The 72,089-nt window shown below is 32.8% G+C and overlaps 3 protein-coding genes across 4 annotated transcripts; 1 reads left to right on the forward strand and 2 right to left on the reverse strand.

Moving 5' to 3' along the window:
- Positions 1–24,410: 24,410 nt before the first annotated feature.
- Positions 24,411–42,041, forward strand: LOC134683460 (E3 SUMO-protein ligase ZNF451-like). The gene is made up of 6 exons (XM_063542776.1): positions 24,411–24,941; positions 28,561–28,735; positions 35,017–35,225; positions 38,153–38,874; positions 39,810–39,909; positions 41,503–42,041. Exons 1-6 carry the CDS (start codon positions 24,771–24,773, stop codon positions 41,692–41,694), a joined length of 1,569 nt encoding a protein of 522 aa, XP_063398846.1. The 5' UTR covers positions 24,411–24,770; the 3' UTR covers positions 41,695–42,041.
- A 1,771-nt stretch (positions 42,042–43,812) lies between these two features.
- On the reverse strand, positions 43,813–46,709 carry LOC134683462 (uncharacterized). Its single transcript, XM_063542780.1, has one exon. The coding sequence runs from the start codon at positions 46,441–46,443 to the stop codon at positions 45,700–45,702; it is 744 nt and encodes a 247-aa protein (XP_063398850.1). The 5' UTR covers positions 46,444–46,709; the 3' UTR covers positions 43,813–45,699.
- Positions 46,709–50,043, reverse strand: LOC134683461 (uncharacterized). 2 transcript variants are annotated; one of them, XM_063542778.1, is made up of 2 exons: positions 49,821–50,043; positions 46,709–49,384 (listed from the first exon to the last, which is right to left on the reverse strand). In XM_063542778.1, exon 2 carries the CDS (start codon positions 49,381–49,383, stop codon positions 48,190–48,192), a length of 1,194 nt encoding a protein of 397 aa, XP_063398848.1. In that variant the 5' UTR covers position 49,384; positions 49,821–50,043; the 3' UTR covers positions 46,709–48,189. The 2 variants fall into 2 exon arrangements, with proteins under 2 accessions (XP_063398848.1, XP_063398849.1); XM_063542779.1 differs by having other exon boundaries at positions 46,709–49,390.
- Between the last annotated feature and the right edge of the window lie 22,046 nt (positions 50,044–72,089).

Raw genomic sequence — 72,089 nt, forward strand, 5'->3', positions numbered from 1 at the left:
CCAAAGGTTGTGATTCTCTCTGAATTTAAGGAGGTAGATCTAGGTTAAGGGAAATAACTCTTAAAATCATCAGTACGTTTCTTCTTCTTCTACTTCGGAAGTCCACCCTATTTGCAGGGTCACCGCATTAAAAATATCCTAGTTTTAGGTAAATTTTTTAAAATGCGTAGTTACTTATAAAATATTTAAATTGTTAGATTTAATATGTAACTTAGTTTTAGTAAAACAAAATAATAAGGATAAAAGGTAAAAACTTGTATTTACACTAAAATATAAACCATTTTCATAAATATATTCTAAGCTTCTATGTTACATAGATTATTTTCAATCAGTTTCAGGTAAATGCTTAAAATGTGTTGATGAAACTTGTCTTTTACAAACACATAACTGATTTAAAGAGTTATCTCTCTGAACCAAGGTTTTACACCTTAATTACATTCTCAAGTAATATAAACTGGCAGCCATGATTTGCCAAGTGTGATTGAAGTGGTATTAAACACAAGGAGTTGAGGAGTATATTTTGATGAGACAGCAACCCCAAAGATAAAAAAGGGCTTCAACTTTGAACAGAATGTCAAGTATTAAATCTTTCCTTGTAAAAGTTGCAAATAAATTTATCATATACTATGTGTATTAAACAATAAATTTGCACAGAAGAATACAAAAAAAATCAGAAAGCGTTAAATAATGCAACTGAATGAGTATTTCATGGTTCAGTGACTACTTGAAAAAAGGTCAAGATTTATTGTAATGAAAATTTCTCTCTTATTATGAGTAAGAGGATGGCTATATTTGGTATGTGCTTACCTTGCAAGGTCCTCATGCCTGTCAGACAGTTTTCACTTGACCTCAACCTCATTTCATGGATCAGTGAACAAGGTTAAGTTTTGGTGGTCAAGTCCACATCTCAGATACTATAAGTAATAAGTCTAGTTTATTCACTGTATGGAAATGTTTTACGATGATCATGTTCGTGTCAGTCTCTCAGGTTTTACTTGACGTTGACCTCATTTTCACAGTTCATTGCTCAGTGTTAAGTTTTTATACGACCACAAAAATATTTTTGGGATCATATAATGGTATGATGTTGTCATCTGCGTTGTTTGAAGACACATTTGGTGTCCTGACAATAACTTTAGTTTAAGTTTATAGATATCCATGAAATTTTATAAGAAGGTTCAATACCACCAAAGGAAGGTTGGGATAAATTTAAGGGATGATGGTCCCAATAGTTTTGGAATTAGGGGCAAGACAAAGCAAGCGAAGAAAAAAGTGGATCATACTCTATTGTTTTGTCTTGGTTCAGAGAGATAACTCTTTAAATCAAGCATTTTTCTTTTTTCAGGATATTAACTTGTGTTTAAGTATTTCAATTGCTCTGAAATTGTACCACGATGTTTAATACCACAAGTAGAAGGCTTGGATTTATTTTAGGGATTATGGTGCCAACAGTTTAGGTATAAGGACCAAAAACTAGCATTTTTGTAGTTTCTGGACAAGAACTCGTGTGTAAGTGTATGGATATCTCTTACATTGTACCACAATGTTCCAGATTACAAAAGGAAGGCTGGGATTGAGTGTGGAAGTCATTTCCCAATTCATGAGGGAATAAGGAGCCAAAAAAGGGCAAAAATAGCATTTTTCTAGTTTCCAGACAATGACTCATGTTTAAGAATATAGATCTCTTTTAAAAAAAGAACTACAAGGTTCCATACTACAATGGAAAGGCTGGGATTGAGTGAGGGGGTAATTGCTCCAATTGGAGATTCAAAAAGTTTGGGGGGTTCACATTTTTTTTTCTTCAAAATTTTTAATTTTCAAGAAAGATCTTTAATAGTATTGTGCAATAGATTTGTAAGATCTTGACATTTATTTTGTGTCAGAAATCTATACTATGTCAAAAATTTGATCACAATCCAAATTTAGACAGAATCAAGCTTGAATATTGTGTACAAATTTGCCAATATTCAGGGTACAACCTCTGCTGTTGTATCAGGCTGCACTCAGTGAAGCATTTTATTGTATGTTTAATTTATAATTATTAGTAATATATATTTGTTGTATGGAAGGATTGTTAGCTGTACATGTCTGCCTGGCATGTTTTTCTGAATTTTTAAGGTCTTGTCCCTTTTATCAAAAATGAACATATAAATTTCGTGATTGCATACATTTTACAATTATAACTTTTAAGATAACTTATTAATTGGCATCTTATAGTTTTCTCGTTTGAATTGTTTTACATTGTCTTATCAGGGCCTTCTATAGCTGACTATGTGGTATGGGCTTTGCTCATTGTTGAAGGCCGTACAGTGACCTATAGTTGTTAATGTTTGTGTCATTTTGGTCTTTTGTGGATAGTTGTCTCATTGGCAATCATACCATATCTTCTTTTTTATATGGTTCATCTGACCTTGACCTCATTTTCATGGTTCATTGGTCAATATTTAGTTTTCATGGTTCAGGCTGTTTCTATATTTAGTTTTCTTGGTTCAGGCTGTTTCTATATTTAGTTTTCTTGGTTCAGGCTGTTTCTATATTTAGTTTTCTTGGTTCAGGCTGTTTCTATATTTAGTGTATTGAATGATTGTAAGGTGTATTTCTCATTTTGTTTATATGACCTTGACTTCATTGTCTTGGATCATATTAAGTTAATGTGATAGTTGCAAGCCTTATATTTAGGACTATCAACATCATATTTTAGTAAAGAAGGCGAGACATTTTAGCGTATACACTCTTGTTAGAATATCATAGTTGTCCTGTCTGATATATTCATCTCTTATGATGAGAGGTGAATAAATCATTTTTAAGGTCTTGTCCCTTTTATCAAAAATGAACATATAAATTTCGTGATTGCATACATGTTACAATTATAACTTTTAAGATGATTTATTAATTGGCGTCTACTTCAATGTTAGCATCCATTAGCAAATATTTCTTAAATGAGGATGTTAAATTTGATGTATGCCTTTTTGTGCTTCTTCTTTACATTTGTTGTTTTTATATAGTGATTAAGATGATAACACAATGTTGACTGCTGTACCCCTATTTTTGACACTTTTACTTATTGAGTATGTTTGTTTTGTTCACGCATCGTTGACAATGTAATGGAATTTGATGCGACTGTCATACAAGTGAGATGTTTAGCTAGCTCAAAACCAGGTTCAATTCACCAGTTTCTACATAATAAAATGCCTGTACCAAGTCAGGAATATGACAGTTGTTATCATTTCGTTTGATGTATTTGGACTTTTGATTTTGGACTTTCCTTTTTGAATTTTCCTCGGAGTTCAGTATTTTTGTGTTTTTACTTTTTTCTATCAACTTCAGGACGCTGAAATCAAATTGATACAACACAGTTGGTTAATGATATTTGGACTGCTATTGGTTTTCCGAAGCTAGTCTCCAGCGATCTTAATTTTGTTATATGATTTTCATGAAACATGTGTTTCACCGTAACTCGTGATTTTTTCATGCATAGGACGATTGCCAAATTTGTATTACTAATGATGTGTGTGGATTACTCGCTTGAGGTTGTTTATTCTGACCGGAGAGCACTTTTAAATTCCATTGAACTTGATCAGCTGGTTCGTGATATTAAAAGTTAGTTTTCCCTCTTCACATTGAAGTTTATATACATTGTAATTTATTTGCAAATTAAGGCAAAAACAAAAATTAATAACACATTGTTATCTTGGGAGTAAAACATTGAATTTTCTTAATTTTGTATATTAGTACAAGTATTACCATAACAGTTAAGAATAACTTGTGACAATTATAACACATAAAACAAAAACAAAGTTTTATTATAAAATATAATATTTTCTTGTCTCTTTTTTCAAAATTTAAAAAGAAAATGATAAACTGATAAAAAAAAATAAAACAAAAGAGACCGGGACTGCATGGGTTTAACCCCACATTTTTCAAATATCTATAAAACCAGAGGCATATAATAATTTGTACAGAAAATGTACCACACGTATATAAACATTATCAAATACGTGATTTGTTTAATCCTTGGATGAGATATAGACAAGTCTCGTCATTCTCCTAATTTGTTTTTTAAATTTCCAAGACAAGACAAGGCAATTACTTTATATTAAAGTCTCACTACTTGTTACATATGAAATATAAAGCTTTTTAAAACACAATTTAACAACAAGAGCCACTCTATAAAGAGTTCAGTATGAGAGACTATAAAACAATTTTTCTTACAATATAATACAAATACAACTTAAGTCAACTATTATGAATATAAAATACATTTTCACTTTATTGAAATTTCATAGCAGATTTTGGCAGCATAAAATACCATATTTTCATTTGTAAAAAGAAATATAAATTTTTCATTATCAAAGAACCAAAAGTATTAACGGATTATTGGTTACCAAAGGAAGTAACCAATCAAAAGTACAAGCTATGGTTGTCTTTCGGCTTCAAATTAAAAAGAAATTTGCTATTCAAACAAACCAAAGCAGGGAATGGATGCCTTATATGCCATGCTTGTGCATATTGAAATGGAAACAGCAGATTAATAAATAAAACACCAATTTGATACTAGTATGACCACATCAATGATAGATAGGTCATGGTAACACATATTTCTAAACTAGATGAAGGGGGTCCGTTAACATGTTAACAACACCTCGATTTTGGCAAAAATAGTTACAAAATTCAAAAATCCTGATAAAAGTTAACATGGTTAACAAACAGGGTTGAAAACAGTTATAACAAACAGGGTTGAAAACAGTTAACAGCTTAAATTGATCTCGGATAACACTTAACAACACCTTGAAAAGGGCCATAACAGGTTAACACAAAAAGGTATCCCCCCCTAGATGATAATAATAAAAAAAAAAGGGAAGGATTCAGTGGTGAATTATACGTAAATTAAAGTTAACGTGAATTAAAATGGAAAAATAAACATATTATCGGGGCCTTTTATAGCTGACTATGCGGTATGGGCTGTGCTCATTGTTGAAGACCGTACGGTGGCCTATAGTTGTTAACGGTCTGTGTCATTTTGGTCTTTTGTGGATAGTTGTCTCATTGGCAACCATACCACATCTTCTTTTTTATATCATAAATAACATTATTTCAAAAATTTTGGGATGGAAAATCACGACGTCAAAGGAAAAAAAATGACGTTAAATGAGGCGGATTTAGGGGACAGGAGGGCTTGCCCCCCCCCCTTTTGAGAAAAAAAGATTTGGTTGCTTATATAGGGAATCACTGAAGTGTCACGAAATCGGGGCCCCTCTAAGGCAGCCAGTGGGCCCCCACTAATGAAATTTTCTGGATCCGCCACTGCTTTGAGGATGCTCCATGTTCGCTATTTGCAAGTTATGCTGCAATTTATATTTTATCATTTTTTACTCTGACGTTGGGCGCTTTAACAGAGAACCAGTAACATGCAAAAGCTTATTGTGTAATTCCAGCTGTCATGCTTACTTTTCTTGTGCAAATAAATAGTAAATATGATCTATTAGGCTTTACTTTTGTTTCCAATATATTATATAACATATGCAACTTGTTATCATGATTTATGTTTTGAAAGGAATGGTAGAAGGGTTTTATTTATCATTTGCTTTTAATGACTTTGTAACCAGTAGTCCGAAATTGAGTGGCAACAAGCTGTTTAGCTGAGTTTGCACAAGGTGACATGTTATCTTATGTCGTCCGTCGTTTGTCTATTATCTTCTAATATCATAAAAAAATAATAATACACACTTAAAAAGGGGAAGGGAATAAACACAATATACAATTCAAAAATACATGTACTTAATAATATCTACTATGCAATATAAACAAACAAATAAAAAGATAAGAGAAAATGGTAAAAGAAAAAAAAACCTGACACTCGAGGAAGAAGTCTTAAACGCACAAACCCAAAGAAAGGAAGTTTCTGATAAAACATATAAAGCAAAAGTAGAAACAAACATAACTCTCATTGTCTCATTGTCTCATTAGCACTCATACCACAGCTTCCTATATCTAATAACTCAAAGATAATGTGTTGTACAATTTATTATCTTTTTCTCAACATAAACTCATCATACAATTAATTACTCGTACAAAGTTTTTGTACAAGTTATAACCTATACAAAATAATAAAATGTACACAACATATATAAAAGGTTTATGCACGACTTCCGAAAACACAAAAAAATAATAAATATTTTTGTTTATGAAAAGACAATTAAATATCGCTGGCAAAAGTAGAATTTTTTATCATTGGTCAGGTGAGCTATTGTTGAGTCATTTTACCACTAAATATTTCTTACTACGCTTTGCTTTGGGGCCGGATCGGACGAACGACCCACCGGATACCGATATCTACATTGCACCCTCTGAGTCTATGGAAGAATTTCGATAATCATACCTCAAAACATTTTTAAACAAAATTTAAGTATGAGCCCCCATATCCTAAAATGGATACACAGCCCCTGATACTACTACAATATAGAGAGACTCTTATTATGATATAGCAGTGATCACCATGGAGAAGAAACTTTATAAAATTACTAGTTAATAGAAAATTAATTACACTTTAATATTTATACATACGCGAAAATAATGGAATGTAACAGAAAACAAAATAATAACGGACCTTGAAATAAAAAGAGAGGGATTACAAATATGGTCCAGTCTCCATGTACCTATATATGACTTATTTCTTAAATTCTCCGGAAATTTTTGTAGTTAAAGTCATAAGAAACGAGTGACCGGTGAAAAATAATGTTCTTCCAATTCTTGAACCAATGCTTACAAACATCATAAACTTAAGTCTTCTGTGCTCGAATTTATCATTTTTTTCGTGTAAATTTCGTATAATCGTCAATTTTTTTTTCAATCGGTCAGTGTTGTTGTGAAAATATGGCAGGTAATTAAAGTTCGTGTTTTGAAGCCGAAGTTTAACGATTGTCACCTGTTTGTCAACAATTGACGAAAAATAAACAGAAAAGCATGGAAATTGAGCACGTGTTTAACATGTAAATTCAGATAATAGTTTGTTTTAAGAACATCCATGCGTATTGTGGTCACCGGATTTTTACGAGATGAGTCACACCGAGGTCACCTTGCATACGGAAAATATGTCGGGGGAATTGCTTGCTGGAATTTTGGATCCTCAATGCTCTTCATCTTTGTATTTATTTGGCTTTTTAACTATTTTGATCTGAGCGTCACTGATTGAGTCTTATGTAGACGAAACGCGCGTCTGGCGTATAAAATTATAATCCTGGTACTTTTGATAACTATATTCAAGCTTCTAAAACAACTTTTTTTTTAAAAAGATGTAAATTGTAAGGACAGATCTTGTCAATTCAGCGATCAAATAATCAATTAGTTAATCAAAACAAAATCGAGATGATTTGACACGGCTGGTATTAACAGTTGTACTGAATTACTACGTATATATACAGTTGTATCATTCACCAATCATTTATACAATGTCATGTGTATAATCAATCCTCCAAACCAATCCTCCAAACTACTTGTTACATCCATGTACATGTGCATACTTTTTCTTATGCTTCATGCATACAACATACTGTTATCCAATTTTTGTTCTCACAATTTTTTCATATTTTTTACTTGCACTTTTTTCACAGAACAGATGAAATGCTATGGGTTATTTATCTTTGTATACGGCCGCTCTCAGTTTGACCAATTTCAGCCAGATGTAACATAACTCATGGGGGTAGGAATAGAGTTATATCGTATGAGAGTTGGCCAATAAAACATCAAACATAGACTAAATTATATTGATTTTATCTGTATTAACTTATTTCTCGCTTGTAAAAGTGTCTCGCAGGCACTGGTGTTATCAATTTTAATCTTCACGTTGACGCATCAACTAGGCGTGTGCCTTAAACCTTTAGAGATGAAACATGTAGACTCAAATGTACAAAAAATAACAAGTGTAAATGTTAATCTTAGATTATTTATTATTTTATTTTTACTATTTGTTATTCAAATTTTGCTAATCTTAGCAGGAATAGAGGTAAATCCAGGTCCAAGTGACGATATCGATTCTTCTCAAAGTTCAATTAACTCAATTGACATGTCGGATTTCGGTGAACTTTTTTTCAAAATCAGTCTCAATTCTTCACTTAAACGTACAAAGTCTAGCCCCGAAAATAGATTTGATTCAAGCTGAATATTCTGATTTCGACATTTTAGCGTTTAGTGAAACCTGGTTAAACAATAATCATACAGACGAATCAATTGAAATCCTAAATTACCAGCACCCCTTCCGTCGCGACAGAGGTCCACACAAGGTTGGAGGGGGGATAATTGTTTATGTAAAAAATGATATACATGCTCAACGTCGAATTGACCTCGAAAGCGAAAGCTTGGAAGCAATATGGTTAGAAATTAAATTTAAAGGTAAAAAGACTTTGCTCAGAACCTTTTATATACCTCCCAATAGTGGACCAGATATCTGGGAAAAAATTGAATATTCTCTTGATATGGCGTCTAATGATAATACTATTAATTACATAATGGCCACAGGCGATTTTAACGATAACCAACTAGCCCCTGTTAATTCAAAAATTAAACCTTTGTTAAGCCAATTTAGTCTTACTCAAATGATAGATGAGCCTACTCATTTTACTGAATCGTCGTCATCATTGTTAGACCTTTTTATAACAAACGATGCTCACATAATAACTTACTGTGGAGTCGGGCCACCTTTATTAGACCAAATACGCTTTCACTGCCCTATAATTAGTCTTTTGAACTTTCCAAAATGTCGTCAAAAAACTTTTAAGCGGAAAATTTGGCTATATGATCGAGGAGATTATGACAGATATCGTAACATTTTATCAGAAAAAAATTGGGATTCCGTAATAAACTTGAATAACGTTGAACAAATTACAACCGAAATAACAAAAACTATCATAGAAGCTGCTGAAAAATGTATTCCAAATAAAATAATAACTGTTCGTAAAAATGAAACTCCATGGCTAACAAATGATGTTAAAAAAAAGATAAGGAAAAAAAATAGAATCCACAGAAAGGCTAAAAAATATAATAACCCATCGGATTGGTCAAAATTTAAGAAAATACGAAATGAAGTTACCAGTTTAATAAGAAAATCAAAGGATGTTTATAACAACAATTTAATTTTAAAAATCATGAACAGTAGCCCGTCCACTACTAACTGGTGGAAAACGGTTAAACAAATATCCGGATTAAAAGCAAACGACGCAAGTGTACCTCCATTAATGGTTAATAACAACTTAATATTTGATGAAATCGAAAAGGCAATGAATTTAATCGATTTTTTTCTTCCCAGTCAAATATTGATGATTCAAGTGCTATGTTACCTGAAGAACTTAAAACTATTAGTGATGACATTGGTTATATAGAACTTAATGTTACTGAAGTTGAAGATATATTGAAAATTGTTAATCCCACAAAAGCTTCTGGCCCAGACCTAATAAGTCCCAAATTGTTAAAAGAAGCATCTTCTGTTTTGAAGTATCCACTATGTAAGCTATTTAACCTATCGTTAAGTACGTCTACTTTTCCAGATCAATGGAAAAGAGCAAATGTTACCCCAGTTTATAAAAATAGTAAACCGAATGACGTTAAAAACTATAGACCTATTTCCTTGTTGAGTGTAATTTCAAAGTGTATGGAACGATGTGTATATAAACATGTTTACAATCACCTTATGCGTAATAATATTTTAACGAAAAATCAATCAGGCTTTACACTGGGGGATTCAGCGGTTAATCAATTAATTAACATTTCAAATGATTTTGGGAAGGCTTTAGATAGCGGTAAAGAAATAAGGGTAGTATTCTGTGATATAAGTAAAGCGTTTGATCGAGTCTGGCATAAGGGACTGCTATTTAAACTTCAACAAGCGGGCATATCAGGTTCTTTACTAAGGTGGTTTGAAAATTATCTTACAAACAGAGTCCAGCGGGTGGTTATAAACGGTTCATGTTCCGAATGGTTACCTGTTAATGCAGGCGTCCCACAAGGGTCCATTCTAGGCCCTCTCCTTTTTTTGATATTTATAAATGATATTGTAGAAGACATTCAAGCTCAAATTAAGCTATTCGCAGATGACACTTCATTATATATTATGGTTGACAATCCAACAGAAACAGCTACAATTTTAAATGACGATCTAGATCAGATTTATAATTAATCAAAAAAATGGCTTGTGAATTTTAATGCCCAAAAAACTAAAAGTATGATAATTTCAAAAAAAGTAAATAGACCCTTTCATCCTCCATTAAATATGAATACCCAAGAGCTACAAAAAGTTAGCAAACACAAACATCTAGGTGTCTTTTTTTCTAACAACGGATCCTGGAACGACCATATTGAATATATAGTTTCTAAAGCTTACAAAAGAATAAATATAATGAGAAAAATAAAAAATGTTCTTGATAGATTTTCACTTGAAAAAGTTTACATATCATTTGTTCGCCCGATTCTCGAATATGCAGATGTCGTTTGGGACTCCCAAAATCAGAATTTGATTGCTAAACTTGAAAATATCCAGCTTGACGCAGCGCGTATCGTCACGGGGGGTACTAAACTTACCAGTATAAACAATTTATATATTGAAACTCGATGGGAAAAATTATCTGAAAGACGACGCAATCATAGACTAATTCATTATCACAAAATTTTGAATAATAAAACTCCAGAGTATTTAAGAGACTTATTGCCTGATTCAGTAGGAAGTAGGCATGATCATAATACAAGACAAAGAAATAATATTACCCAAGTCAACACACGGACCCGTTTATATTCTGAATATTTCATCCCTGCAACAACAAAACTATGGAACACTCTTAACTTGAACATAAGAAAATGTGAATCTCTATCATTATTCAAAAAACAAATTAGTACCCAAAATAGTAAGGTCCCAACGTATTATTATATAGGACATCGTTTTGGTCAAATTCTTCATGCTCGCTTAAGAATGGATTCAAGTTCTTTGAATTCTCACCTTTTCGTTCGTAATTTAGTAGACTCTCCAAATTGTCGTTGTGGTGATGTAGAAACAAATACTAACTTTCTGTTATCTTGTCCTATATACATTAATTTAAGACATGAACTATTAGATTATATTTCAGTTCTTCCTGTCCAAGTAAACACAAAAACTTTGCTTTTTGGATCAACGGTACTCTCAGATGAGCAAAATAGTATTTTATTCAGTTTGGTGCAAAAATATAATATTAAAAGTAAACGTTTTAACCCTTGATGTTAATGCCTCATCGCTCAATAGGAACCCAAGCATTTCACACTGTATAAATTACAATTATTCACGTTTATTTATTATTATTTTTATTTTATTTTTCTCATGAATTTTTTTTTCTTCCTTTTCACCTTTTTCATATTCATATATTTATTACAGAGCATGCCAGTATTTATATTTATGTATTGTTCAATAAGTGTATTATGTCTGTAAAGGGAGACAGATTTGTAAAAGCAAATTGCTTGTTTCTGAATCCCTAATATTATTTCATTGTATAATATGTTTAATGTTGATTTATCTGAATAAATATTGTTTAAACTAAGGAAGCAATTCAAATAAAGTAAACTTTTTCTAAATATGAATAAATTAAAGAATTTTCTTAAGAAAAAAGTATATGTACATAAGTTTTATAATGAAAACTATCCATTGAGTTATAAAAAACATATGCATTATTTTTTTTGAGTTGAGGTTTCTTATGACTTTAACATACTTAATTTCGACCTCATTTTACTAAAAAAGTAGCACATGAAGGTACATTTTTTTTTATTACATATTGGAATTAATCAGGTAAAAAATTATCTATATAATATTTTTTTTGATGTTTTCGCTATTTTTGTTTCGTGTTTGTAAATTGACTCTTGTTTCCGCTCCTTGTTTTCTTGTTCTCGTGCACAGTGGTGTCATCACCAATCAATGTACAATTTTTCACTGAAAATCTGGAATTTTATAAAAAAAAAAATCACACTTTTAAATGTAGTTCATTGCTTTTTAAACTCCTTAAGTTTCGGGGATACTCTAACTCGAATAATAACAGCGCCTCCTTTCGTTCATTGTCCTCCAGAGGTTAATGGAGTGATCGAAGTGATCGTAATACTGTAACGGATTACTCGGGTAAGGGATACTCAACCGTAAAGGATACATACCCGGGGCATATTTACGTTGCTTAGATTCGCTTATTTGATTGGTTAATGAAATGATTTTGTCACGCATGTCAACTATAACTCTTTCCCTTAATTCGAGAAATATTGAGTAAGTCAGACGGGTTTTTTGAGTTTGAAGAAAAAAAAAAAGAATTTAAATGATGGCAAATACAAATATTGACAATGAAATACTTTTTTATAGTTACACAGTTTATAAAAAGACCCATCATTTAAATTTAGTACAATTATGAGTGGGTAAAAATATCATAATCTAGAGTACAAATCCCTGAGATTATAGAGTATAATTATGTATTTCAAATTTTCCTGTAAATTTTATACTGCTGTCGATGTCAATCTTTGTTTATGCTTTAAGAAATCACCCTAGACACACGAGTACATACTTGAAAAGTGAATGATAAATGATCCAATAAACGTAAACAGCCTAATGTCAGAAAATATAAAATGGCCGACTCTATTACAAAGATCTTGTATCTAATTAATTATTATTGATACGAATTAAGCGTGCTTAAGTTGCCAAAGGTGTCATAGGTCTTGATTCACAGCTAATTTCAATGTATGTGAAGATCAGTCAAATAATTAACTACCATGAAAGATGATTTGGGTGTGCTTGAGGCTTTTTCTTTATGCAGGGTACCCAACAATTTTGACTACAATGGATTTGGCTCATTTAATTTCCATAAAATTTTGACTTGTTGACAAATATAAGAATTACTCAAGAATATTCATTGATCCACACAATTAGTTCTCTACTATAAGTATGCAATAAAAACTTTCAGCTGATATTTCAAGAGTCAACTCCCCTAGGCAGAAGTGGATTATGGGTAAAGCTTGGGGGTCCCAGCCCTGCCAACCCTCTTAAGTAGCCCCCCCCCCCCTTTAAAGAAAATTCATGGATCAGCCACTGGTAGGTCTAACCCCTTTGAAGTCCAGTGGCAAATATTTTGTGTATGTTCAGAACATTATTATGAATAAAGAGGCAATGGTATTACTTGTTAAGTTGAGTTAAATCTGATATGGACACGTCAGGTTTTTTTAATTTTATGTATTGTATTTTATTGTTTGATATTGACATGTGTGTCATGTGATTCTTTTATCATAAGGCTAAGTTTAAGTAAATGTCAATTTGGTAAATTTCCATTATATGCCACCAATAAAAACTGACTGCCACGACATAGCCTAAATGTGGAGTTTAAAATTGGTGTTAAAACACAAAAAAAATCAAAAAAATCAAATCAATGATGAATGCTGTTCAGTCCTATAGTTTGTCATTTGGTTTCTTGATAGAGAGCCGTGGTGTAGTAGTTAGCGCATCGGACTACTAACACAAAGGTTCCTGGTTCGATTCCTGTTTGGGATGAAAATTTCAGGAACTCAATTTTCGGCTCTCCCTTGATACCATTTGCGAGTATGGTCTTGAGAAAACGATGATAGTCCGTCGGACAGGGACGACAAATGGCTGACCCGTGTTAAGAGAGAGCCATATCTCTTGCACGTTAAAGACACCCTTGTAGATTTCGAAAAAGAGTAGGCTAATGCCGCTACAAGGCAGCACTCGCACCCGCAAAGTGGAAAGGGATTAATATAAGTTGTAAAACTTGTTTCCCAATCCACTGACTATAAATAAATATGTTTAAACTATTTGGTTTCTTGCAAAGATTTGTCTCATTGGCAATCTAACACATCTTTTTTTTAGCTCTCCTATCTTGAAAGGTCAAGTGAGCCTTTCTTTTCACTTGTCACCAGTTGTCCTTTTACAAAAATCTTTTTTTCTTTTTAAACAATTGTGCCAAATTTGACAACACTTGTTTTGAATGTAAAGTTTAAAAATGAGTCTTGACACCCTGCCTAGTTACTAACATGGTTGCCATGGCTACAAATAATAAAATGGCAAAATCAATTAAACTAGTTTACTTGATGAACTTTGACCAGTAACTTTTTACAAAAAAAAAATATAAAATGTATGTTCATGAAACTCCAGCACACTCTAGCTCCCCCTGTGAGATGATAATGAATAATTCATGAATGTGCATGAACATTTCATGAACTGTTCATGAACAGATTTCATGAACAGTTCATCATATCTTCATGAACATTTGATGAGCAATTCATGAACTGAAAATCGACAGTAATGTTCATGAACTTTAATGTTCATGAACAATTCATGAACAAGAAAGGGTTCATGATCATTGTTGTTCATGAACATTTAAATGTTCATGAACCTTTCTTGTTCATGAATTGTTCATGAACATTAAAGTTCATGAACATTAAAGTTCATGAACATTAAAGTTCATGAACATTACTGTCGATTTTCAGTTCATGAATTGCTCATCAAATGTTCATGTAGATATGATGAACTGTTCATGAAATCTGTTCATGAACAGTTCATGAAATGTTCATGCATATTCATGAATTATTCATTATCATCTCACAGGGGTTTTACTGTCAAGGAGAGGATTCTGGGGGGGATTGGAACCCACCCTTTTTTAGCAAGATCAATGCATATGAAAGGGTTTATAGTACATAGTTTGAACCCCACACCTTTTTTAAAATGGCTGGATCTGCACCTGTACCCACCCAATATTAAAACTAAAGTAACTATGCGTCAGATATAATAATATAAAAGGATACATGTAAAGTTTCTGCTTCTTTCTGTAATATTTTGTTGTCTCTGTTCTTCCAAGTAGAATCGCTGAATAAATGTAACTAAAATCTCCACGGAATCTGTTTTACTATCAAAACTGGCAGCTCCATTTTGATATTTAATCATTCAATCCCCTAAAAGTATAAAAAAAATCCACAAAGAATCAATTGTTCTAGATGTTTTAAAGCAATAAAATTCAATTGAAATGTTGTTGCCTGTTTATACACTACATCTGAAGCTGTTAATGAATCAAATTCATTTCAAAACCCTCCCCCTTTTTATCCCCTGAAGATTAAAAAAACTGGCTACTTATTATTTTCACAAAAGAACAATTCAAACAATTCAAAAACTATAAATTTTAGGTAACTACCAATAATCATATGTGAAAACAATTATTCATTTTGTTTATATAATTAAAAAATAAAGTCTTTAGTCTTTAGTAAGTGTCCCAAATGACACTGTAAACACTTGTGTACGTTTCCTCTTTTGTAGTTTCTTCACATATGTAATGTTCACTCATTGTTAATTTTCAAATTTGCTTTCAGACTTTCTGATGTTGCTTTGCTCAAAGAAACCATAAAAAAATTATATTTCCTCAACAAATTATATTTTATAATAATATACACATGTCTGTCATGTTAAATTAAATTTGTAATGCACTTATCTGAAATCTTTCTGACTGGAAATGTCTTTTCCGTGTTTCCATCAGCGTAATCTCCATTTTGGTGACGTATTACCCAAGAGTGCACTTACGCTGACGTTGAGACTGAGACAATCTCGCCCCAGATAATATCGGCCAGAAATTGATCTGTGCCGTAACGGAAGTATGAAAATAAATCAAGGGTGTCGCAAACAAATATTTATTAATATGCAGTTTTATTAAGTATAATAAAAAAAAAAATCTTTAGTTTAAACGGCACATGGTGCATGTGAATAAACAAGTGGACTCACTTGGAAGGTATTTTTAGGGCCGAACTGTTCAGTACGATTAAAACCACGAGGTCAAGGTTTGTTTACATTGTACATACGTTGAGAAACGTCTGTCGTTGGGCCTATCTATCATTGATCTGATATTTTTCTAAGTTATTTATATGCCGGACGACAATTAATAGAAAGGCACATATGTGAACTTGGAGAAAATCAGAATTTACATCTTTAGCAGTTTAGGGAAAGGAAGAGTAAAAAAAACCTTCTTGCAGCAAACCAGTAACAGCAGTGACAGTCCCACACGCAGTGTTACCAGTTACTAAATCATCTATTATTCATAACACATGCATATGACAGATGAACATTTCAAGAATTTCAATGATCAGCTCGTGATTCATCAAAACTTCATGAACATTCATAAAATACTTTTAATGAACATTTCATGAATTTTTATGAGCAGCTACTGATTCATCAAAACTTCATGAACATTCATAAAATACTTTTAATGAACATTTCATGAATTTTTATGAGCAGCTAGTGATTCATCAAAACTTCATGAACATTCATAAAATACTTTTAATGAACATTTCATGAATTTTTATGAACATCTAGTGATTCATCAAAACTTCATGAACATTCATAAATACTTTTAATGAACATTTCATGATTTTTTATGAGCAGCTAGTGATTCATCAAAACTTCATGAACATTCATAAAATACTTTTAATGAACAGTTCATGAATAAAATTCATGAACCTTCATTTATGAATTATTTATGAATTTTCATGTACCATTCATGAACATTCACGAACCATTCATGATAGTTCATGAAGTCATGAATTTCTTCTCGCCGGGGTCATACTTGTTTTAACCTTGAAAACTAAAAATGATAAATGGGTTGAAAGTTTTTAAAATGATGAATAACTGACAGACCTTGTTTTCTTGTTACAAAAAAATATGACAATTTCTCTATCATTTCTTTTTAAGAGCCAGTCTGCCATAAAACCATGCAAAATCTCAAATTTCGTCCAAATTGATAGTAATAACTTTGCAACATTATATATATTTCCAAAATCTTTGGGTATTTAAGAGTTAAGATAAAAAAAAAATTTTGGTTAATTCACACGTTTTTCCATTTAACAGCCTTATTTGCATATTTGTGAATTATAAAAAAATAATGCCAAAAAATCACCAAAATTTAGGTACTTTTTAAAGGTCTGAATATTTAATATATCTCTTAAATATAGCATTATCTTGTTATATTTTGCAAAGAACATTATAAAAAAAAAAAAAAATGCTTTTTGACATACTTTTTACCTTTTGGCAGGTTGCCAGAGAGATTCGTGCAACAGATGTATTAGATAACTTGCATGTAGTACATGTACTCAGTAGGTGTTTTCTCTCAAGATCATATTTATTTTTTTAAACTTTTAGGATTTTTTTAAAGGGGCATATCAGTTCTAAGACAAGTAAAAAAATTTAGCCTGGCAAATAACGGGAAGTTAGTAAAATATGCCCCAAATATCTATAAAATGCACTATTGTAATAGTTTTTGGACCTTAACATTTTAACTAAAACTGATCAAAGTAGACTTATATTTCGGACAATAACTTTAGTTTAAGTGTATAGATCTTTAAGATTTTTTTTCAGAAGGTTCAATACCACAAATGGAAGCTTTGGAACGATTTTGGGGATGATGGTTCTTACTGTTTAGGAATTAAGGGCCCAAAAGGGGGCAAAAACAAGCATTTTATAGTTGAAGGATAATTACTTATGTATAAGTATTTCAATTGCCCTGATATTGTATCATGAAGTGTAAAACCTCAAGTAGAAGGTTTGGATTCCTTTAAATGGGTCATGGAATCAAAGTTTATACAGTTGTAGGAATAAAGGGCCAAAAAGGGGCCCAAAACAAGCATTTTTCTTATTTCAAGACGATGACTTGTGTGTAATTGTATGGATCTCTTTCAAACTGTACCACAATGCTCCATAAAACAAAGGGGGGCTAGTATTCAGTTTTGGATTAATTGCCCAAAATATGTAGAAATAAGGGGCCAAAAAAGGGCTGAAAAGAAGCTAATTTCTAGTTTCCAAACAATAACTTGGGTTTAACTTGGGTTTAAGTACATGTATATAGATCTCTCTGTAATTGTACTACAAGGTTCTATACTAAAAAGGAAAGGATGGGATTGTTTTAAGGGTTATTGCTGAAAGGGGGTTTCAATAAGTTTGGGGTGATTTGTTGAAACAAATAAAGGGATTTTTTTTTATTTTTCAAATTTTAAATTTTCAAAATTTTCAAGAAGAAATCTTCAATTGCACAGTATTGTGCAATAGACTTGTTGATCTTTGGCCACATTTATTTTGTAACAAAAACCTTTTTTTTGGCCAAAAATTCAATCACAATCCAAATTAAGACAGCATGGAGCTTAAACATTGTGATTATATTTAATTTGCCCCAACTGTTCAGAGTCCAACCACTGCGGTTGTATAAAGCTGCGCCCTGCGGAGCACCTGGTTTTCACATACTTTCAATTGATGAAAGTCTTTTAAAAAGCTTGTTATATGAAACAGAGTTGTGAACATACTTGTACTTCAAAAAATCTTCCTCTTTGAAACTTTTGATTGGAATGCAACCAATTATAGGGTCAATCACTCATTGAGTGTCTTGATTAGAAAGTTGTGTCTATTAGAGCGTATGTAAAAAAAATGTGACCATTATTTTTTATCTACGAAAACAAATTATGTTTGAATATATAATGTGCCATATTAAAGTTTTTGATTTATATCTCAGATTAAATCAAGATAAAAGACGTTTAAGGTAACCCTACTTCTTCTAAAATCGAACGCTTTTCCAAAATTATCTTGAATGTTCCCTCTCCAAAGAGCATCTCTTTCGTGTTTGTTGATACTTTGAGATTTAGATTTTTAGTCCCCTTACGACTAACGTCTAAGTGCACTTAGGGTTGCACTGCCTGTCTGTCAAGTCTGTTTATCTGTCAGTTCGGCAAATCAGACTTTTTTGTGCTTGTAGGTTTTGATTTGATTTATCATGACAAGTTACAGGTCAAATTCATTATTCACGCTTTTCTCTTTGTTCAGTAGAAGGGGCCTTTCTCTAGAATGAAATTTTTGATGAAATACTTATTCATTAGAAGACTTCTGTTCAAACGGAAATAACTCATTTTTTTAAAGACAAAATGACATTTTGAATGTTTTTTCTTTTCTTTGGTATTTACTTATTCATTAGAAGACTTCTGTTCAAACGGAAATAACTCATTTTTTTAAAGACAAAATGACATTTTGAATGTTTTTTCTTTTCTTTGGTATTTAGTGATTCAATTTTGTTCAAGATTGATGTTTGTGTGCAGAGTTTGGTCTTTGGACATAGGAAATTCACTTAGATAGTCAGAATTCAACAAATTTTTACGTTTTGCTGGAAGATTTTGTCTCGATATTTTTATGTTGTTTACATAATGACAAATTATAGATCAAATTTTTGTTCCATTACAATGAATTTGTAACGGGTTGGGGACTATGTATTGCCATGTATTACTCGTAGAATGCTTGTTTTTATTTAAAAAAAATTCAACTCTGAAAAAATTTAGTTAAAATAGATATTGAGGACTTTATTATGTGAAATTTTTTTTAGATCTATCATACTTTTATTCTTTTTTGCTTATACCTTCATCATGTTTATTCATGGCTAAAAACTTGTATTTAGGCCACACCAATTTAATTTCTTGTTCTACGGATTTTTGGACTCCAAAAATTGGGGTGAGCGAGCGATTTGAAAATTTTAATAAAAAAATATTTAATTTGCAAATTTTTGAGGCGAAGCTTAAAAAGTAAAGGCGAGCGATTATATTTTTTTTTTGTAAACATAAAATAGAAGGTTTTGACTATATTAAAACTTGATTTATCCCTTGTACCTTGACATTTCTTTAATTTATGAAGTATTTTTTCCCTGTTCAACAAGAAAAAAATGAATAATTAAATCTGGTCTATGTATGTGTGACTGACAATGAGACAATTCTCCATCCAAGTCATTATCAGGTTCAGAACAACCCCTTAATGTTGTGAATATCCCTTTTATGAGGGGTCAAAATATTTAAGTTATAATATATTTTTTTTATAAAAACACTTAAAGTACAAAAGGGCTTATATTTTCCCAAAGAACTATAATATTTGGTATTAAATGGTCAAAACATGTCCAAGAATTTTGTAATATTCCTGGACTTTAACAGTGTTAACACATTTACTTTAACTGTTCAAGGCCCTTGTCTGAGGGAGGGTTGGTCCCAACCTGATAATAACAAACATAGGTCAAAGTACGGCCTTTTACACAGTGCTTTGTTCAAGACCAACCAGCAAGCTATAAGGGACCACAACTTAGTATTGTACACAATTCGAACAGGAAAACCAACGATCTAAATTATATTTCCAAACGGGAAAATACCAATGAACCACATCAACAAACGATAACTGCTGAACGACAAGTCTCTGAATCAACCAGGACAGGTGCACAAACCTGCAGCGGGTATGACCGTCACCATACATTATAATTGCAGCTGAAGGCAAATCCTTCAGAAGTTCTTTGTACTTTATTTTAACAACGAACATTTTTTTTATAGGGAATATAAGTTAGGGGGAAAGAAACCAACGTTTTGTTCTGTACTGGTATTTCTATTTATATCGGAGCACTCCCGCTTGGAATTAATTGGTTTCATGCTGAAACAAATATTCTCGCAGATATTTAAAGTGTTGTGGGGTGCTGATAGGTTTAAAATCGTTATATAAAGGCTAGACTGTGATTTTAAAAAACAAATGTTGAGCTCTTTATATAATATTTACCAAAAAACGGTGCGGGAAATGGACATGATTTCATTTCCGGATGCGGGAAGCGGGAATATAATAAAAATAAAAAAATAGGTGCGGGCGGGTCCGTCGAACAAGGAATCAAATTGGTGTGGCCTAACAATATTATGCTATTGTGTAAATCTACAGAAAGAGAATTTGCTTCAAGTTATAGCAGAAATAACTACGTCACTCGTAACTTATTTAATGAGTATGTGGGATATAGTCCTATAACATATGACTTCATGGGCATTATTTACTATTTCAATTTACTGTTCTGATAATTTTTTTTACAATCAATGTGCCACACTTCGCATTAAAATTTAAAAAAAAAATGAAAATTTCGGTATTAAAATGTTAATAAAAATTGAATAAGAAGTGAAGTCATATATGTTATAGGACTGGTGGGGTATAAGAGCTTGTTACAACAGGCTCTTCATAATCATTTGGTTTGAAAAGGATACAGGTCTGTATTCTTGATTTAGAAAAATGTAATTGCAAGAAAAAAATCTCATAACCTAGAATACTTTAGATCATTCAGGTAGTCCTTATTTATATGTACAAAAGAACAGCCAGTTGTCATTGGATATTGTAGATCATTTAAATAGTCTTGACCTATTTATTAGTACTAAAGAACAGCTAATAGTCATTGGATATTGTAGATCATTCCAGTAGTCTTGATCTGTTTATTTGTACGAAAAAAAACAGTCAGTAGTCATTGGATACTGTAAGATCATTCAGGTAGTCTTGACCTATTCATTTGTACTAAAAAAACAGTCAGTTGTCATCTTCACTTCACACACACATATATATATACGAATATCAATTATATGCTAACCAGACATGTTGCAATGTTAAACTAATAACGGTACATGTATGTGAAAATCAAGACTTGCATGAAAAATATCCTAATATTAGAGACAGTGGCGTCATTTTTTCACAGAGCTTTCAGCTCTTTGATTTTAAAAGGCCCTAAAACATTGTAAAAAGAAAGTCCTGTTTTATTATAAAAGATATCAGTAATTGAAATCAATGATATAGCAATGTGTTAAGTAAATTATTGTGTAAGTTTAAAGCATTTTTCAATCTTTGTAAAATATGTCAGGAGTGGACAAAATACTAAAAATAGAAGGCTTTTTCTACATACAATTACATCAAAACGGTACAATGAAATGACATTTTTTTTGGTGAATGATCATAAAAACTCAGGGCTTTCAAAGATTACTATTTTAACTATTTTAAATATATTAAGATTCTTTTTATTGGCAAAAACTTCAACGGTAACCTATAGTTGTTAATGTCTGTGTCATTTTGGTCTCTTGTGGACAGTTGTCTCATTGGCATCCATACCACATCTTCTTTTTTTATATTCAATCACTAGTTATTATTTTTTTTCAAATTAAGCTATTCAATTTTATTGTTATTATATGATTAAGCAGAAAATATGGAAATTTTGGTATAAACATTTTTCTTCCTATATTGAGTTTCATTTGAAAGAGGTTAGAGCAAAGTTTTCTCGACTGTTGTATTACCAAACTTGTTTATAAGTAGTATGGTTTCTGTTCAAATTTTTGAAATGAATGTTATAAAGATTTAAAATTATTCAACATAAAATTGAGAATGTCTGTTTCATTCGGCCTGAACCTTTGGAATTCTAAAATTTTAATTATTGGTAATAAGGGTAAGACAAAAAAAAATAAAAAAATAATAAGTTTGAAATTGGACCCCCCATGTCACACATTTGCCTCATTTTTTACGACCGCAAAAATTGAAAAAAATTTCGTCGTATATTGCTATCACGTTGGCGTCGTCTGCGTCGTCGTTGTCTGAAAATACTTTTAGTTTTCGCACTCTAACTTATGTAAAAGTGAATAAAAATCAATGAAATTTTAACACAAGGTTTATGACTATAAAAGGTAGGTTGGGATTGATTTTGGGAGTTTTTATCCCAACATATTAGGAAAAAGGGGCCAAAAAGGGCCCAAATAAGTTTTTTCTTGGTTTTCGCACAATAACTTTAATTTAAGTAAATAGAAATCAATGAAATTTAAACACAAGGTTTATAACCACAAAAGGAAGGTTTGTATTGATCGTGGGAGTTGAGGTCCGAACAGTTTAGGAATAAGGGTCCCAAAAAGGGGCCCAAATAAGCATTTTTCTTGGTTTTTGCACCATAACCTTAGTATAAGTAAATAAAAATCTATGAAATTTAAACACCAGGTTTATGACCATAAAAGGAAGGTTGGTATTGATTTTGGGAGTTTTGATCCCAACAGTTTAGGAATAAGGGGCCCAAAGGGTCCAAAATTAAACTTTGTTTGATTTCATCAAAAATTGAATAAATGGGGTTCTTTGATTTGCTAAATCTAACTGTGTATGTAGATTCTTAATTTTTGGTCCTGTTTTCAAATTGGACCATGGTCTACATTAAAGTCCAAAGGGTCCAAAATTAAACTTAGTTTGATTTTAACAAAAATTGAATTCTTGGGGTTCTTTGATATGCTGAATCCAAACATGTACCAGTACTTGGATTTTTGAATATGGGCCCAGTTTTCAAGTTGGTCCAAATCAGCATCCAAAACTATTATAGTAAGTATTGTGCAATAGCAAGAAATTTTCAATTGCACAGTACTCAGCAATAACAAGAAATCTTCAATTGCACATTATTGTGCAATAGCAAGAAATTTTCAATTGCACAGTATTGCGCAATAGCAAGAAATCTTCAATTGCACAGTATTGTGCAATAGCAAGTATTTTCAATTGCACAGTATTGTGCAATAGCAAAAATATCTAATTGCACAATATTGTGCAATAGCATGAAATTTCAATTAGAGTTATCTTTCTTTGTCCAGAATAGTAGTTGAATCAACTTAAATCATTGTTTTATACTATATACAATGTATTTTCACTTTTTCTATCAACTGATAAATTAAAACAATCTTTACCATTCAGTGATAACAGGCACTTTTTTTTACATTTTAATATTTTATGATGTATTTAAATGAGTAATTATTGTTGCAAACTCCATTAGAAATTTGAATTGAGATCGGTTTTGGAATAAAGGAAAGGGGGATGTGAAAAAAATGGGGGGGGGGGGGGGGGGGGGGGGGGGGGCTCAATTTTTCTCATTTGAAATTTCATATTAAAAGAGAAAATTTCTTCAAACATTTTTTTGAGAGGATTAATATTCAACAGCATAGTGAATTGCTCAAAGGCAAAACAAAAATTTTAAGTTCATTAGACCACATTCATTCTGTGTCAGAAACCTATGCTGTGTCAACTATTTAATAAATATCCAAATTAAGAGCTGAATCCAGCTTGAATGTTGTGTCCATTCTTGCCCCAATCATTCAGGGTTCAACCTCTGCTGTCGTATAAAGCTGTGCCTTGCAGAGCATCTGGTTTTCCAATGGCCCATTATAGAATTTTGACTGTTAAGATTCATGATTCATTGGAAAAAGTTCATCAACTCTTATATGCATGCAGCAGTTTATATAATTTTCATAATGACTATATCTGGTTTATAGGAGCAAATTCCTGATTCATTAGCAAGAAGACTGTTTTTTGATAACTACATTTTTTGCACATTAAACATAATATTAAATTTATGGTATAATATGCCATTGGTTAAATATCTATTATTTCACATATTGTTAACCAATTAAAATGCTTGTAATGCTTTGAATAATATTTTTTGTTCAAATATATTTGTATTGTGTAGGATTTTGAAAAGAAGATTTGTCAAAATGATGTGATTTTTTTTACTTTTGATTACTAATTTTTGTAGTAAATATATATTTTGTATTACTAGGTATGAAAATAAAAACACTTATTTCAAAGTTGGAAACAACGTGGAGATGTCATGAACCTTATATTAATGTTTACCAGCAGTCAAAGAATTCAAAACCATCTTATACAACATCTAGTGCAGCAGATTTTATTCCAGTCAATTCTGCATTGGGAGGAGAAGAACAAAATGTTAACTCTGGGAAAAATTCTGAAAAAAAAGAAAATAAATTGAGGAACATTCAACCAAATAGATCAAATGTTTCTGTAGTTGAGATTTCAGATGAAGAAAACAGTGTTCTACATATTAGTGACCATGATTTGTCTTCAACTGATAATTCAAATGATGCATCTAATACCATTGACCAATCAGTGAGGCCAAAAGATCATGTCAGGTTCTGTTCTGAATTGTAATGGTATATTTGATTCCACAGAATTGTTTGATAGACACATGAATAACTTTGAACATTCTCCAATGGATCCATGGGGTGAACACAGTGAAAATAAAGATATCTCAAGTGACATTGTGATGTGTCCTGAATGTGGACAAGTATTTAAGGTAAATGATTAACATAAGGCAATGGAATTAACAAGAGTTTTAAACATGTGAAGAAACACTTTTTAGAGGTAAAATAAAGACTTTTCTCATACCTCTTCCTTTTCATTAAAATTTGTCAGTATAAAACACTATAGAGTTACTAAATTGAGAAGAAAAAAACATAGTCACTGAAGTATCTGATGGCAATGCAGTGGCCTATAGTTGTATACTTGTACGTCATATGGTCTCTGATACAGAGTTGTCTCATTCACAATCATACTAATTTTTCTTATTTTTATTAATGAATTTTGCTTTACAGTCACACCAATAATAAAAAATGTCCACCCTTCATTTTTAGCTCACCTGGCCTAAAAGGCCATGTGAGCTTTTCTCATCAGTTGGCGTCCGTCGTCGACATCGTCGTCGTTAACAATTTTTCAAACATCTTCTCCTCTGAAACTACTGAATGGATTTGATTGAAACTTAACATAATTGTTCCTTAGTATATCCTGCACAAAGTGTGTGCTTCGATTTTTGATTCGTCAAAAAACATGGCCGCCGTTACTTTAAATAGAACATATGGGTCAGATGCAGTTTTTGGCTTATATCTCAAAAATGAAAGCATTTAGAGCAAATCTGACATGGGGTAAAAATGTTCATAAGGTCAAGATCTATCAGCCCTGAAATTTTCAGATGAATCAAACAAACCATTGTTGGGTTACTGCCACTTAATTGGTAATTTTAAGGAAATTTTGCAGTTTTTGGTCATTATCTTGAATATTATTATAGATAAAGATAAACTGTAAACAGCAAAAATGATCAGCAAAGTAAGATCTACAAATAAGTTAAAATGACCAAAAATGTCAATTGACCCCTTAAGGGGTTATTGTCCTTTAATGACAATTTTTCACAATTTGTTCATCATATTTGCTAACTTTAAAAAATCTTCTCCTCTGAAACTACTGAATGGATTTGATTGAAACTTAACATAATTGTTCCTTAGTAAATCCTGCACAAAGTTTGTGCTTCGATTTTTGATTCGTCAAAAAACATGGCCGCCGTTACTTTAAATAGAACATAGGGGTCAAATGCAGTTTTTTGCTTATATCTCAAAAACGAAAGCATTTAGAGCAAATCTGACATGGGGTAAAAATGTTCATTAGGTCAAGATCTATCAGCCCTGAAATTTTCAGATGAATCAAACAAACCATTGTTGGGTTGCTGCCACTTAATTGGTAATTTTAAGGAAATTTTGCAGTTTTTGGTCATTATCTTGAATATTATTATAGATAAAGATAAACTGTAAACAGCAAAAATGATCAGCAAAGTAAGATCTACAAATAAGTTAATATGACCAAAATTGTCAATTGACCCCTTAAGGGGTTATTGTCCTTTAATGACAATTTTTCACAATTTGTTCATCATATTTGCTAACTTTAAAAAATCTTCTCCTCTGAAACTACTGAATGGATTTGGATGAAACTTAGCATGATTGTTCCTTAGATTATCCTGCACAAAGTGTGTGCTTCGATTTTTGATTCGTCAAAAAACATGGCCGCCGTTACTTTAAATAGAACATAGGGGTCAAATGCAGTTTTTGTCGAGCCTTCGACTTTAGTCGAAAAAGCGAGACTAAGCGATCCTACATTCCGTCGGCGGCGTCAACAAATATTCACTCTGTGGTTAAAGTTTTTGAAATTTTAATAACTTTCTTAAACTATACTGGATTTCTACCAAACTTTGACAGAAGCTTGTTTATGATCGTTAGATAGTATCCAGAAGTAAATTTTGTAAAAATAAAATTCCATTTTTTCCGTATTTTACTTATAAATGGACTTAGATTTTTCTGCAGGGAAACATTACATTCACTCTGGTTAAAGTTTTTAGAATTTTATTAACTTTCTTAAACTATCCTGGGTTTGTACCAAATTTGGACAGAAGCTTGTTTATGATCATTAGATAGTATCCAGAAGTAAATTTTGTAAATAAATAAATCCATTTTTTCCATATTTTACTTTTAAATGGACTTAGTTTTTCTGCGGGGAACCATTACATTCACTCTGTGGTTAAAGTTTTTAAAATTTTAATAACTTTCTTAAACTATCCTGAGTTTGTACAAAACTTGGACAGAAGCTTATTTATGATCATAAGATTGTATCCAGAAGTAAAGTTTGTAAAAAGATTACTCCGTTTTTTTCTGTAATTTACTTTTAATTGGACTTACATTTGCTTACAATCATAAAATAGTAACAAGAGGAATATTTTTATTGATTTTTTTCCTCATTGTTGTTGAGCCTGCGATTTACAGCAAAAATAGGCGAGACACTGGGTTCCGCGGAACCCTTACAAATTTTTTGCTTATATCTCCAAAACGAAAGCATTTAGAGCAAATCTGACAGCGGTATAAATGTTCATTAGGTCAAAATCTATCAGCCCTGAAATTTTCAAATGAATTAAACAACCCATTGTTGGGTTGCTGCCACTTAATTGGTAATTTTAAGGAAATTTTGCAGTTTTTGGTCATTATCTTGAATATTATTATAGATAAAGATAAACTGTAAACAGCAAAAATTATCAGCAAATTAAGATCTACAAATAAGTTAATATGACCAAAATTGTCAATTGACCCCTAAAGGGGTTATTGTCCTTTAATGACAATTTTTCACAATTTGTTCATCATATTTGCTAACTTTAAAAAATCTTCTCCTGAAACTACTGAATGGATTTGGATGAAACTTAGCATGATTGTTCCTTAGATTATCCTGCACAAAGTGTGTGCTTCGATTTTGGATCCGTCAAAAAACATGGCCGCTGTTACTTAAAATAGAACATAGGGGTCAAATGCAGTTTTTGGCTTATATCTCAAAAACGAAAGCATTTAGATCAATTTCAGCCAAACTTAGGCTTAATGAGTTTCAGAGTATCTAGTATAAATTTTATATTTCATTTTCTTGTATGTCAAGAAACATAGCTCCTATTGCTGAAATAGAACATAGGAGAAAATGATTTTTTTTTGCTTTTGAAGAAAATAAGACAATTCAAAGAACATTTAAATAAATTGAAAAGCCAAAATAATCATTGATGAGAGATTTAACCAAAAAAATTAAGGTGAGCGATTCAGGCTCTTGAGAGCCTCTTGTTAAAGTTTATTCAGACCCAAAACATAAAATTTTGGTAAAAACCATACTGTGGATGTGAAAAAAACATTGTAGAAATTATAAGGGAGTACAGACATAAAAGTTTTGATAACCATACTTAGACTCAGGAATCAACCTATCAAAATACTGGATTTGAATTTTTTTACACACCCATATAAGGACATAATGGATGTGAGTGCATCTATTCGTTGGTCAGTCTATCTCATTTCAGGTAAAAGTTTTTAGTCGAGTTAGTTTTGGATGAAGTTGTAGTCCAATCAACTTGAAACTTAGTACACATGTTCCATATGATTTGATCTGTCTAATTTTAATGCCAAATTAGAGTTTTGACTCTATTTCATGGTCCACTGAACATAGAAAATGATAGGGAAAGTGGGGCATCAATGTAGTATGGGCACATTCTTGTTGTTCACAATTTTGTACTCCTAATACTGAGTACAGTTTATGACTGGCTATAGAAAAAAATTTACATTTCATTTCAGCAAAGAGAAGCCTGTTTACACCATATAAAAGATAAGAAGCATGTTTATCCACTGACTCCCCTACCAGTACATGGATACCTCTGTCGGTCATGCCTCATGTTGTTCCCTACAGATGAAGAATGTGTATCTCACATAACTACTCTCAATCATAACTCTACAGCTTTTCCATTTTCTGGTAAATATGGGATGTTTTCTTCAGTTTATAGTCTTGATATGTATGTTTACAAAATTGATAGTCCTAGTTTCAAACCAAAAAATTGAATTGCAGATTAAAGAATGCTTTTTCCCTTTACCTGTCAGTTTCTATCACCACTTTGTTGTGAGGATAAGCTCCTAAGGATCAGAAAATTAATCCCACTAAATGGACGTGCACATTACTTTTACTGCAAGCACATGACATTACGTGCACATTACTTTTACTGCAAGCACATGACATGACGTGCACATTACTTTTACTGCAAGCACATGACATCTCCGTAATGATCTCACATGATATTACGATGTAAGAAAAGGAATCCCTATTTTTATTGGTCAACTATAGTCAAAAATCAATTTATTTATAGAATAAAATAAAAAAACAAAACTCAAATAAAGATTTGCATGCAGTCTCCTTTTTAGGACTGAATAAATGTTTGCCGTGGCCATTTGCAGGCACAATAGACATCTTTCGAGTTTGATGCATTTCCGTCAAAAACTCTGGTTTTAGTGAACGTCATGTGTGCGTTTAGGGGCGTTGTCACTTCCATTCCAATGTTAAGCGAGTGGTTGGAATACTATAATTTTATATTGTACGAATTATTCGGCAAATTGAATTCTCAAAATTGACAATCAGCATTGCTGTCATTAGGAAATTGTCATTAAGTACCTACAGAACAACCATTATTTCTAGTTTATCCTGCACAATGACGATCACTAAGACGCTTGATGAGCGTAAATCGTGCAGGGATACAGGCGACCCCCTCTATCTGGTAAATGACGTCATAAAGGCGTGTATAATTGACGAGTTTTTCTGGTGACGGATAAACTCGAAAGTGGTCTATTGAAAAATAAAAGAAGCAACATAAAGGTTTACAAGAGCATCTGAATCGGATAACAACTGTCATTGAAATAATTTTTTTTAGATTTGAAAGGCAAATGAAATCCTTCGAAACAAAACATATGACAAGCCTCCAGGCTGTCTATTAGATAGATAACATGACTTTTGTTTGGTTCGTTCAACCTATGCCAACATTTTTTCTTTTACAAGTACTAGTGAAAATATAGGTAATTGTTTGTGTTGAGGATCTCTATTTCACAAAGGAATAAGTTTAAAATTAGTATAATGAAATAATGGGTAGGGAAAGGACTTTATGATTTTTATACGCCCGTCTTTTAAGGTGCATTCACACGATACGATTTTCCATTCGATTTCCATTCGATTTTTACCTGTGCACCTGCTTTTGACTAAAATCGTACCGTATGAACACTAAAATCTGAAGTCGAATGTCAAGTCGAAACGTCGTTTTGAAATCAAAACGTGCGCTATTTCCATTCGACGTTTTGACTGGAATCGGATCGTGTAAACGCCAAATCGACTTAATTTGTAAGTCGATTGAAAAAATCAAGCTAATAATTTTAATCGACAATATTCCGATATCCACATAATTCTAAACGTTTTTAATTAGTAAAGGAAGCAGTGTCATCTTTTGTTCATAAACCTGGCCACCGTTTTACAAAGCCTTCCTAAGTCTACGCGTCATTAGATCTATAACTACAACCATCGTAAATAAATCGTAGGTTTTACAGCCGTTTCTCAAAGCCGTCGTAATTAATAATCGTGAATATTACGTAAATCCTGGCATAACTTTATACTCCAATGCTATATATATATTTGAAATTGTCCGTGAATATGAATGAGGGCCCTCATGGGGTTTTTGATTATGCGATTACTTGGCCGTTTTTTTAATGATTATTTGATTATTAAGCCAAATATTTCATGATTATTTGATTACCTAGGACTGTATTTTTAGTTTATGATTATTTGATTAAAGATAAGCAAATATTTAATGATTATGTGATTATATTGGCAAAAAAATGGTGATTATGTGATTACTAGGACCCCCCCATGAGGGGCCTCATGAATTAAACCATATCTAAGATGACGCAGCGTTCATTATTCTCTACTGTAGTATAAAGATGCTGCAAATGTGAAAAGACGAAGACGAATCTTAATATTGGAACCACACTAAGTCTTTCTTCATTTGATAAATTTGAAACGAAATGGATATTATTTTCAGATTATGTCAGATACACTGAGACGCGCTACCGCGCTAAGTAAGGGGGGATGTTGTTCCTATAAGAACTGGCGAACTTACGTATACTTTTTACTCATCTTATTTCCTTCCTGGCTTTTTTTTTAGACTAGACAATGTTCTAATTTATGCTTTCTATCACGTCCGCGTTATGATATCTATTTATAAATATTTCACTTCAGGCACAGTGGTTATCGACAAAGCGTTTATAAGAGGATGTTGTATTCCAATTAAAAGAGCTTATTAATATGTATTATCATTATACAGTCATAGGACAAAAGTGAGTTCCCACTCAAAAAATATCCTATCATTTCAACTAAAATCGACATTTTTCGAAAAAACTATTATTAAGTAAATCTATGAGCGATTTTTATCGGGAAACATAACATTCGCTCTATGGTTAAAGATTTAAAAATGAATAACTTTCTTCAAATATCTTGGATTTGTACCAAACTTGAACAGAAGCTTGTTTATGATCGTTAGATAGTATCCAGAAGTAAATTTTGTAAAACAAAAAATCCATTTTTTACTGAATTTTACTTATAAAAGGACTTAGTTTTTCTGCCAGGATGCAATAAATTCACTCTATTGTTAAAGTTTTTTAAATTTTAACAACTTTCTTATACTGTCCTGGATTTGTACCAAACTTGGACAGAAGCTCACAACTCCATATATAATGAATAAAAACAAACACAGAGTACTTGAATTTTCTAAAACTACCTGTAAAACAAAGTAAATAAATAGTTCAGTGTCCAACTCGAAAGTTGCTGCCTATAAATGAACCAAAAAATCTAATTTATTTTAAATTTTATATTGCAAAATTAATTTGATTTAAAAAAAAGTTTCTGTTGAAGTATGTTATATTTGTATATTCTAATATGACGTCCTTCAAACGCTTTGAGTACACACCCGTGGTAAATTATGAATATATTGGTTAGGCTGTTCCTATTATACTCCCACGTCATATGATTGTTTATGGTTGAAGTACACGACGTCATAGAAAGATGACATAATAATTTAAGCATTTTACGGGAAAATACACGCTTCTGATACCGAAAATCATCACAACAAGGAAACGTAAACAAACGATGCTAAAATGTGGTATAAGCCCTTTTTTTAGCTCACCTGGCCCGAAGGGCCAAGTGAGCTTTTCCCATCACTTTGCGTCCGTCGTCGTTGTTAACTTTTACAAAAATCTTCTCCTCTGAATCTACTAGGCCAAATTGAATCAAACTTGGCCACAATCATCATTGGGGTATCTAGTTTAAAAAATGTGTGGCGTGACCCGGTCAACCAACCAAGATGGCCGCCACAGCTAAAAATAGAACATAGGGGTAAAATGCAGTTTTTGGCTTATAACTCAAAAACCAAAGCATTTAGAGGAAATCTGACATGGGTTAAAATGTTTATCAGGTCAAGATCTATCTGCCCTGAAATTTTCAGATGAATCGGTCAACCCGTTGTTGGGTTGCTGCCCCTGAATTGGTAATTTTGTGGAAATTTTGCAGTTTTTGGTTATTATCTTGAATATTATTATAGATAGAGATAAACTGTAAACAGTTATAATGTTTAGCAAAGTAGGATTTACAAATAAGTCAACATGACCGAAATGGTCAGTTGACCCGTTTAGGAGTTATTGCCCTTTATAGTCAATTTTTAACCATTTTTCGTAAATCTTAGTTATCTTTTACAAAAATCCTCTCCTCTGAAACTTAACTGGGCCAAATTAATCAAGACTTGGCAATAATCATCTTTGGGGTAACTTGTTTTAAAAATGTGTCCAGTGACCCGACTATCAAATCAAGATGGCCGCCACAGCTAAAAATAGAATATAGGGGTAAAATGCAGTTTTTGGCTTATAACTCAAAAACCAAAGCATTTAGAGCAAATCCAACACGGGGGTAAAATTATTAATCAGATTAAGATCTATCTGCCCTATAATTTTCAGATGAATCTGACAACCCATTGTTGGGATGCTGCCCCTGAATCGGTAATCTTAAGGAAATTTTGCTGTTTTTGGTTATTATCTTAAATTTTATTATAGATAGAGATAAACTGTAAACAGCAATTATGTTCAGCGAAGTAAGATTTACAAATAAGTCAACATGACCGAAATGGTCAATTGACCCCCTAAGGAGTTATTGTCCTTTATAGTCAATTTTTAACAATTTTCATAAAATTTGTAAATTTTTATTAACATTTTCCACTGAAACTACTGGGCCAAGTTCATTATAGATAGAGATAAATGTAAGCAGCAAGACTAGTAAAGTAAGATTTACAAACACATCACCATCACCAAAACACAATTTTGTCATGAATCCATCTGCTTCCTTTGTTTAATATTCACATAGACCAAGGTGAGCGACACAGGCTCTTTGGAGCCTCTAGTTTTATATACATAAAAAAAATATAAGTAAATTATCATTAAAATTAATCCAAATCTATCTTAACATGTTATTGTAAATAGTTTTAGCATGTCACTTATTCTGTTGCTCCGTTTTTTACTGCCAGTCTAAAAGTGCGTTAATTTATGGGAACGGCAAATGTTTGCCTCCACCTAGAGCGCTTCGATCCAAAAGAATTGCCATATTTGTCTTATTAGAATCGAAATAATTCGCTATCGCTCAGGGTAAAATATTTGTCATAAAGGGCCAACCCGTGGTAAAATCACGATATATTCAAGCCCCCATGAATTATTTCTTAATTTTCTTGCTTGTTAAAGTATGTTTTACAAAATAATGAAAAATTAAAATTTAAAAAAATTGCACAATTGAAACATTTTTTTTGTCTCTTTTTTTTCAATTAATTGAAACATTTTTATGCCCCACCTACGATAGTAGAGGAGCATTATGTTTTCTGGTCTGTGCGTCCGTTCGTCTGTTCGTCCGTTCGTCCGCCCGTCTGTCCCGCTTCAGGTTAAAGTTTTTGGTCAAGGTAGTTTTTGATGAAGTTGAATAGATATAGGAAGATGTGGTGTGAGTGCCAATGTGACAACTCTCCATCCAAATAACAATTTAAAAATTAAACCATTATAGGTTAAAGTACGGCCTTCAACACGGAGCCTTGGCTCACACCGAACAACAAGCTATAAAGGGCCCCAAAATTACTAGTGTAAAACCATTCAAATGGGAAAACCAACGGTCTAATCTATATAAACAAAACGAGAAACGAGAAACACGTATATATTACATAAACAAACGACAACTACTGTACATCAGATTCCTGACTTAGTACAGGTGCGAAGTCCAATCAACTTCAAACTTAGTACACATGTTCCCTATGATATGATCTTTCTAATTTTAATGCCAAATTAGAGTTTTTATCCCAATGTCACGGTCCACTGAACATAGAAAATCAAAATTCGAGTGGGACATTCGTGTACTGAGGACACATTCTTGTTTTTGTCTCTTTTTCTCAAGTATTGTTGACATCAGACTCGGACTTCTCTTGAAATGAATTTTAATGTGCGTATTGTTATGCGTTTACTTTTCTACATTGGTTAGAGTTAAAGGGGGAGGGTTGAGATCTCACAAACATGTTTAACCCCGCCGCATTTTTGCGCCTGTCCCAAGTCAGGAGCCTCTGGCCTTTGTTAGTCTTGTATTGTTTTAATTTTAGTTTCTTGTGTACAATTTGGAAATAAGTATGGCGTTCATTATCATTGAACTAGTATATATTTGTTTAGGGGCCAGCTGAAGGACGCCCCCGGGTGCGGGAATTTCTCGCTACATTGAAGACCTGTTGGTGACCTTCTGCTGTTGTGTTTTTCATTTGGTCGGGTTGTTGTCTCTTTGACACATTCCCCATTTCCATTCTCAATTTTATTATGTGATTAATTTTAGAAATTTGGTCTTATCTTATTTTTATAATAATTTAATATTTATTTCAACTATATTTTGCTTTTATCAAGGGTTCTATTTTACAATTTTTGTCTTTTTAGAATTTGTTTATTTACAATTCCAAATTTAACTACAACATAATTTTGCAAATACTGTATTTTACCTTTTATCAATTAATAATTGTTATAACAACACCTATTATATTTTGTTTGTAGGCATAGGTTGAATATATTATTATTAAATGTTCACATAGGTTCAAGACACCATTTGTTTATTCAAAGTTATTTCACATTATAAAATTTAAATAATTTTCTTTTCTTTCATAGATGACATGAAAGGTATGTTTACTAGACTTACAGGAATACCAGTTTCAAAGAAATTTGTAGAAGATTATTATAAAAAATGTATGTCGGCTGATTTCCATATAGTTTGTTTTGATTGTGAAATACCTATTAATGGACACAGAGAACTGCAGCAGCACTTGGATGAAACTAGACTTGGGCACAGTTTTATGGCACTAACTGAAATGACACTGGTAAATTATCCAAATGTTATTCTCAAAACTTAGTTAAAAAAGTAGTGGGAGGTTTTCCATTGAGCTATGTTGTTTTGCTTTCTTATTTTACTATTTGTTATAACATTTCTAATGGTTAAAGTTCTTTCAGTCATGCAACATTCAAATACGAGGCCTCTCATGGGGGGGTCCTAGTAATCACATAATCACCATTTTTTTGCCAATATAATCTTAAATATTTGCTTATCTTTAGTAATCAAATAATCATAAACTAAAAATACAGTCCTAGGTAATAAAATAATCATGAAATATTTGGCTTAATAATCAAATAATCATTAAAAAAACGGCCAAGTAATCACATAATCAAAAACCCCATGAGGGCCCTCAAATACATAGAGGTACAAATGATTGACCAAAGCATCACTTCACACAGCTTATAATGAGCCACCAAACAATGTTTTGATAAGCATTAGTTAATTTCTTGATCTACAATCTTCTAAAAAAATTCGAGAAATTTTAGAGACTTTTTGGAAGAGTGGTTGATTTAACGTCTTGTAAAGGAGATTTCCATTTCTCTAACTTTTGTGCTATTTTCACATTTCCTGACCAGTGTGAGAAAAATCCTCACTAGTGAAACATCTGTCCTCGGAAAATGGTTAGTCGAAAGGAGTAGGTTCGATAAGGCTCTAAATTGGCCCACTTTTTTTAGGCTAAATTTCAAATTTGGATTTATTGACCAATATCACAATGAATAATAGCTAATATAGTGACAAGATAGAAAATAAGTCTTTTTGTTGCAAAATTATGTTCCAGCGTATTATTCATGACGTCACAAATAGTACTCATTTTGATTTTCCACGAAAAAACAAGGAAAATGGGTAAATTTCTGTTGAATATTTGGACAGGAAACATAGAGCGCATACGTAGACAAAAAAGATCTTTGGCAAGAATGTTTGTAAAGACATTTTACATGTCTAGCTTGAATATCAAGGTTGTCGACGGCTGCGCTCTATGTTTCCTGATCTTAAATTTGGCTGAAGTCCTGTCGATTTTGTAATATTTCACCAAAATCCCTTATTTTGACCTATCTTAGATGTAAAATTCAAGGCTTTAGAATAAAACTATGACAGAAATTGTTCTATAACACTTTCTCACATGTATTTAGGTCAACTTAAAACATTTTTTATCTTGTAGTATTGAACTTTATAATTGGGGCCAAATATGACCCTTACCGAACTTGCTCCTTTGATTATGACGTCAAACGAAATTTGATTATGACGTCAAAATGTTTTGTTGTCTTCTGAATTTTCCTAAATTGTGATGTCATGAAAAAAGGTTGCCTTGCTTGATGACGTCGCATATATAAAGAACACAAGTTTCTAAAAATCTGATAAAAATCATCAGAGAAACAGATTTCAACACCATAACTTGTGTATTATGATATTTCTCCAATGTCGACAGTTAAATTTTAATTATTTAAAAAGCTCAGCAAGCCTTGCGCTTTAAGGTGGCTCGGGCCTATTCGAAGTTTCTATCAGAAGTGTTGTATTTTTGGTTATTTTATTCTTTAAAGAAAATGAATCAAATTGGTCGCAAAAAAATAGGGGGTCACGGGCCATTTAAGCTAAAAATTTTACTTTTAAACAGGTATGTAAAAGGGACCATTTTCCAATGAAATGATAGGGAAAATAGAGGTGTTGACATATTTTTATCGAAATATCAAAAAAACGTTCTATGACAATTGGTCCAAAACTGTAATATGAAAAGCTTAAATATAGCTTCAAAGAATGAGTCAATAAAAAACATAGGTCACCGATAAGGAAAAAAAATTATTTTGCCTTAAAACCCAAATTTTGGCGCGAAAATGGTGAAAATGGGTGAAATGTCATTTTGACCCTTTAACAAATACGGATAATAACGAAAATATTCTATTAGTCACATATCTACAATGATTTAACATTTCTAATCAATCAAAATATTTAAAAAAATTATATCGAATATACGACAAATACTTTTGTAATTCATGCGTGAAGTTATGCGCAGTCGAATAGTCCCGATCAGCCACCTTAACTGTCTCGAGTGGAGAAATATCGTAATTCACTTGTAACAGTGTTGGAATCTATATAACGTGACGGTACCCAAATTGCACCTATTTTGACAGTTTTTTCACCTACGTTTTTTTATGATCAAGAAAAAAATGTCCATACTGTGTTTATTTTGTAGCCCTATCCTTCTTGATTGTATACCAATTTAGATTTTAATCCATATTGAGTCATTGAAAAATGGGTTTGAATCAACCTCCAAACTATCCATGATTATGTAATGAGGAGTACCCAAATTGCATCCATGCTTAGATTCACATCGTCAAACGTCATATAACCGGGCTTTTGTCTAATTTCTTCAAATATTTTGAACAATTGGATATTTGTCCATGCTTACTCTTCATATTTTACGAAATGCATAGTTGTAATATATTGTATTTGCTAATTTTAAAAAGATGACGTTTTGATGACGTCGCATGGTGACGTTTTCGTACATTTTGTTTTTTCAGTAAACAGTCCATCTGTTGATAAATACTGTGAACGTTTTGTGTATATCTGAATATGTTTACCTATGTTGGGAGACAGCATAGTATCAAATCATAAAAATACAAATTGTTTAGTCTCTAGGAAATCTTGTAAGATTTTTGTTGCTATTTTTTTCTAAATAGGTGCAATTTGGGTACTCGGTGCAATTTGGGTACCCTTACGTTATATAAGATATATATATTTGGAGGCTTCACCCTTTGTTTAGAGAGTTGACATTGATAGTAAACAATATTCATACATAATGTTTGATTAAAATTACTTATAATTTATGTCAGTTCTGCTTTATATAAGGTTCACTCACAGAATGTGTAATATTACCCTCATTATTTAAATAATATTGAATGAACTAATATTTTTTAGATGGATATTTTTACTGGTTATTTATATACTCACAAATGTTCAACATGTCATGCAGCTGTGGAAAATCCCAAAATAAATGGTGGATTTCATAGTTGTAATAAAGAAATAGCAGGGAAAATTGTAACTACTGGTTGTAACTCATTCAAAGCCTTGGTGCTGGGTCATTGTGTTAGGTTAGAACAGGATAATATCACCGAAGATGAAATTAGAATAAGTGAGGCATCAAACAGAGCAATGGAATTGGACCTTCAAAATATTAGAACTAACATGACTAAGTTGCAGAAATGTGAAAAAGTTATGCCATCTAATAAAGTGGCATATTCATGTGTAAACCCTGGACCTTCTAACAATCTTTCTTATTCATGTAAAAAACCTGGACTCTCCAATAATTCAAAGTCTTTTAAACGAAAATCTGATGACAAGTTTACAAATCAGTCCAAAAATAATGAAATTGAAGATGAATATAAATCAAATAAGCATTCCAAAAGAATAAAGAAAAAGGAATATTCTGGTGAAACAGAGACATCATTTAGAATGGATTTGGCTCTTAGTGATTACAGCAGTATAATTGATCATGCCTACCTAAAAACAATGACCAATATCATATTTTTAGATTTAGACAATTGGGGAGGTTTTTTCCCAAAGTTACCATACAGATTACCTGAACGATTCTTTGTGTGGGCTTTTTATGGAGGTAACACACGGTGGAATGAGCCATATCAGTAAGTGATATATAGGTGCAAATACATGGTTTTGAAAAAAAAGGTTTGTTTCCAGTTTTTGGAGAAAAAATAATTTGTTTTTGATTCTGAGAAAACAAAATTGTTTATTTCACCCTTAGCTGCCACTATATGTAATGCTAAAATTGAAAGAAAAAAATTGTTTTCGACTTGTCTCGAAAAAAATAGATTGTTTTTCGCCGCAGGTGAAAAAAAAAATTGTCCAGAAAAAAGCCCATAGCCCCCCCCCCCCCCCCCCCCCCCCCCCCCAGAAAAAATCAAATGGTTGCTGCCTTACCATAGTATGTTATTGATTTGAAAGATTGCTTTCTTTCCATTTTGCTCTAACCACACCACAACTCATAACATATAGGGTACGACTCAGCCTCAAAATGTTTTTAGGAAAATCAACACAAATAGCAGTAATTGTGGTTTGAAGTTCCGAGGCAATTTTTTTAAGTGCAAATGTTAAATTAATCCTGGTAGATACCACTCGTGCTAATAAATCTCTGGCTATAGGAAAGTGCTAAAAAAAAATCTGTACTGAAAGTGTTAAGTACAATTTCAGGATGAATTTGGGTGAAGGTAAGGATTTTTTGTCAAATGTTTTGGACCCCTGTTTTTTTTTCCATCTGTATAGGGTACGAGTTTTTGCCTTATAACTGGCAAATGTAATGTGAACGCAGCTATTTTGTTTATTTACGTCTGTGACGTTATTTTCATGGGAGATAACTCTTAAGTGCAAATCTAGAAACTCAAAAGGTTATTCGGCAGTGAATAATAGGGTCATTCACCACTGGTGTAAATTTCAAGGGTTATTTGTCTTCCTTGCAATCAAATGAAAAATAACTGAATTGTTCCATGTCACATGATAAGGTGTTACCAAATAGAATTGTTTATAATAGATGTATGGTATAAAAATATTATTTATTTATCAGGTGTGCAGCTTATCAATATCAAGTACGTGAAAATCTTTTCTATCTTCATGATCGTTGTGGAACAAGAAGAGACGCTACAGACTTTGCCATATGTTTAACGGTAATTGATATACTAGTATTTCATATATAATACTAACAACAGGTTTAGCAGCACAATTTCTGAATGAAACCAAAGTAAAACAAAATCTCAATTTGTCTTCATAGTTTGTGTTTTCTTTCTCTTTATCTTCAATGAGGGATAGGAGGGGTCATGATCCCAAAATCCCGGCTTAAAAACACGAAATCCCGAGGTCCCAAATTTAAATAAATAAAAATCCCGGATCCCGAAATTCGAAAAAAAGCACCCGATCCCGGAGTCCCGATAAAGGTCCTATCCCCCCTCTTCAATCAACAAATGGAAGTTTTTAACGACCTTGACTGGCTATACAGCCCTTGCACGGTCGGTCTATTCAATCATTTGTGTATTCAAAAATACAACAGTTGTGTTGATCAAATTTTAAGACAGCTACACTGTCACATTTTAACTATTCTTTTCTCATGACCTAGTTTCTACACACAAAATTGTCAAGATGTTGAATCTGATTGTAGATTTTTTATGAACACAAGAAAGTAACTATTATAAAATTGGATTTTTGCGCCCTCAAAGTTTGACCCCATTAATCTCTATGAAAGTGTTGCAAACCTTTCTTTGAGTGGTATATTTCCAGTAAAAAGTATGAAAGTAAAATAGGTCTTGTTGTCAGGTCATTGGCATTGGAAATAATCACATTAATTCTAAAACCAGTTGTTGGCATGATTCCTGTTATGTTCTTCTCATATATTTTATTTTGTAGTGTATGATAATAAACCTAAAACGGGAGGGATTCTACTTTATTTTCATATGATGAAGACAATCTTTCAATCAGTTTAATTGAGGTCCAGGGCTGACATGTCAGTAACTGCTAGTAGTCCCTTGTTAATTTATGTATCATTGTTATTTTGCTTATAGTTTCTTCTTATATTACCTTTTCTTAAATCTGACTCTGACTTCTTTTAAACTGAGTTTTACTGTGCATATTGCTATGTGTTTCTTTATTCTACATTGTCTAGAGGTATAGGGGCCCCCTATTAGGGGGAGGGTTGAGATTTCACTTAACATGTTTAACCCCACCACATTGTTGCACCTGTCCAAAGTAAGAAGCCTCTGGCCTTTGTTAGTCTTGTATGATTTTTAATTTTAGTTCATTTATATGTTTTGACGTTTAGTGTGACGTTCATTTTCACTGAACTAGTACAAAATTGTATTTAGGGGCCAGCTGAGGGCCATCTCTAAGTGCTGGATTTTCTCGCTGCGTTGAAGACCCATTGGCGGCCTTCATCTGTTGTCTGCTCTTTGATCAAGTTGTTGTTTCTTTGAAATATTCCTCATTCCATTCTCATTTTTTTTTTACTTTCTTACTACATTTATTGACAGTTTATAAATTGTCAGAAAATTCTCTAAGAAAGATTTACTGGACATATTAAATTGGTGTTTGAGCAGTGAAAATGAAACATTATGTCAAGTTCAGATTGTTGTTCATTAACTTTTCAGACCATCTGGGAAAAAACCCAAGATGACTCTTTATTGACAAGAAAAATAACATATTAAAAGTATGTTACTTTATAAAGATTGAGAATAAGAAGGTTATTCACTATAAGATTATTTTTTTTCTAGATTGGTCAAATGGACATGGTATTACCACCAACTGTCCATTTCACAATACTTTCTGGTGATAAAGGATTTATGGAAATAGAAAGACAGATGAAAGGTTGCAAGCGTAAGGCAGTGGTCATAGATCCACATGAGGCAATGAAAATGTCAAGACATGCTCTTTATACTATGCTAGTTAGTGTAGGGCAAACATGAAGCATATGTGTTATGCTACAATTACTATCCAAGCAGTAATGCACACCATGGGAATGATAAGTCAAGCCAAGGCTAAAGTTGAAGCAATTGTGATTATGCTAACTTGTCTTGGAATTAAAAATAAAGAACAATAGCTTTCATTGACAATATTAAGATTATGGAAAATGGACCAATATATCTGAAAAAGCAGCAGGTGGCAGAAACATCATTGATATAGGCATAAAAAAAATTGGCAGTGGTGTTTTATATAACATAGATTTGATATTTTGGAAGTGAAAGCTGGCAATGCCTATTAGAAAAAGCTTTGAGAAGCCATTAAATATGGTCTTTTCAGGATCAAGTTTAATTTGTTTAAAAACAATGGTAAAGATGAATAACTTTCAGTGAAAAATCTTTTATAAAAATTGCATGTTTCTTCTTGTTAAAATTAAAATGATTAGGACCTGAAAAATCAATTCAGCATTAAACGTATCACCAGATAAATGTTGCAAAGGTCTTTTCTATATTGAAGATACATGTACATTAAAATTGAAACATATGAAATCTTATTATACATAAAGTATGATTCACATTTGGAATTTTTATTTTACTTCAGTTTTGTTCCATGGAGAAAAATGGAAGTTTTGTGTTAAAAAATATTGGAAAAATAAAGATATTCAGTAAGCTTTATTTTTTAATTTTAGAAAAAAGAAAGGTATTCAATAAAATTGAGAATGGAAATGGGGAATGTGTCGAAGAGACAACAACCCGACCAAATAAAAAAAACAACAGCAGAAGGTCACCAACAGGTCTTCAATGTAGCGAGAAATTCCTGCACCCGGAGGCGTCCTTCAGCTGGCCCCTAAACAAATGTATACTAGTTCAGTGATAATGAACGCCATACTAATTTCCAAATTGTACACAAGAAACTAAAATTAAAATAATACAAGACTAACAAATAGATTGTATTTCTTGGTAGTTTTTATATTCTCAGCAGATATAGTTGATTGTTTTTTTTTAATGTTGATTGAAAATGATTTATTACTAGAGTATGAGCTAAAATTTACAGATTTAAGCAAAGAACTAGACCTGTAGTGAACTCATGTGCAGATCCAGCCATTTTCAAAAGCGGAAGGGAGGGGGGTTCCAACCATATGTTCCCATTCTAATGCATTGATCGTTTTAAAAAAATAGGTTTAAACAATAAACTGTACTAATTAAAAATGTTTAAATATAAATTCAAAAATTAGAAATTACCATTAGAAAGAAATATTTTAAGAATTATGAATTTAAAAGCATGTTTGAACAAATTAGTTTTCAGTTATATTATTAAAACCTTAAACAGAATGAATGTTTTGTAGATCATATTCATGAACTACAAAATGCCTTCTTTCAATTGAAAAAAACTTGACCATGTTAAACATGGTTTGTGAGTATCTTACCGTGGACCCCTGATTAGTTGTATCAGTGGCCAAATAATAAGAACAGTAAAGAATGCACTTCAAGGGGGCTACTCTAGTCATGTGTTTAGAATTTCCTAAATAATCAATATTATTTTTTTCCACAAAAGACAATTAGTTACTTTGACTAAGTGACTTTTAGATTAAAAGTTATTCCTTTTTAAGCTCACCTGGCCCACACGACAAAGTGAGCTATTCTCATCACTTAGCATCCGGCATTGTAGTTGACCGTCATTATCAGCGTTCTTGAGAACCACTGAATGGAATGGAACCAAACATGGTATGAATGTACCTTTTGAGGTGATAATCATGTGTTGTTACTTTGTAGTCTATCCAACATCCAAGATGGTCATTAGCGGTTGACTAAGTTAAAGATAGGACTCAACTAGGAAATATATACAAATGTCTTCTTTAAGAGAACCACTGAATAGAATAGAACCAAACATGGCATGAATGTTCCCAATGAGGTGATGACCAAGTGCTGTTACATTGTAGTCTATCCATCATCCAAGATGGCTGCCAGCGGAGGACTTAGTTTAACATAGAACCTTATGGGAAATGCATACAAATGTCTACTTTTAGAGAAGCACTGAATGGAATGAAACCAAACATAGCATACATATTCCTATGAGGTGCTTACCAAGTGTTGTTACCTTGTAGCTGATCCATTATTCGAGATGGCTTGTAAAACTAAGATTTATTGGCAGTATTGACCACAGCTTTTTATTATTAACACAAATTTAAATATGTACACATATAGATTCAACGATATAAATTGTTCAACTAGATAGATTCATAGATGTATAGATCATTTTTTGGTTACCTCTGGCAACCTACAGATACTAGATAGATATATATAGATAGATAGATGTATGATCCTGGGATACAGCGATCAACTAACTTAGCTGTTGGATCCTGGGATACAGCGATCCACAAAATGTACTTTTAATGTCACTAAAATATAGACAACTGTAACTGTAGTTTATCACACGCAGCGAAGTTGCCAACACATTTTTCACTTTTTAACGATCAAATGTTTCTATACAACCAACATCTAACTGACTACTGCAATTTTTGACATCACATGGCAAATCATCAATGGAGGAGAATTTTTCATACTGGAACTCTAACTACTCGTATATACATGTACCTGAAAATAAAAAGAACAAAAGAGCAGTACCCAAACAAAACTACATGATTTAACTATATATGGTGGAGGGAGGGTGGGTATTTTCAAAATACTTCTCTCTGTATTGTAATTACACGTTTGTTCACTTGCAGCTCAAAGTTGAAAAGAACGCTAACGTCAAATTGACGTCACCACTATACAGCTTATCGACTATATATGCATTTATAAAGGAAAGCACTGCAACGGACGATATTAAAACTTTCCACTAGAATAACCGAATTTATGTATATTACATAAATTCTATTATTCGAGATGGCTTGTAAAACTAAGATTTATTGGCAGTATTGACCACAGCTTTTTATTATTAACACAAATTTAAATATGTACACATATAGATTCAACGATATAAATTGTTCAACTAGATAGATTCATAGATGTATAGATCATTTTTTGGTTACCTCTGGCAACCTACAGATACTAGATAGATATATATAGATAGATAGATGTATGATCCTGGGATACAGCGATCAACTAACTTAGCTGTTGGATCCTGGGATACAGCGATCCACAAAATGTACTTTTAATGTCACTAAAATATAGACAACTGTAACTGTAGTTTATCACACGCAGCGAAGTTGCCAAATTGATTAGGTACGGTATAGTCAAACTCAACCGTACCGGATCAACCGCCACTAAAGTGGGGATGAAGCTGCGATAGGACTGTGGCCAATACTGTTTTAAAATTATTTAAGATATACACATACTAGTACCAAATGTATCTGGATATGTATAAGAACCAGAACAAATAAACATTTCAAGCGCACCTTGCAAATTATTTAGAAATATGTCATTTCCTAGATCAGTCAAATGAACACCATCTTCCTTTAAAAAAGTACTATTAGGAAGAATATCTGGATACTTTATATAATGTCCCCCATTCTTTAACACGAATGAAGCAATGGCACTATTTATTCTTATTCTGCATGCCATCATGCTATCCTGACTTTTTGAATGACGCCAATTTGTTCTGGGTAAAATCTGAGACCATACAATCGAACTATTCGGTAGATAACTTTGTACCTTCTCCAAGGTGGCCTTGATTTCATTCCTTAAAAATCCTAATTTTGTCTTCCCCAAATCATTTCCAGCAATATGAAGGACAAGATATTTCGGCGCTTTTTCATATTTCATCAGTCTTTTTATTGTCGATTCCAAATCTTTTAAACCCATGCCACCATACCCTTGCCACCAAATTTTGACTCCTATTCTATGGAGACCTAAATTTACACCACCTGTTCTACTTCTTGCGTGTACAAATGCATTTCTTATCAAAGATGAGCCTACTATCCATACTGACACTTCTTGGCCTACAATTTAATACATGTATGTATTGACATGAAATATACTAAATTGACCATCAAATTCAACGAAATTTATTCAAAATTGTGGTATTCGTATATAACTTTTGAAAGTATCAGAACTCCAACGACCCATTACTTTAATTTGCTCGTCAGAAAAACCAAGCATAGTTGCTGAAGTAGCACTACCGATTCTAAATGAGTGCGTCCCATACTTTGATTGATCAAAACCAATATACCCCAGGGCTTGTTTTAGAATTCCTGAAAACTGATATCGAGTCATTGGAGAGCCATTAAAGTGGCAATATAATTGACCACTAATTCGAGGTCGAATCTTTAAATATTCTTGCAGTAATTTTACCGGACAAATTCCAACATCTGATTGTCGGGCCACAAAAATTGAAGTCCCTCGACCTAGCTGGTCTGTTTTTGAAGACGCCAAGTATATTTTTATATTATGATTAGTAACCTCCACATTTTCAATTTTAATGGCATGATTAGACCCTTCCCTGTCACATGCAGTTGTCATTTCACCAACTCGCAGAAATGCAAAAAATCCCATTGAAAAAGCACTAGAAAATAAGACAGCTTCATATCTGGAGCTACAAAATGCGGGTAAAATCTTTATAATATTTTTTAACAGATCTATAGTAATAGGTAATCTACTGTCAGGTCTCTTTAACTTTGACCTTGCCATTCCATCAATCATTTTCCTTACAACAAATAATTGAGACATATCTTCGTAATTATTAATCTTATTATAAAAACTGATGGCTGAAATATAACATTTCACCGTAGATGGAGCCATGTCCAAGCAAGACATGTATGCAATGAACTGAGTAATGTGGTTCAATGGTATTGGAAAACTATGATCTAAATCAAAACTATCCCTAAATTTAGCCAAAGCATTTAAAGCTCGTTGATAAGCTTGAATTGTATTAGGAGCAAGCGAACAATTAATTAATCTGTTTGTTTCAAACTCAATATCAAATCTCTGAACTCTTCTGGGTTGTTTTCTGGAACCGACTCGGCCCCGGGTGCTAGTTCCCGGAATCTCTTCAACTGAAAACGAGAAATCGAGTCTGCAATTTCATTTTTACAACCATCAATATGTTGTGCTTTAAACTGAATATTGTGCTGCATTGTAAAAAGAACAAGGGGGCGAATAAATGCCATCACACGCTTCGACTTGGCAGTTCTTTTATTGATAATGCTAACTAATGCCATATTGTCAATTCGAAATAAAATCTTTCGATTTTGGAAATTTGAAGCCCATATAAACATAGCTAAAACAATTGGAACTAACTCTAAAAAAGTAATGTCCCTCATGATTGGCATATTTGACCATGCTTCCGGCCATTTATATTGTGCCCATTTACCATCAAAATATGCACCACAACCTAAATCAGAGTTACCACAGCTGTCAGTGTACAAATGCAACGTTTCATTTGTTATCCAAGTGTTTTCTGATAGATAACAATCTCCGTTAAAATGTTCCAGAAAAATCAGCCAAATTTTTGCATCTTCTCTGAGATCATTATTTATTCTAATTGAATAAAAAGGCTTTTTATTTTTTATAGACCCTATGACATCATAAAACCTGCGAAGGAAAGCCCTAGACGAAGTAATCGCCCTTGAACAGAAAGCCATCAAACCCACTACTGATTCTAAGTCCTTGTGTGTAATCTTTTTATTCAACAAAATCGGTTCAAGTAAAGACTTTAGCTTTAACAATTTGTCTTGTGGTATTCTGACAACCATTTCAACAGTGTCAATGACCAATCCTAAAAATTTCAAAGATGTTACAGGTCCAACTGATTTTTCCGAAGCAATCGGAACACCTAGTTCCTCACAAATATCTGAAAAAATGTCTAGCATCATTTGACATACAGGTGTATCCTCAGGGCCTCCAAATAAAAAATCATCCAAATAATGCACAAGTGATTTCACTCCACTCCGTTCAACTACTAACCAGTGTAAAAAGGTCGAAAACTTATTGAATAAATTACATGAAATTGAACATCCCATAGCCATACTTTTATTTACAAAGAACTTTTCATCAAAATAAATCCCTAACAATTCAAAATCTGATGGGTGCACTGGCAGCAAACGAAAAGCGGACTTTATGTCCCGTACCCCAATCAATGCAGACTTTCCGAGTGAGCTGACCATTTGTATAACTTCATCAAAAGATGCATATTGAACGGAACATTCATCGCGATCAATAAAATCGTTGACCCCGGAACCTTCCGGATATGATAAATGAGATATTAACCTCCAACCTTTCTCTTTTGGTACTAGACCGATAGGAGAAGTCCTAAGAGTAGAAATCGGCTTTTCTAAAAAAGGACCAGCCATCCTACCCGCTTTTACCTCCTGATCTAACTTATCCAACGTTTCAACTTTATGACAATTTGCCGACTGTAAATTTTTGGAAATAAAAGAAATTCTCGGACCTGAATATTTCAAACGAAAACCACATAAAAATCCTTCATATAATTCTTTTGCTACACCTGCATGCGGATATGCCCTCAGCATATTTTTCAAAACACCAATCTTAATAGGGGTTCTACCAAGTCGCCATAGTTCTGATATTTGGTCTAGATCTTGCTTGTGTGAACTGTGTGGCATTTCTTGGGGAAAATCTGACTCTTGACTCGGCGCTCCTTGGGCGAAATTGAAACTGGGGCCCTGCTCTATACTGAGCCCCGGGTGCCCGAAACTGAAACTGAGAGCCTGTGTTATATTGTGTATTACCAACATGTGGTCTCACATTTCCCAGTTGTCTTTGACAGTTTATAATTGGATGTGAACCATTACACCTTAAACACAAATGGCTATAAAAGCAAGGTGTTTTCCAACAGCTTCCCTCATAGTTATAACTATAGCATTTGTTCCCATGACCACTACTGTCTTGAATATTACTATTAGATACATTTAAGGACACATTTGAGATAGTATTCACTGGTTGCATATATAACAACCAAAGCTCATTGTCTATATTACTCCATAAACTGGATGGTTCATGAGCTTTTCTTAGTCTATATTGCTCATCGTAATTTTTCCAACCCATACCTTGGTTTCTTTGAGCCCCAAGGCGTATTGTGTGCATGTATTTTAACAATTCCTTAAATCGGTTTACGTGCACAGCACAATAAATATAAATAAAAATGATGAAAGCATCTGTCCACTTTTCAATATTTGTAATTTTTGATTGTTGAGAAATGGGTTGTAAAATGAATTCCCCTTGAGCCCATGTCAACTTTTGTTTGTCAGAACCCGTGTTGACTGAATTATTTAATAGACAAGCTAAATCTATGAATTCCCCTTTCAATATTTTTTCTTTAATTGACTGTGTTACATTTATGCCTAGGTTCTCATGAACACTTTCAATTCTATTGGGAATTTGTACATAATCATTATTGGTCACATTACCTGTTTGTGACACAAACTGTGTGTTATCAACAGTTGGCTGGGGGTCTATTGCTGGTCTTGGTTGCCATGATAACATGTCCGGAATGTGGACGGAGTTGTCCTGATTGCTGGAAAATGTTGGCATCAACATTCTTGTCGTTGATAATGTTGCAGTTGTTGGTATGGCAGCGCCGTCATGTCCAGAAGTAGTATAGATAGCCTCAGGCCTTGTAACCGTCATAGATGATTGTACTGACGCCCGTGACGAAACTCCCTTCGACACCACCGGGGTCCTTCTTACTCCAGCTCTCGCTGATGCTGTACGCTTCCTGGTACCTCTTCTCAACATACTGAAACTCACAATTATATTTATTTATTAATTTATTTTTATTAATTTTATTTATTTACTTATTTCAAATTTATTCGTTTTGTTTGTGTGTGTAACAAAAAGTCTTTAATCAATGACAATATATCTTAAAGCTGTAGCCGTTCAAACGATGTATTATCGTTGATAGTATGTCGTGTTCTACGAAATAATTACTTCCGCAGCAGAATCACTGGGTGAAATATTCACCAAATATAAAGTCACCACAAAAATATCATTTCTTTAACTTAAGTCGTATTGTGATTAAATATTTTTTCTTTATTTCATATTCGGCACCACGTGGCGGCCACGCCGTTTCGAAATTCAACAATTTCTAACTATTTTACAATTTTTTAATTAAAACAATTTTTTGTATTATCCATTATATCTCTTTGCCTATTATACATATATAAAATACCAACTTTAATATCCACTATAGTAATTCAACTTGATATTTTCAAAATACTTCTCTCTGTATTGTAATTACACGTTTGTTCACTTGCAGCTCAAAGTTGAAAAGAACGCTAACGTCAAATTGACGTCACCACTATACAGCTTATCGACTATATATGCATTTATAAAGGAAAGCACTGCAACGGACGATATTAAAACTTTCCACTAGAATAACCGAATTTATGTATATTACATAAATTCTATTATCCAAGATGGCCACAAATGGGGGACTTAGTTTAACAATTAGGACCCTACGAGAAATACATATAAATTTCTTCTTTTAGAGAACCACTACTTGGAATGAAACTAAACATGTCAAAAATGTTCCTTATGAGATGCTGATGAAGTGTTGTTTCTTTGTTTCTGATTTACAATTTATTGTGTATCTGCTATGTTTCATGCCCGTGTCACTGATCAGGTGTTGCATGTTACCTAATTTGACAGTCCTGCCAGTCTCACATTGATTTCCTTTCTTTAATTTGAGGATGTCCTCAGGTGAAGTTTTGTAATAAGTGTCAAATGTTCGGACTCGTTGGTTTTTTCCCATACAATACAATGATTTAGGTAAAATATTTTGCCCCATAACACCTATTTTTTTTTTCAAAATAAGAATAAATAGATCATAAAAAGGTTATTTGACAAAATTTAAGCAGATTCTTGATTTTCTTTCTTTTGATTTGAAACCCAAATAATACCAATTGAACTATAACGTAAAAGTCAAATCAAATATCTGGAAAAGGAACTCCATGACCTATCAATATTTTTAGCCTATTTTGATTCTTAACTACATGTAATACTCTTCCAGATTTTGAATTCTTGATTTATCTGATTTGACCTTAGATCACCTTAGTACACCCTTAAGGTGGTATGGGAGTCTAAAATAAAAATGATAGAATTTGTTCATACTTTGTCAAAATGTAGTATCTATTAATACATGATGAAAAATATTATAAAAAGGATAGGTCACCGTGCATTTTCTCAAGCTACAGGTTGTGACAATTTCAAAAATTTTGTATGGATTATACAGGAAAAAACACCATTTTGTGAATAGAAACTAAACAAAATGATAGAATTGTAAAATAAATTAGGAAAAGATTGCTTTCAGACAATGCTTTGAGAATATCAAAAGAAAAGGTAGGGTCACCGTACGTTTTTTCCGGCTAAAAGACAAAATAGGAAAATTTCATGTAGAGTCCTTCAGAAAATGCACTGTTATAGAGTTACCTCCCCTTAAAATGCCAATTTGAAAATATTAAAAAACAACCAATATTAATCTACACTTGTAAAAATATTAATATTTCTAAGTTATATTCTTATAAATTGGTTCTTTTAAATGAAAATTAAAATTAAATTTCTGCATTCCTGCATCAAAGTTTGCTAACTTGATAAAAAATATGGACCTTAGATTCTCTGTTTTTTACAATCCAAGATGGCGAAAGAAGAAAGTTTGCCAAACATGTGTTTTGGTTGAGAATATAAAATAAAATTAGATAGTTAGTAAAACTATGCTTAGAATATTTTTAGCTCTGTTGTAACGGTATGCTTGAAATCTGATGCAAATAGTGCAAGTTGCTACCTGTTACACGATGAGTACACTGTTATACTGTATTGATAAGTTAAAAAGACATATGTTATAAAAAAAAGTTTGAAATGATCATAATGTTAAGAAGAAAATGCCACTGATAAATGAAAACAAATTATTATTGTGATTACCGGTAAGATAAACCTATCTATAGAGCTCATAATCAGCTTTGTTTGTTGCATTATTATGCAATTAAAACATGCAGTTATTAAGAAAACCAAATTCAATTTTCCTTTGTGTTTAAAATCTAATTCATTCGAAGGAGAACCCAATTATTTATTGAAACTATGCCTTTCCAACCCTTATAAGCCACTGCCAAGAAAGTTATTTACCCTATCTTATGATTTTTTTTTGCGTAATTCATTAATTTATTGTTATATTTGTAATTTAAGAAAGATACTTTCGTCATTAAAAGTGAGTACAAAAAGCAATAGTAACAATTAGTAACTTACATTAACGTTAATGTAACCGAAACAATATGGGTCAAGAAATAACAAATGGTAGAACCGAGTCCTAATATGAATCTTTAAATCATTTGTCTGAGGGTTGAACTTGGAACTATAAACGCATAAGGACGAAATATTTCACTCAATTACATTTAAAATGATGATTAAAAACTCTTAATTGTTAAATTTTTAACTGGAGCTCTGTATGAAATCCACTTGGCCAGTGTTCATGTAGAAATACAATAAGATAACTCTAATTGAAATGATATTTAAAATGTCTCCCTTGTACTTTGACTAGACCAATTATATAATCAATAATATCTATCAACTGGTCAGAGTACAGAGTTATCTTCCCTTGGTTTTCGTTGTCCACGAATGAAGTGTGGCCAATATATGTTACTTGCCAATTTTGTTTATACCCCTTCCAAATGTATTTCTCCATGTGTTATGCCTCATATAGCAAGTCAAGGGATAAAATGACACTGTAAACAAAATTGGGTAATGAATTTTAGAGTAAAGAAGTATTTGGTCCAGTTGAAAAAGGTTAAAAATTAGCACTTCGGAAGCTGTCAAAAGATTTTAAGACCCCCTTAACATAAAATTGTCCATATTTTGCGTTAGAGCTGATGAAGTTTTCTGTAATTTTGATATAATTTGTCCCAAAAGTAGTACATAACACTAAAAATATTATTGAGAAAGCGCAGGTGGTTTTTTTTTAATTTCCATTTATTGTCTAAAAGAAATCATCGCACTACGATATAACTGTGTACTCGGACCTTAGAGAGGTCGGACCTTAGAGAGGTGAAATCATGAAAAATAGAATCATGAAAAATAGAATCTGTATTTGTATTCAGATATCGCAGATCAAATTTATTCGTTCATTGTGTAATCATACGTTTTTTGATTGAGTTAAGTCTGCCAATTGATATTTTATCGTATGTTTTTCTATGTTGTGATGTTATGCTATTGTTTCAGAAAAAGGGAGAAGGTTTGGGCCCATTAAAACGTTTAATCCCGCTGCAAATGTTTGCACCTGTCCTAAGTCAGGAATCTGATGTACAGTAGTTGTCGTTTGTTTATGTAATATATACGTGTTGCTCGTTTCTCGTTTTGTTTATATAGATTAGACCGTTGGTTTTCCCGTTTGAATGGTTTTACACTAGTAATTTTGGGGCCCTTTATAGCTTGTTGTTCGGTGTGAGCCAAGGCTCCGTGTTGAAGGCCGTACTTTAACCTATAATGGTTTAATTTTTAAATTGTTATTTGGATGGAGAGTTGTCTCATTGGCACTCACACCACATCTTCCTATATCTATTTGGCAACTTCCCTGAATGATTGAATGGTTTCAATATGCCAAATAGCATAAACTAAAGGATTTAAACTTTTATTTGATAGAAATTATGCAAAAATTACCAATTTTGGCATTACATGGTCAAAATGATCATTTCAAAACTTTTTCAATTTTGATGCACAAGTGGCATTCTGACTTCCTATCTGACAGGTTTTCATGAGTCAATATTTGTGTATTTCTATAATTTAATCCAGTTGTATAACTCATTTGTGAACTTTGAATCTACAGAAAAGATTATTAACTCAGGTAATTTGTGTAAAATGTGTTGAATAAATGACCCTTGTCTACAGTCCTTTTTGGATTAAGTTTAATGTGAGGAGCTTGGTACATAATAAAGATTTCACTAAATTTGTATAAAAAGCACTTTATAATGTCTTTTGTACCTGTTTCATTTCGTATAATATCTTCCTTTTCTTCTGTAGGATAGCTAGTGGTTCAAGTATAAACCTATTGCGCCTAAAAGTGCATGCAAGTTTTTCACTAAAGTTAAAAATGTTTTTATCTGGCTATACTGTCTGCCAAAAAAGTTGAGTTCTAAGAGTCCTTCTGTGCTCATATCTATTGTATCATGTAACCTGAGTATAGAAATGATAAAAAAAGACAATTTTTTATTTCCTATAGCTTCAGTATGCATTTTTAAATGTAAATATGTGCTACGGACTAATAATGCGGTGACAGAATAGGAAAAAGTCGATTATTAAAAGAGTTTAATTTCACTTCATGGTATACCGCTAAGAATTGGCACAGTCCTAGAAAAATGATTTTACTTGAATTTAAGATTGGTCGTCAACAAGTCGTATGGTGCAGCTTTTTTTTTATTTAAGCTTTTAGTCAGCAAATTTGACCTCAAATGCAGATCATTAGTGGCATGCGGTTTTGCTTTTTATTCAGAATCTGCCCTCGAATATTTTTCTTTTCTGTTTTATTTAGACATCAGACATAATGATCTATGCATTGGGCGAAAAAGATAATCCTAAAAGCCTTTTGATGACAAATTTTGAAGGTTGAAACTACTGTTAAAGGGGACATTTAGTGTTTTACCTGATTCCAACATCATACAATATATCGCTGGTGAATGGATTATATCGTATTTACTATAAAGTAATAAAACACATGTTTTTATGAGGTAAGATTGTTTAAAACGATATTTTTTAAACTTTCAACAACCTCTACTATTCAATCATTTACTTAAGAACATTCCGGATAGTTGTGTTAGTTGTGTCTCGTCCATGATTGGGCTGAATACATAGTTTTCCTGTAAAAATTTGGACATGATATAACTTATTTCTGTTCATGTTTAGTTGTTTCGGTGAATGATTTTGGTGTCCATTATTCTTTTTTAATGTTATGTTGATATGATTTTATCTATATAAGAGGCAAAATAAGTGTTTCAGCTGTTTATTTAAGAAATAGGGATCCGACAAAATCCCCCAAAAGATAACAAAACTATAAGTCCGTTGAAACTTGGCTTGAATATTCAAAGTAAGCAAACATTCAGTTTTTAAATCCCTCACATATTGTTATTTTCTTAAATACAGAAGTAGAATAATTAATTTATTATACCGCTTACAGTAAATCGAGGTATTTTGGGTGTAATGATGTTTACCCGACAATGCGTGGGTGATTGTGACTTTACTTTATTCAAAGATAGATATCTATGGTTAAATCGCACTGCAATTTGAAATGCAGAACCTGTTTTCAAAGACCTAAAGAAAACCATTTTGCTTAGTTCTTTGAATTTAAATTCAGATGTCCTTTGCTTACATATCTGTAAGTCAGTACTTACATTTCCCCCAGTCAACTTGTGATAAAGGATACTACAGAAACTAGAATGTTTGCTTCATATCTTGACCTGCTCGTTGATATTGAGACAGATTGACGACGACAAACAAAATCTGTACTTTAGAGGCCAACTTTAACTTCTCAATTGTCAATTGTCCCATCATGTCTCAATGTAAGTACACTCACCCGCACTATCGTATAATGTGCACGTATCTCATATGATACCTTCCGCTCGTGCATGTTAAGTCAATGCAGATCGACTTAATGAACGGCGATGTACCCTGACTAATTAAAACAGGCCGCAAATTTCAAAGGTACAGAGAGAGAACGTATTGCTTTGCTTAACAAAGATATGCCAATATGGAAAATAGAAGTGTTTGCTCTTTATGTTTTAGCCACATATGTTGATGACACAGAGCTTTGTTCCCACCATGCGTATGGACTTTTTTATTATTATGAACTAATATTAACTATTTTATGGATAACATGTACAATAAAAAGAAGTTAAAAGCTACTACATACATTATATTGGGAAGTACCCATGCAGCAGCAAACGGATCTCTCCCAAGAAAACCCAGCTTTTGTTTTCAGAAACCAGCTGAATTAATAATTCTATCAAAAATGAAAATAAAAAATCATCCTTTTTTTTCCTCTTTGGAAGACAACTTTAAATTTACAAACAAATTCATAACTCTGTCTTTTTCCTTCCTGTTCTGTTATCATCAATATCTTTCTCTTTGGTGGACTTTTTACTATTTTCACTTTCACTTTTTGATTTATCTTTGATTTTATTTTTAGAACTGTCTACGCTATTCTTTTTATCTGATGATTCTTCTGATTTCTACAAAAGATAACAAACAACTAGTATGTTAATATATTTGTATGAATTATATTTCTTAATGTCGTAGCTCTGTAAAATGTCTGAAGTTCCAGTAAACTTTTTCAGTAGACTTACAATTTTTGTTGATGGTAGCTCATTGTCCTTTCAGAGTCCAAATAAATGTGGAATGTGTCCATGGGACACAGATGATGCCCCACTTTTATATCATGTGATATAATTAAGAGACATAATTTATGAGCGATAAAAGTGACGCTACCCAAATTTGGACTTGATCTGAGTTTTGTGGTACTAAATTTTGTGTATAAGTTTCATAAAATTTGGTTGAGACAAATTTAGAGAACCCGGCGAAATGCAAAATTCAGGAATTTGTTTTTGGGTAAAGGAGCATAACTCTAGAACAATAAAATTGATACCCCCAAAATTAAAATTTGATCTGTATTTTGTGGTATTAAGCATTGTGTATAAGTTTTATTACATTTGATTGAGGCTTACTTCAGTTAGAAAAAAACAAACAAAAAATTCATAAATTTTTCCATTTGTAATGGGGCATAACTCTAGAACAAAAAAGTGACACCCCAACAAAATTCAAACTTGATCTGTATTTTGTGGTAATAAGCATTGTGTATATGTTTTATAAAATTTGGTTGAGGCTAACTTCAGTTAAAAAAAAAACAGAAACCAAAAAATCGTAAATTTTTCCATTTGTAATGGGGCATAACTTTAGAACAATAAAAGTGACACCTCACAAAATTCAAACTTGATTTTTATTTTGTGGTAATAAGCATTGTGTATAAGTTTTATAACATTTGGGCGAGGCAAACTAATGATAGAGAAGGCAAACCTTCTATGGAACAGAAGGGTGTACCGATAGATGAACAAGGGTAAAAGTAAACTATGGCGGGGGCATCTAATTATGTAATTTTTTGCATTATTTCTGAAAAGGTTTTTAAACTGGCTAGTTTCTAAAAGAATGATAATCTAGTCTTACAGTTCAATTGAACTATACACGGCAAAACCTCATTAGAACAACGAATATCTTCTTTCAATATGATTAAAGAATTTACAAACTTTTGGTTTTGAAAGAGTTTGATGAAGGTTATAATATGTAAAATACGAATATAAGAATATAATGGTTGCAATGAGACAACTAGCTATCAGATACTAAATACTATAGGTCACCGGCTTGCCTTCAACAATGAACAAAACCCACATTGAACATAGTTCTGTGGTACTGCTGTGATTTAAATTGCACATTTAGCCTGTTAAATATACCAACATCATAGTATAACTGTTATCTTCCATTACCAAGATTTGTAAACTGATATGGGATGTACAGACCAAAACAGATAAGGCTCATCTACTATACAAAACGAGATATAAACAATTAAAGAATCTTTTTGAGCATGCTCACATACCCCACACTCCCACATTGTCACTTGAAAAACAAAATCTCACCAGATTCCTATTAAGTTCAAAGACTGATAACTCTACGAAGTTTCAACTGTTGGAGTAGCATTATTAGGCCAACATTCTAAGTTCAAAGAGGCATAACTCGGCCTAGAAAAAAAAATGAATAGATATGCACATCTACATATTATGTCCTTATAAGGAACAAAGATTTAAGAAATTCCGTTGAGCGGTTTTAGAGGAGATGCGATGAAAAGAACAGGACTGACATAAGGACGGAAAGACAAACGGACAGACTGAAGGGTCGAAAACATTATACCCTCCTCAACTTTGTAACACATCAACAAATGACAACCACTGAATATAGGCTCCTGACTTGGGACAGGCGCATACATAGACAAATGACAACCACTGAATTACAGGCTCCTGACATGAGACAGGCACATACATAGACAAATGACAACCACTGAAATACAGGCTCCTGACATGGGACAGACGCATACATAGACAAATGACAACCACTGAATTACAGGCTCCTGACATGGGACATGCGCAAACATAGACAAATGACAACCACTGAATTACAGGCTCCTGACATGGGACAGGCGCATACATAGACAAATGACAACCACTGAATTTCAGGCTCCTGACATGGGACAGGCACATACATAGACAAATGACAACCACTGAATTACAGGCTCCTGACATGGGACAGGCACATACATAGACAAATGACAACCACTGAATTACAGGCTCCTGAAATGGGACAGACGCATACATAGACAAATGACAACCACTGAATTACAGGCTCCTGACATGGGACAGGCGCATACATAGACAAATGACAATCACTGAATTACAGTCTCCTGACATGGGACAAGCGCATACATAGACAAATGACAACCACTGAATTACAGGCTCCTGACATGGGACAGGCGCATACATAGACAAATGACAATCACTGAATTACAGGCTCCTGACATGGGACAAGCGCAAACATAGACAAATGACAACCACTGAATTACAGGCTCCTGACATGGGACAGGCGCATACATAGACAAATGACAACCACTGAATTTCAGGCTCCTGACATGGGACAGTCGCAAACATAGACAAATGACAACCACTGAATTACAGGCTTCTGACATGGGTCAGGCGCATTCATAGACAAATGACAACCACTGAATTACAGACTCGATCCTGACATGGGACAGGGGCATACATAGACAAATGACAACCACTGAATTACAGGCTCCTGGCATGGGACAGGCGCATACATAGACAAATGACAACCACTGATTACAGGCTCCTGACATGGGACAGGCACATACATAGACAAATGACAACCACTGAATTACAGGCTACAGACATGGGACAGGCGCGTAAATAGACAAATGACAACCCCTGAATTACAGACTCCTGACATGGGACAAGCGCATACATAGACAAATGACAACCACTGAATTACAGGATCGATCCTGACATGGGACAGGCGCATACATAGACAAATGAAAACCACTGAATAACAGGCTCCTGGCATGGGACAGGCGCATACATAGACAAATGACAACCACTGAATTACAGGCTCCTGACATGTGACAGGCGCATATAAACATTGACAAATGACAACCACTGAATTACAGGCTCCTGACATGGGACAGGCGCATACATAGACAAATGACAACCACTGAATTACAGGCTCCTGACATGGGACAGGCGCATACATAGACAAATGACAACCACTGAATGACGGGCTCCTGACATGGGACAGGCACATACATAGACAAATGATAACCACTGAATTACAGGCTCCTGACTTGGGACAGGCGCATACGTAGACAAATGACAACCACTGAATTACAGGCTTCTGACATGGGACAGGCGCATACATAGACAAATGACAACCACTGAATTACAGGCTCCTGACATGCGACAGGCACATACATAGACAAATGACAACCACTGAATTACAGGCTACTGACATGGGACAGGCGCATACATAGACAAATGACAACCCCTGAATTACAGGCTCCTGACATGGGACAGGCACATACATAGACAAATGACAACCACTGAATTACAGGCTACTGACATGGGGCAGGCGCATACATAGACAAATGACAACCCCTGAATTACAGGCTCCTGACATGGGACAAGAGCATACATAGACAAATGACAACCACTGAATTACAGGCTCCTGACATGTGACAGGCGCATATATACATAGACAAATGACAACCACTGAATTACAGGCTCCTGACATGGGACAGGCGCATAGATAGACAAATAAAAACCACTGAATTACAGGCTCCTGAAATGGGACAGGCGCATACATAGACAAATGATACCACTGAATTACAGGCTCCTGACATGGGACAGGCACATACATAGACAAATGATAACCACTGAATTACAGGCTCCTGACTTGGGACAGGCGCATACATACAGAATATGACAAAGTCAAACATGTTAGCGGGATCTTGTTTTTTCGGTATTTTACTAAAAAGTAAAAACACAAAAATACTGAACTCCGAGGAAAATTCAAAAAGGAAAGTCCAAAATCAAAAGGCAAAATCAAAAGTACAAACACATCAAACGAATGGATAACAACTGTCATGACTTGGTACAGGCATTTTCTAGTAGATTAACTTAGTTTTTTGTAGTGAATATTTACACAATATCAGTCTGATTTTTTTTTTTATTAAAACTCCTTATTTTTGCTCTAAAATCGATGACAATGCGTGTCAAGAAACCCGTTATTTTCTATGAATTAGAATTAGGTTAGCTTTCATCAAAACTATAAATAAAACAGTATAAGAGTTTATTTACGGATATAATATCTTTAAATAAACTTAACATTGAAGGATAATAGGTAAAACTGTTTTATTGTCCGAACATCTCAACTTTTGATTTATTATGTCAGAGTTTTATATCATAATACAACACGTCATTAAATAATTTGGAAATTTCGTTTTGCAATTTTTCGAAATTCAAAGAAAGTTCATTGATCATGCAACTATGACTTCCGAAACAAAGTAGAATGAAAATTTTACCATAAAAATGAAAAAAAGAGTTTATAAACAGAAACCACTGAATTAATGAACCCTGACTTGAGACAGACATAAGCTTATAATCAGTTTTTGCTCCATTCAGTGCCACCCATCTGGAGAAAGAATAAGCAGTTTTTGTATCACTATAGTAACACCCATCTGAAGAAAACTAAGCAGTGTTTGCTCCACTAGTGCCATAGTGTAAGAATTTCTTGGGTATTAAAAACTCAAAGTGTGGGTTCGTTGTTTAGGTTGTTCAGAACAAAGTTTATGATACGTTAATAAGTCCCGGGTTCGATTTGGACTCTGGGCGCTGAACATTTCAGTACATACCTGTGATATTCACCCTCCTACACATTTCTCTGGTACACAAACCGGAGTTAACACTATAATGGGTACTTTGGGGGTCTTGGTTGGTCGAAGTTGCCCTTTACTGTTACCTGGAGCCCAATCTTCTGTACGCTTTGTCTATTCCCGCCAAATGGGACATTTCCGACTGGTATGGAGTTTTCAAAGCTGGCTGCATCGTAACTGATGAAGTATTTTCCTGGTAAATGTGGGTTTTTAACTTTGAAAATGAAAATGTGTTTTTTTAACTTTGAAAAAAAAAAATATTTTGAAAAATTTTGAAAATGAAACCACTTTGGACTTTATTGAAAAGACCAAAAGTATCCTTGATGTGTATAACCTGTGTGTAATAATCCACACACACAAACATGCATATTTTTTTATACATTTTCCCATTTTTTATTTTTTTTAAAGAGAAGAAGATCTAGGTTGGACTTTAAATACTTTGTGTCTAATCCTTTTTGTGGTATTTTGCAAATAGAATATGTCTTTATTAAACTTGTACGCTTTGAAATGCGTATAACTTTTATTTCACAAGTGTCAGTTATTTTATTAAGTGTAGATCAAAGTTTCATCAAATACGACGAATAATCATAAATCAAATATGAAACATGAGGTATACGTTTATATGCCTATGAGACAGCAACCCAAATGAAAAATAACTGAAAGACATCTGTCGATGGATGATTGAATGTGTAGTCAGAAAATTTGACTCAGTTTCATAGCTGCTATATTATTAACCTTGGTTGAAGAACAGAACAGAACAGAACATATTTTATTTCCAATTAAGGACCCACAAGGGGCATACAGAGCATACATGAATAAGGAAAAAGAATATTGATTTGCATAGATACATAGATACAAACAATTTTTTACATACAGTTACAATACAATTACTAACTCATATTCACTTTAATAAATTTACCAACAGCATTAAGGACCTGATTGTCTTCACAGTTTTTAATAAATAAATAAATTTATGCTGATTATCAAGTATAGAAAAATTTGGAATTCTTTGGCAAACAAAGTCAAAGAGAGCATCTCTATCTGATTTAAAATTTTCACAGTTAGTTAAAAAATGGATTTCATCTTCAACACAGCCATAGGAGCATTTTTTGCAAATTCTTTCATTTCGTGGAATATTTGAAAAACGACCAACTTCAATTTGAAGTGTATGTCAAAGTTTATATAAGCTTTATATACAAAATGCAACGAGGACTGAGTAAATAGTGTAGGCCATCTCGTACTGAGTTTCTTGAAGACATAATCTTAAAATAAATGGTGTAGTTTATAGTTTGGTTCATTTGATTGTTGGGTGCTTAACTTTTAATGGCAAATATTTCGCGCATGTTCAGGGCTTTGCCGTAGAACTTTATTCTAGGTTATATTTTTCTTTTAACTAGCTCCTGAAATTTATAGGGAGTTGTCTCTCTTTTCACATTAATGATTATAAGAAAACAACGGCGTCTTGTCTTTTTTCGAATTTAAAAACAGATTAACAAAATTATAACAAGTAATTCATAAAAGAATGGGACCGGGTTTCTCCAAACTTCTACGGTTATTATAAAGAAGAATCATATCCGGATAGCGTTGAACACGTATGTGAACAAAATTGTGTATGCACTAAATCCTCAGAATAAGATTTAGGTTAGTTTTCATCACAACTATAAATAAAACATAATAAGAGTTTATTTATGGATATAATATCTTTAAACTTAACATTGAACGATAACAGGTAAAACTGTTTTATTGTCCGAACATCTCAGCTTTTGATTTATATCATAGACTTACATTACACGTTTTTGACATATCATGATAGGTAAGGATTGGGTTTGTAGAATGCAAATAAATAATGAATAGAGAAAAATGAGAAAAAACCATATACAGGATAAAAGGAAAATATCATAACTCGGTAATGCAATACTGATTACAGAAATGATCGATGTACAGAATAAAAATGCATCTATTTAAAGAAAAAGTTTAATAGTAAAATCAACTTCATGCAAATTTTATAGAATAAGCATTATTTCAAAGATTAAAAAAAATCCATGAAAACTATATAAAAAAAAAACAGGAATTAAGACCCACTCCTCCCAAATCATGAAAAATCGCGTCTTAATAAAACTTTGAAATTTCGTTTTCCCGTTATAGACCTCCATAAAAAGAACATTGATTCGAGCCCGGCATTGTGACTTCAGAGAAAAGATATTCGGTATGATTTTACCAAGACAATCAGCACTGTATAGAATAAATTCCTATTTTCATGATTATTTTCTATTTAAACAGTTATTTTCAATGAAATTTCTTATAAAAAAAAAATTAAAAATTAAAAAAAAATGCATTGCATATGACGTAATATTCTCCTATTTTTTCAACCTAATATTGTTTACACCAGCACCATTTGATGGAGGAAATAAAGTAAAGGGAATCAACTTTAAACGGGTTTCCCTATACAAAAAAAGTAGACATCGGCTAGAATAGAACACATATAATAAAGAAAAGTAGACTGAAATTATTTTTATCAAACATAACTGTAAACTCTTTAGCACAGAACACAACAAAGAGGGAGAGAGAGAGAGAGAGAGAGAGAGAGAGCACAATAATTCATTTCCATGGTATTTTCAAACCGGTTGTAGTGCATGGTGCTCTCTCAGATTTGTGTTATCATTCTATACACAAATTGTTCAAGGATATACAAACACTATAAGGGAAAGACAGATATTTACGCTTTATTTTGACGCTGAATAATGTCAACACTAGCAGCAATTTTAACAGTCCTAATTCATTTCAATGGTATTTTCAAGCCTGTTGTAGTACACGGGCTCTTTCAGATTTGTGTTACCATTCTATCGACAAATTGTTCAAGGTTATAAAAACAGTGTAAGGGAACTTGAAGACAGATATTTTCGCTTTATTTTGACGCTGAATCATGTTGACACTAAGCACCAACATTCCGATGGATTAGGGTCTATATACGTTTCGTTTAAATTTTTGTTTTGTTTATGTTTTTCAAATACCATTGTCACAGTAAAACACGAATACAATACAATAGACTAAGGGAACGAATATTTAACCTTAAAGGGGGGGGGGGGGGGGAGGGGCTATGGTTTTTACCAAAAAAAATGTGATCCCCAATTTGATGCAAAAAGTTATTGCGGTCAAGCAGATGCTATACAAAAAGTATACTGAATCCAGATTTTCTCATAACTTAAAGAGTTATATTTTGGTGGAAAAAATATTTTATAGCTAGAAAATTCTGACGCAGACAAAAAAAAAACATATCCCTCTTTTTGTAGTTAAATTGTTGTCCCCTAATAGTTTAGCAACATTTCAGCCACCATGAGCTACTTCTTCTGACTTTTTCGTCAGCACGCACATACATCGGCTTAAAACCAATTTAGCAAAAAAAGTTAAATTAATTTTAACAAATTGCTTGTTTAGGGTTACTGCTCCGAAACAATTCTGACAGGTCAATGTTTTCATAATTCCGTAACCTTGTTGTTCACTACCCTTGCTTGTTACCAGGACCGATTTTGTTGTTATTACTTGTCAATCAACAAAATTATAATGTCTACACAGTCAGATAAGATGCATATGTTTTTGTACGAGAATTTGAGAAATTTTCCCACGTTTATATATTATATTTAGTAGATTAGCTCAGATACGACTTGCACGTCCATCTTAATTAGTTATCCATATACCAGGGAATACTCTAAAATATGGTGTGACCCTTTCGGAGCGTTCACATTAACCCTCAACCGAATCGTTTGCTTTGTTTGCTTGTGCAACAATCACTTTTTTAACTGTTTATTTTGCGACGGTTTAAAATGGGAATATATATCTAAACTCAAAATAAATATGGTTCAGAAATTTATTCCCTTGAAACTGTCATGTGGAGCCATCTTATAATAATTTGGTTTGCTAGTTGGACATTCTTCCTTTTGTCCTAATTCCGACTACTATAACTGAGTGGTGTCACGATTTTTCTTCTACTACACTGCATTTTTAGCTTCCAAAAGATATGGATTTTCAGTGGCGGATCCAAAGGGGGGGGGGGGGGGGGTCTGGGGGTTGGAACCCCCCTTTTTTTTGGCCGATCAATGCATTTGAATGGGGACATATAGTTGGAACCCCCCTTTTAAAATGGCTGGATCCGCCACTGATTTTTACGTTTCAATTCTGTTGGTTTTTTTTCTGGTATAAACTAAATTGTGTTGACATTTTCTGTAATCGCTAAACGTCCACACATCGGTTTCCCTGCTTTTGGTTGTATCAGTTTTGAGGATTATTTAATTTGATTTATAACGCAAAACTCGTGGTTCATAAATTAAACAACTGTTCTATTTAGCAAGTATATTCATATTCTGATCTCGTGCTTAGTTTGATTTTAGGGGTATTCTATTTTTTGTAATTGGGTTCTCATTCCAGTTAGCGTGACAATATTTTACAGTTGGTCTTAGTGAAAAGTGTAAGAAAATGTTTTTAATGATTTTATGGTGTGTGTTGTTTATATTTCATCAAAACAGATGTTCACGTGTTATTTTGACCACTTTAATTAGTTATGTGAGTGAAATGAAACATTTCTAAGATACCAAAAATAACTAGCTTTTAGGAAACAAACTATCCAAAACAAGAAAAGGCAAAAACAATTGACAGAATTTCAATGTACCGCATAATATGGGATTTTGGTAACCTTAAATTTCTAAATACATAAAACATACAACAGAATGCTAGTATTCTAAACAAAAAATTTAAATATTGGAAAAATCGTGCTTAGTTCAGATAAATTTTATTTGCTTTATTGTGTAAAACGGATGACACTCAAGTTGCATCATACTTATAAAGTCTTCTCCAAAAATCGGGTATCCTGTACTCTTTTAAAGGATTATAATTAATTGCAATGGACGAAGACAAACTAAGCGACACCAGAGAAATACAAATATTTTTTTTTTCAATTTATCTTCGAAGGGGAGAAGAATTTAATTTTACATTTCCTGTAGATTGTTAATAGTCATGTTAGGTCGTTATCAATATTATTTTGTGTCATTATTACATGTCGTCACAAGAACCTACAGAAAATGTCATATTTTATGTCCAACCCCTGGAGATGGTTTGCCGGAATAAATACATGATACTAGTAGTTCTATAATAGGAAGCTTATATAATTGTGTACTAAAGACACGTATTTTGTCTTCATAAGGATAAGCAGTGGCACCCAAATTGAATCATTTCGTACATTTCCAGAAATTACAAAATTGATGAATAGAAAAACCAAAGTAAAAAACATTTTTGTCAAGTTACTAGACGTATGTTATTTTGATTCAGAAATATTAAAATTTCAGTATAACTTTTAAAATCAGTTCGCCTTATATGCTGGCTAACCAAGTGGGGTGTTGAATTACAATTAATAAAAATATAACACATATTTCTCTGAGTTATGCGTTTTGAAGCTGGCATTTATATATCTCTTCAGCTTATCATTCCAGGGGTATTAAATAATGTATAATAAAATTTATTTGCAGCTGTTTTCGGGGAGGGTTAATTACTATATTATTGCTTCTTAACACATATGTCATTTTCGAGCATGAAAAATGGTTAAAATTTCTTTTAAAGATGGAGTACTAAATACTCCCTGCAAGCCCTCGCCAGATAAAATGTCAAAGTTTATAATATATCATAAAATATTAGGTATATGATACGTCTATCATTTCATTTGGCGCCAAAAAATACAGCGGGCTTTTGGCGCGAAGGCAACTGGAATTCTTTTGAAGTTATTGTCTGGAAGTGAGAGAGGAGTTCCAAACAGCCAAGATATCTACATCAAGATTTATTTAGAATTACAATGACAGATATTTTATTCATGATTTTTATTACTTATAGAGTTATTTTTTTGAATGATTCTCAGTGTTTCAATTCGTGCATTTATCTTGGTGATTTCATTATATTTCTTTAGGAAAATAAATGACTGAAAAGAAGAATAGAGAAAGACGCCAAAACAAAAATAGGAATCGAGAGTAAAATGCATAAACATTAAGAATCGAGATTGAAGTGGATAAAAAGTAAGAATTGAGAGTAAAGTGGATTAAATTAAGAATCGAGAGTAATATCGATAAAATTAAGAATCGAGAGTAAAGTGGATACAATTGAGAATCGAAAGTAGTAAAGTGGATTAAATTGAGAATCGAGAGTAAAGTGGATAAAATTGAGAATCGAGAGTAAAGTGGAAAACATTAAGAATCGAGAGTAAAGTGGAAAACATTAAGAATCGAGACTAAAATGGATAACATTAAGAATCGAGAGTAAAGTGGATAAAATTAAGAATCGAGAGTAAATTGGATAAAATTAAGAATCGAGAGTAAATTGGATAAAATAACTGAGAATCGAGAGTAAAGTGGATAAAATTAAGAATCGAGAGTAAAGTGGATAAAATTAAGAATCGAGAGTAAAATGGATAAAACCAAGAATCGAGAGTACAGTGGATAAAATTGAGAATCGAAAGTAGTAAAGATGATTAAGTTGAGAATCGAGAGTAAAGTGGATAAAATTAAGAATCGAGAGTAAAGTGGATAAAATTAAGAATCGAGAGAAAAGTGGATAAAATTAGGAATCGATAATAAAATGGATAAAATTAAGAATCGAGATTGCAATGGATAAAATTGAGAATCGATTGTAGTAAAGATGATTAAGTTGAGAATCGAGAGTAAAGTGGACAAAATTAAGAATCGAGAGTAAAGTGGATAAAATTAAGAATCGAGAGTACAGTGGATAAAATTAAGAATCGAGTGTAAAATGGATAAGATTAGGAATCTGGAATAAAATGGATAAAATTTAGAATCGAGAGTAAAGTGGATAAAATTAAGAATCGAGAGTAAAGTGGATAAAATCAAGAGTCGAGAGTAAAGTGGATAAAATTAGGAATCGAGAATAAAATGGGTAAAATTTAGAATCGATAGTAAAGTGGATACAATTAGAATCAAGAGAAAAAAGGATAAAATTAAGAATCGAGAAATAAAGTTGATAAAATTAAGAATTGAGAATAAAATGTATAAAATTAAGAATCGAGAGTAAAATTGATAAAATTAAGAATCGAGAGTAAAATGTATAAAATGAAGAATCGAGAGTAAAATTGATAAAATTAAGAATCGAAAGTAAAGTGGATAAAATTAAGAATCGAGATGGTGGATAAAATTAAGAATCTAGAGTAAAATGGATAAAACAAGTGAAACTGCAAGCTACTGCTCACTGATGATACCCCCGCCGCAAGTGGATAATACTAAAAGTGTAAAAATATGCAAGTGTTCGGTTAACAAGAAGTTGTCGACTGATGAATCTGAAAACGCAGCACACGGTATAGCTGACTTATATAAACCCTGAAACCAAATTTCAGAAATCCTTGTATTGTAGTTCCTGAGAAAAATGTGACGAAAATTTTCAACTTTGCTATCTTGTGTTAAATCATACAAGTGTTCGGTTAACAGGAAGTTGTCAAGTGATCAATCTGAAAACGCATCACACGGTATAGCTGACTTAGATAAACCCTGAAACCAAATTTCAGAAATCCTTGTATTGTAGTTCCTGAGAAAAATGCGACGAAAAATATTCATGGGACGGACGGACTGACTGACGGACTGACGGAAGGACAGCCAGAGGTAAAACAGTATACCCCCCTTTTTTTTAAAATCAAGAATCGAGAGTAAAATGAATAAAAAGTAAGAACCAAGAGTAAAGTGGATAACAATAAAGAATCGAGACCAAAGAGGATAAAAATTAAGAAAAGGGAATGATTAGCCTTCAAAAGAAAAAAGATAGCAACAATGACACCCTTTCATATGTTTATTTATTTACATCAAGATGTTGTTAAATGGCATTGATTACCCTGCATGTATCAGTTTCATCTGGTCAAATCGCTTATAAAGAAGGTCGATGGTCCTCTCTGGCCTCTCTCTCGAAGCTCCGGACACTCAGACTTCCTCCATCATTTAAAATTGATCCTATCGAAATAGACCAATAGTGTTGGAAATGGCGTTAAACACCAGCCAATCAATCTAATTTCTTAGATTTTAACTCCCAGAAAAAAAATGTTGAGAATCTGTATTGTTTTAAATTACTTATTTGTTAGCAATTAGATTATTAAATTGAGAGATTCGCATAAAATAATTTCTTATGTCTACCTTCTTGTCAAAAACTTGACGAAGACTGACATATTATTCGTATTAACTAAAATTGAAGTTTTCCAGAGTGCGTTCAATGAGTCATTTTAAGCTGCTTTTAAGTGCAAAAACCCCAGATGATGGCTCTCATATATAATAGTAATATAAACAAACATCGCTTTTATTTGGTGTATCTTTTATTTCATGTTTCCACGTCTGTCAATATTATTAAGATTGAAAAAGTAATTCTTTTTAAGAAAGAGCATAGGTGATTCATTCTTTGTCTAGCAGTTCTTAAACGGAACAATTTATTGTAAATATTTATATCTGGTTTTATTTGAAGTATGTTTTATTTCTAAACACTCTTGCTCTACCTGGAACTCAAAATTATAAATTAGTCCGTCAATATTCGTAACGTTTTTTTTCTTTCTTAGAATTAACAATATTGCACAATATAACACATTTATAACCGTCAGGACATATCCGATCATAAGGCTTTTTGGTAAAAAAAAATATAGGAAGATGTGGTAAGAGTGCCAATGAGACAACTTTCCATCCAAGTAACAATGTATAAAAGTACACCATTATAGGTCAAGGAACGGCCTTCACACCGAACAGCAAGCTATAAAGGGTCCCAAAAATTACTAGTTTAAAACCATTTAAAAACAATATGAACCACATAAACAGACGACAACACCCGAACCTCAGAGTCCTATTGCAATTACAAACAATTGCAGCGGGATTATAAACGCTTTAAATGGTACCAAACCTTCTCCCTTTTCTGAAACAATAGTTAAACATCCTAAAATAGGACACACTATAAAATATCAATTAGAATGACTTAACTCAATCAAAAAAGTCTGCTTATTTATACAGTTTATAATATAAAAATAATAAGGAGACATGACTGGACAACTCTATCCACCAAAAAACAAATGACGGAGATGTAAAAAATAAACATTGTACTGACCAACAGTTTTAAGGTCTTTGAAAAACATTACACATATGAGGGAGGGTAGGAGGGGTCCTGCTCTCGAAATCCCGGGCTTAAAAAAAAAGAAATCCCGAAATCTTGGGCTTAAAAACACGAAATCCCGAGGTCCGTAGATTCGAAAAAAGAATTCCTGGATCCCGATAGGATCAATCCCGTAATCCCGAACTTTAAAACACCTGATCCCAGTGTCCCGATAAAGGTCCCATCCCCCTCACATATTATGTTATTCTTGCTTTGAAATAATTCCCTTTTACAAGATCTTACAAACAGGCTATTAGAAATGAATACTATCATATGTATGGTCTATAAGTTGTGCATAGAGTGCTCGTCGTCGAGTTCAAGACATTTGCTTTTAATTTTTCTGATACCAGTATGCACAAGCAATATTTGATCGGTTCGTATAGTCCAAACAATAGACTAGACAAGAACATAATATTTGTCAGTGAACATCAAACACATATCATCACATCTTCGCTAGCCAAGGGTTACGATCTTTTAAAGAGAACGGGAGTGGATCGTAACCCTTGGCTAGCGAAGAATCAGATGCGGATTTAGGGGGGCCCGGGCCCCCCTTTTTTGGGAAATAGTTGGTTGTTTATATAGGGAATCATTGAAGCGTGACTGGAGCGGGCCCCCTCTTAGGTCAGTCAGTGGGCACCCACTTATGAACATTTCTGGATCCGCCACTGATTAGATGACATCATCAGTGCTATTCACTATCCTAGAACAATACCTACAAGCTGGTCTTGTGATACCAATAAGTCTACTTAATGATAAAATCGCACGTTAAGAGATGTGATAAATGTTGCTGCTAGAGAATAAATTAGTAACGAATCTAGATCCCCTTGTTTGTATTATCAACGCTTTTGAAAGGTGACATATGATTGGATCCCCTTTGCACACTTGGTAAAAAAAAAATTGAAAACAGGGCTGGATAAAATGATTGTTGCGTGCTTCAGGCAAAGTAGCAATTATTTCATGTGAACTGAGGACGAGCTGTAGAAATACGAAAACAGGGGAAAGTGGTTCTATCTTCATGTTTTTGTTATCAGCCGAGTGCATTTTTTTCAACAGATGTTTCATTTTATTATTTTTATCAGAGACTCTTTATTGATACAACCTTTATACAAATATTTACATCATAATGTACAAGATTATTAATCTAAACCCTCGTGGGTGGTACGGATGCATATAAGAGTATCACATCTCTATGTATAAGTAGTATTCTATCTATCAACTTTTTGATGTGACATTTTGATGTATTTAGCCTATGGTAATAAATTACAATTTCAGACGAGGGTTTAATGCTCCATTTATCATGTAAACTTCTTTGCACTTTATTTTTGTCTTTGATTGTCTGTGGATGTCTCCAACAACTTTTTTAATCACATTTTGTTTTACGCGGGTTTCAACAATCCTGGTGAAGGTAAATCCCGAGAAACCCTTTGGACGTAAGAAATTTATAACGCGTGGTGTTCGTTTTGAACAGCAATGGATCGCATTCGTCTCAACTCGGCCGATTCCGTACACTCATCTAACCGAGGATTGCCGAATGCAATGGATCGATACCAATACTGGTGAACTATCAATGGATCGATACCAATACTGGTGAACTATCAATGGATCGATACCAATACTGGTGAACTATCAATGGATCGATACCAATACTGGTGAACTATCAATGGATCGATACCAATGCTGGTGAACTATCAATCCCTGTGTGTATCATCAGCTCAGTATTCGGTACTTAGACATGATTTATACATGTTAAAAACCTTTCTAATACTGAACGTTTATATTATTATCTGAAACTCCTGAAGGCTTACAGAACTCTATAAATAAACTAAATTCTTATTGTAATAAGTGGCAGCTCACAATAAACACACAAAAAACTAAAATAATGGTCTTTCAACAGAAAAACATTTTATATAATAAATATGATTTTTACTTAAATGGTGACAAACTAGAAAAAGTTTTAAAATATAAATATCTTGGAAATATAATTGAAGCATCTGGGAAATTGACTTCATCACACACTGAATTGGCTAAGAAAGGTACTAAAGTTTTGTTTTCTATTTTTAAGTATCTTTCTCCTTTAGAAAATGTGTCTATAAAAGTATACAAAAAATTGTTCGAATCACTAGTTAAACCTATTCTTATGTATAACTCTGAAATTTGGTATATGGATTTTTATGAAAAAATAATAAGAGCTGAAAGACGAGCTCAAATTAAAGACATGAGTAAATTTGATATTTTATCAATGATTGATAGCAGCCAAGTGGAGAAG

This window comes from Mytilus trossulus, chromosome 9 (genome assembly GCF_036588685.1).
Source record: "Mytilus trossulus isolate FHL-02 chromosome 9, PNRI_Mtr1.1.1.hap1, whole genome shotgun sequence".
NCBI lineage: Eukaryota > Metazoa > Mollusca > Bivalvia > Mytilida > Mytilidae > Mytilus > Mytilus trossulus.

Coding starts and splice junctions, on each gene's coding strand:
- LOC134683460 (XM_063542776.1), top strand. CDS start 24,771: ATGTCAGGTTCTGTTCTGAATTGTAATGGTATATTTGATTCCACAGAA. Junction 24,942..28,560: donor AATGTGGACAAGTATTTAAG/GTAAATGATTAA, acceptor ATTTCATTTCAG/CAAAGAGAAGCCTGTTTACA. Junction 35,226..38,152: donor CACTAACTGAAATGACACTG/GTAAATTATCCA, acceptor AATATTTTTTAG/ATGGATATTTTTACTGGTTA.
- LOC134683462 (XM_063542780.1), bottom strand. CDS start 46,443: ATGTCTTGCTTGGACATGGCTCCATCTACGGTGAAATGTTATATTTCA.
- LOC134683461 (XM_063542778.1), bottom strand. CDS start 49,383: ATGTTGAGAAGAGGTACCAGGAAGCGTACAGCATCAGCGAGAGCTGGA.